Source organism: Oxyura jamaicensis, chromosome 22, assembly GCF_011077185.1.
Source record: "Oxyura jamaicensis isolate SHBP4307 breed ruddy duck chromosome 22, BPBGC_Ojam_1.0, whole genome shotgun sequence".
In the NCBI taxonomy this organism is placed as follows: Eukaryota; Metazoa; Chordata; class Aves; order Anseriformes; family Anatidae; genus Oxyura; species Oxyura jamaicensis.
Genome location: NC_048914.1, coordinates 231,136 through 300,986, shown reverse-complemented (window position 1 = coordinate 300,986; position 69,851 = coordinate 231,136). Strand labels below are relative to the sequence as shown.

General features: G+C 46.0%; 2 protein-coding genes and 1 long non-coding RNA gene across 4 annotated transcripts; 1 reads left to right on the top strand and 2 right to left on the bottom strand.

The window, feature by feature from the left end:
• Nucleotides 1–11,028: 11,028 nt before the first annotated feature.
• Nucleotides 11,029–20,635, bottom strand: NCAPH (non-SMC condensin I complex subunit H). Its single transcript, XM_035345233.1, has 17 exons — nucleotides 20,322–20,635; nucleotides 20,104–20,197; nucleotides 19,658–19,750; nucleotides 18,446–18,584; nucleotides 17,807–17,928; nucleotides 17,293–17,482; nucleotides 16,629–16,720; nucleotides 16,267–16,469; nucleotides 15,657–15,805; nucleotides 15,012–15,118; nucleotides 14,450–14,572; nucleotides 14,022–14,129; nucleotides 13,166–13,330; nucleotides 12,753–12,869; nucleotides 12,424–12,509; nucleotides 12,027–12,102; nucleotides 11,029–11,558 (listed from the first exon to the last, which is right to left on the bottom strand). Exons 1-17 carry the CDS (start codon nucleotides 20,525–20,527, stop codon nucleotides 11,499–11,501), a joined length of 2,130 nt encoding a protein of 709 aa, XP_035201124.1. The 5' UTR covers nucleotides 20,528–20,635; the 3' UTR covers nucleotides 11,029–11,498.
• Nucleotides 20,636–32,841: 12,206 nt separating this feature from the next.
• On the bottom strand, nucleotides 32,842–54,775 carry TACR1 (tachykinin receptor 1). The gene is made up of 6 exons (XM_035345005.1): nucleotides 54,042–54,775; nucleotides 41,770–41,964; nucleotides 37,448–37,598; nucleotides 36,957–37,153; nucleotides 34,457–36,562; nucleotides 32,842–34,397 (listed from the first exon to the last, which is right to left on the bottom strand). The coding sequence occupies exons 1-5, from the start codon at nucleotides 54,440–54,442 to the stop codon at nucleotides 36,271–36,273; spliced, it is 1,236 nt and encodes a 411-aa protein (XP_035200896.1). The 5' UTR covers nucleotides 54,443–54,775; the 3' UTR covers nucleotides 32,842–34,397; nucleotides 34,457–36,270.
• LOC118177365 lies at nucleotides 36,462–41,441 on the top strand. Of its 2 annotated transcripts, XR_004755767.1 has the most exons (3): nucleotides 36,462–36,595; nucleotides 39,766–39,866; nucleotides 41,318–41,441. It is a non-coding gene; the product is annotated as an uncharacterized LOC118177365 (long non-coding RNA). The 2 variants fall into 2 exon arrangements; XR_004755766.1 differs by lacking the exon at nucleotides 36,462–36,595 and having other exon boundaries at nucleotides 39,234–39,866.
• Nucleotides 54,776–69,851: the final 15,076 nt, after the last annotated feature.

Sequence of the window (69,851 nt, the reverse complement as noted above, 5' to 3'; positions counted from 1 at the left end):
GGGGGGTTGGGGAGGAGGTGTAGTGACAAGAGATGAGGAAAAGGCTGAGGTACTTAATGCCTTCTTTGCCTCAGTCTTTAATAGTAAGACCAGTTGTTCTCTGGGTACCCAACCCCCTGAGCTGGTAGATAGGGATAGGGAGCAGAACAAAGCCCTCATAATCCAAGAGGACATGGTTAGTGTCCTGCTACACCACTTAGACATACACTAGTCTATGGGGCCAGATGGGATCCACCCAAGGGTACTGAGGGAGCTGGTGGAAGTGCTCGCCAAGCTGTTTTCCACCATTTGTCAGCAGTCGTGGCTGTCAGGAGAGGTCCCAGTTGGCTGGCAGCTAGCAAATGTGACAGCCATCTACAAGAAGGGCCAGAGGGAGGACCCGGGGAACTACAGCCCTGTCAGTCTGTCCTCAGTGCTGGGAAAGCTCATGGAGTAGATTATCTTGAGTGCCATCACGTGACATACAGGACAACCAGGTGACCAGGCCCAGTGAGCATGGGTTTATGAAAGGCAGGTCCTGTTTGATGAACCTGATCTTCTGTGACAAGGGGATGTACTTAGTGGATGGGGAAAAGGCTGTGGCTGTGGTCTACCTTCAGTAAGGCTTTTGACACTGTTTCCCACAGCATTCTCCTGGAGAAACTGGCTGCTCAAGGCTCGGGTGGGTATACGCTTCACAGGATTAAAAACTCGTTGGGTGTCTGGGCCCAAAGAGTCATGGTGTTAAATGCAGTGGTGTCCCCCAGGGCTCAGTACAGTTCTCTTTAATATCTTCATCAATACAGTTCTCTTTAATATCTTCATCAATGATCAATGAGGGGCTCGAGTACACTCCCAGTAAGTTTGCAGATGATACCAAGCTGGGCAGGAGTGTTGATCTGCTTGAGGGTAGGACAGCTCTACATAGAGATCTGGATAGGCTGGATTGATGAGCCAAGGCCCATCGGTCAAACTCTATGAGGTTCAACAAGGCTAAGTGCCAGGTCCGGCACTTGGCACAACAACACCATGCGAGACTACTGGCTGGAGACTACTAGTGACTGGAAAGCTGCATGGTGGAAGGAAATCTGGGGGTATTCGTCAACAGACAGCTGAATATGAGCCAGTAGTGTGCTCAGGTAGCAAAGAGGCCAACAGCATCCTGGCTTATAACATAAATAGTGTGGCCAGCAGGACTAGGGAAGTGATTGTCCCCCTGTATTTGGCTCTTCTGAGGCTGCACCTCGAATACTGTGTTCAGTTTTGGGTCCCTGACTACAAGAAGGATATGGAGGTGTTGGAACTTGTACAAAGAAAGGCAATGAAACTGGTGAAGGGTCTAGAGAACAAGTCTTATGAGAAGCAACTAGGATTGAAGGAATTAGGATTATTTAGCCTAGAGAAAAGGAGGATCAGGGAGACCTTATTGATTTCTATGACTACCTCAAAGGAGGCTGTAGTGGGGTAGGGGCTGGTCTCTTCTCCCAAGCAACAAGCAACAGGACAAGAGGAAACTGTCTCAAGTTGCTCCAGGGGAGGTTTAGGTTAGATATTAGGAAAAAATTGTCACTGAAAGAGTTATGAAGCATTGGAACAGGCTGCCCTGGAGGTATTCAAAAGATGTATGGATGTGGTGCTTAGGGACATGGTTTAGTGGTAGACATGTCAGTGCTAGGTTAAAGGTTTGCCTAGATGATTTTAGAGGTCTTTTCCAATATAAATGATTATATGATTCTATGACTGTGACTTGGACTCTGTTTTTCCATTACCCTTATTTCAATATCCCCCCATGTAAGCAGTAGGTGCTGGCCTCTGTAGGGTTGTTTTTGGGAGACCAAGGAGCAGTGGGAGCTATAATGAACCAGCTGCACAGACATGTGCAGTGGAACACAGACTACATTCATCTGAGCTGCTAAATTTAGATCTCTTTCAGCAAAGAATGTGTGTGAAGAGGCACAGGAATGAGGTGTAACTCCTATGTGAGCTGGAAAAAACACCATAAGAGGGTTGATTTACCTGTCCTAATAACCTGTGCTTTTGGCATCTAAGAAGACAGAGTCCCTGGAAATAAACACAGTGAAGACGAAATTGCCATGGTTGATTTCCTTCTGTCAACATTATGATCCTGTCCAAGGCTGACCTTGACAGTGTAACATTGGGATAAAACGTTCCTTGTGTCAAATGTTTTGATTTTAGAATGGTGTCATTTATTAGGGGTAAAAATAATCATCCTTATGAAACTAATTGTTCTTTCAAAAATCATGTCTGTCTTAGCAGTGGTTCAGAGTCTCTAACCAAGTTAGTCTGTAGTTAGACGTCCAAGATAATTTCTATTAACCGGGATCTAAGTGGCAATGCTGGGGACAGTGGGAGCAGTCGAAGCCTGACAAGCCTCCTTTACTTTCAAGGTTTTTGTATAATGCCAAATGTGCATTTACTAGATGTTCATGATGGAGAACATCCTGGGAACAAGATGTCACAGACTGGAAAATACTGCCCTGGATGTACAGGTTTGGGTGAGACCCAAGACAGAAATCCCAGGACCAGAAAAGTGTGGAGTCAGAAAAGCAATTACATGCATGATAGCTCTGTATCTATACATATGTCTGCAAAGTAGGCCCAGATGTCTCTGCTGCCCTACACCACAGGAACTGCACCTCCTGTAGCTCCCTGAGTCTCCTATGACCACACACGAACTGGGGCAATTGCCCATCCATCCTCTCCTGTCTGTGCTGGCCATCCCCAGACCAGTTCACAGGGTGGGCATGGGCAACGGGAACAGGCTGTGTTAAATCCCCTGGGCATCCCGCTGCAAGAATGACTGTAGGCAGAGGCATTGTAAAATGAACACCTAGCATAGAATAATTTAATAAGCAAGGCAATAAATAAGAGAATGGCAGTAAATAAGAGAACAATTACCCATCCCAACAATTTCCAGCCCAAACAATAATTTTCAATCACCACAGTTTCCCATCCTAAAAGCTTCCTATTGCAACAATTTCCCAATACCAATCATTTTTTGGGGGGAGAAGATTTTTGGAGAGGTAGGGATGGAGCTGGTGGAGCTGGCCCTGGGACACATCCACTGTTTTGTCTTATGTATATTGGTGACTGATAATGGCATGGGCTGGTTCTTGAGACCAGCTGCACAGCCCATCACAGGGGTTGGAGTGGCCACAAGGCCTCTCTCAGGGTTGGATTAGATCCACTGGAACATACCCCCTGTTCCAGCGCAGTCTGGATCACTCCATGGCAAACAGTAGGGCTGTGTTTCCACCCCTGGAACAGTCGATTCCAGCTGGCCTGGACGCCTCTGCAAATGAAAGCAAACTGGGGCCTACACTCTGCTGCCAAAGGGATGGAAAAAAGTACATTAGCAATATAGGTTGTGGCATCCCACAGGGCTGCCTTTGACTCCAGTTTGTACAGAAGTTCTAGCATGTCTGGCATGGCAGCACTCAGCTGTGCCATGACTTCATTCAAGTAATGATAGTCCTCCACTAGTCTACACTCTGCGTTAGACTTTTGCGTTGGCCATATGGGAAGGATAAAGAGTGAGTGAGTCTTGCTGATCAATCCTTGGATCTTCAGTCAATGACTCAGCTTAAGGATGGGAATCAGGGAGTCTCGGTACAATATTGCCACTGGTGCAGCATTGTGATAGCAGTCAGCAGTCATTTGAGCTTCAGCAACCCCACAACGTCTTCCTTGAAGGGATCCCTTTCCTTCATGCCTGACAGGTGCCGCCTGCAGAGGCTGAGGGCTTGTGCCCCATTTCCAATGGCTTTCTCAGTGCCCCCTTCCCCAGAGAAGGATCCCAGCTGCTTGGCTTCCCTGCCCTCTGATTCCAGGCTCCCAGAGCTGTTATCCCAGCATGGCAGCAGCCGGGTGACAACATGCTCACCTGGAGGACAGCTGAATCTTTCCACATGTCTCACAGCTCACCCAGAGATCGGGATCTCCTGGTTACTGCTGCTTTTAGATGGTGGTCTTCAGCCTGCTGTTCCTTAGGACAGCCCTACACTGGCAAAGCCTGCTTCGCCTTCCTATTGCTCCTTCCCCTTCTCAGTAGGACTTTCTTCCCTTATTAACAAGATGACTTGTGCATCCATTCTTTGATCTTGTGGGTATTGGTGACTGAGACTGCCACAGGGCAGTCCCCAGAGCCAGCTGTATGGTCTGTCACAGTGTTGGAGTGGCTGCAGGGCCTGTCATAGGGCTTGGAGTGGCTGCGGGTAATATCCCAGGGCTTGGTGGGGCCTCAAAACCCATGCCAGGGGTTAGAGGGGATTCAGGGTGCGTCACAGGCTTGCATCAGATCAAGACACATTTTCATAGAACCACACAATTTCTCTTGAAGGTGCTGAACTGTATTGAATAGTCTTCAAAACACATAGACCAGACCCCAGTAAACAAGCAGCTGGTGCTAGGAACTAGTTATTAGTATTATTATTATTATTTGTTAACTTCATTTAATGAGAAAAGATACAAAATGTGTATTTTGAGGCAAGGGCAAAGATGACCCTGGACTTGAAGCTATCTAAATGATGAATAACTAGGAATCTATTTACTCAGGAAGACCCTTTGTAAGGAAAAATCCCCCACACATGCACTGGAGCTTGATACTAATCCATTTGTTGGAAACCACTGGAAAACAACAGAAAGATATTCTAATAAGTACCCTCATTATAATAAAAAAAATCACACCCCTAGAGTGAGAGAACCCGGCCCAAGAGGAGACCCTTCCCCTCTGAGGCTGCACAGAATCATTTTGTCATGTCAGTGGTAGGCTAATTATGGAACCCATAAGAAGTTAGAGGATTGTACTAGCATGGAAATGTAGTGATAAATGATTGCATCAAGTGTGGCGTGGAAAATCTTTCCATGTGCTAGCTTTATAGGAAACCACCTGGTACCCGGACTCGCCCAGTTCTGAAAGAAAACTATGTCTCAACCTAGTGTCTGGAGTAGCTTTTTGCACGTCTGGTAACAAATCCAAACTTTTCTCAGACAACTTGGCAAGCTTTAAATCTCTGGCATTACCAGGATCGGGGGACACCTTTCTAAAACCTTTTCCCAGCGCTGTAGGATACCACATTTGTTCAGGGCTGAATTCCAAAACCCTTGGAGGTGGCAATGGTGATAAATACTGGCCCACATCCCCCCACACCCCTTGCCACCCGTAGCCATCCTGCCTCAGGGCTGAATGTGTTTCTTATGAGAAATTATGAAGTTATGATGATAAATATTATATTCCTATTCTTTTGAATAGGAGTGTTTCTTATAAGAAATACTCTTTTAAAAACACTCTCTGAAAACATTCTGGTCAGATGTGACGTTAGCTCAGCCCTTTGTGCCCCAGGTTGGCTGCCAAAACGTCTGTTGTGGTATAACCCGGCAGGCCGCTCAGCACCACACAGCTGTTCGCTCATGTCCCCCCATCCTGAGGGAACATGCAGAGAATCGGAAGGCAAATAAAAACTCATAGGCATTGAAAGAGTTTAATACGAAAGGAAGAGAAAATAATAAAAATAATACAATAAATTAAAAAGACAAGAAATAATGATTCATGTAAACAAGTTTTTCCCAGGCTAATGATCCCCTAGCACCACCATGATCACCTATCCTAGCAATTTCCCATCCCATCAATTCACACTCTAATGAATGCCCATCATCGTCATGACTTCCCATCCCACTGATCATTTCCTATTCCAGCAACCTCCCATTGCCGATCCCAAGGCTCAATTCCCAGCTCCCATTCACCCATCCATCCATGCATCCACCCATCCATGCACCCATTTTCTCCCATCTGTGCGGGCCGTGCCCACATCCATTCATGGACTGAGCATGGGCAGTGGGAGCGGGCTACATTAAATCCCCTTGGCATCCCACTGCAAGAACAGCTGCAGGCAGAGGCCTTGCTGAGTGAACACCTGCACTAAGGTCCTACACCCTTGGATGACTCAATGACAGAAAAAGGGACTAATTTTTACCCAAAACGCAGCTCCTTTCTCTGAGAAGGTTCCTGTGCTGCACATCCTCCTCTCTTTCTAGTATGTGGCTTTGACTTTAGGCGTGTTCCTTTTTCTCCTTCTGAGAAATAATGTTGTGTTTTTGCAATAGAAGGTGTCTTTGTAGCAGAAAAATCCACTAACCTTGCATATGCCAGTGATTGTGTGGCATAGCGGGGAATCTGTTCAGCAGAGAAGGGGAAGGTCCCACTCCCCCAAAATAATGAGGAGAGCTAAGAAAAGCAGGATGAGCCATGCAAGAGCAGTAAAAGCAAAGATCCAGGGCCCTCTAGTCACAAGAGAAGAAGGAAAAAAATAAAAGGATAAGGAGAAATTAACTTTGGGTCAAATCAAGTTGTACATATATGGTATAGAAGTGCATCAAGTAGGCTGTGACGCTGTAGTACTCAGCCCATGAGGAAACGGGAAAAATCAGGTGTCAGGTAATAGGGAATACATGGTTATGATAAACATTGACTGCTTGCACCTGCTTGCAGGACACCTGCCACTGCAATCGCAAAGAAAAAAACTTCACAGAAGATCCTGTCTGAAGAATATTACTGAGATTTTTCCCACCATCTGGGGAACGTCCCGAATCTTGCTACCTATGAGAGAGTTCTTGCTACCACAGACAGGAAGGTGCACCCGCTGATTTCAGCGGTCCCGTCGGGGGTGTTGATTTGTCTCGCGATGGCTGACAAAGGACTGAGACTGTTAATCTGAAGACAGGCTTTGAGAAGAACTGGGGAGAAGGGAGGCCAATACAGACAGAGCTCAGACATGTCCCAGACAGAGCACAGAGAGCACAGACACAGCACAGAAAGAGCCCAGAGAGAGCACACACACACACAGTACAGGCAGAGCACAGGCACAGCACAGACACCAGAGCTATTATCCCAGCAACTCTGCAGCCAGGTGACAACGTGCTTGAGCAATAGAGCAATTGACATCATACACTTCAAACCAGGAGCTGTTCTCACCCCAAACTGAGGTGCCCATCGGACTGCCCCATCCTTCCGCATTCCTCACCAAGTGGGAAACCACCTGGTACCCAGACTCGCCCAGTTCTGAAAGAAAATTATGTCTCGACGTAGTGTCTGGAGTAGCTTCTTGCACATTGGGTAACAAATCCAAGTACTCAGATTTTTACAAACTTATTGGTATCTAAAACCGATATTTTAATCTAGCAGTTACTCAGCATCTATCAAACTCATTTAAAAAGTAACTGCTTTGCTGTCTTTACACCAGACATACTTTTCTGTATGCAAAGGAGTAGAGTGATTATTTTGAAAATGGTTTTATTAGCTTTAGAAGAAAGCTTCCTTATATGATAGTGTGTCTAGAACATGGAGCCTATTTTGGATCTGGTTAAGGGAAAGCATTTCATAACATTGGTGCTCCAAAGTGCTCCATGTGAAGCTGCCCTACAGCAGGGAGTTGCCCAAGCTGCAGGTGGTGCCCCTTGGGTGAGAGGTGCCCCCCGGGTGGCAGCTGCAGCACCTGCCCCTGGACCCCCGGCACCACAGGCCAGACAGTGGCCTGGGGCAGCGTATAGGGGAGGGTGGGTACCTGGGGGGGGCTGCAAGGGCACCACCATTGCTCCGGGGAGGGAGGGCAGCAGCCAGGCAGCCACCGTTGGCGGCACAGCTGGGACCACGAAGGGGGAGTTTTGCGTCTGCGGAAGCTGCAGAAGCCGTCTGGAGAAACCCTCTGTGGGAAAAAGGGCGCTGGGGTGAGATCTGGGGCGCTGAGCTCGCCAGCAGGGCCGCAGCCCCTGGAAGAGCGGGAGCCGGCTGCTGTACCTGCCATGGTGGCTGGATAGTGGGGTGGTTGGTTGGGTAACCTGGGCAACAGAAGCACAGAATGGCTGAGGTTGGAAGGGATCTCTGAAGATTATCTAGTCCAACACCCCTGTCTGCAGGATGACCTAGAGCACATTGCGCAGGATGCAAAACCTGCTTGTATGCCGTATCTCCAGAGAAGTAGACTCCACAGCCTGTCTTGTAACTTGTTCCAGTGCTATGTCACTCACAGTAAAGAAGTGCCCTCTTAGATTCAGATAGAGCTTCCTCTGTGCTTCAGTTTGTGCCCATTGCCTCTTGTTCTGTTGCGGGGCACAACTGAAAATAGACTGATTCCATCCTCTTGACACACTCCTCTGAGATATTTATATACATTGACAAGATCTCCCCTTAGTCTTCTTTTCCAGGCTAAACACGCCCACTTCTCTCAGCCTGTCCTCATACAACAGGTGCTCCAGTCCTCTCATCATCTTAGAAGCCCTCCTCTGGACTTGCTCCAGTAGTTCCATGTCCCTCTTGTACTGGGGAGCCCAGAAATGGACACAATACACCAGGTAAAGTCCAGGGAGTTCAAAAGTGATCGCAACAGTGGATCTGTGTATCAACAGGGGATCCCAACAGTGATAGCTCTGAATAACCGCTCACCACCAGGCTTGCTATGATTAGAGTTTTTGTACCCAAGCAGGCTTACCTTAAAAGTCATTTTCCATCTGCATGATGATTTCCCATCCCAATGACCATTTTCCATGCCGAGGATAGTTTCCCACACCAATGGTTTCTCATCCCTAGGATTTCCCATACCCGCACTAACTTTTCATCCTAATAGTTATTTCCTATCCTATTTTACATTCCAATGATCTTTTGCTATTCCAATAACAGTTTCCCATCCCCAATCCTTTCCTAAGACAACAATACCCCATCATAACAATTTACCATCTCTGATTTACTATGCCAAGGATTTCCCATCCCAATGAACGTTCATTCAGGTAGAAAACATATCACACTGCAATGAAGGTTTCCCATCCCAGTGATTTCCCATGCGGACAACTACCCCATCCCAACAGTTTCTCGTTACAACTACCCTTTCATAATCCAGTGCTATCCTAACCCAACAATGTCTCTTCTCTTTGAACTCTAACGTGAACCAAACTCTAAACCTAACAAAAATCCCTACACCTATCACTAACCCTGAATATGACTCACTTCCCTAAACCATTCCCCTAACCATACACCACAATCTGAATCCTAACCCTAACACCTATTCCTGTTAGTCCTAACCTGAACCAAAACCCTGAAGCATAACCCTGATGCTAATTTAACGTTAAGCCCAATCCTAAAACCTAACCGTAAAGTGAAACCTAAAAAGCTCCCCTAAAACTAACTCTAACCTAACACATAACCTCAACTCATTAAACCAAACCCAAACTCTATCCCTAATCATTAAACCAAATGATAACCCAAACACTCATCCTAAACATAATCCCTAAACCTACACTTGATCTGCTCCCCTGACCCTAACCATCAGCCATAAACCTAACCTTAACTCTTACCTAACCCTAATCCACCCAATTAACCCTAACTCTAACCCCTAACCTAACCCTAATGTTAATTCTAAACTTAAGCTAAACCCTATTTCTAACCCTAATTTAAACTATGATAATCCTAGTATGAATCTCTAAGCCTAACTGTAAGCAAAATGCTAACCCTAATGCTGACCCTAGCCCCTAATCCTAACCCTAAACCATACCCCAGCTTCAACAAAATCCTATCCTAACCCATAAGCCTAACCCTAACTCTAACAATAAACCTAAACTCTAAGCCTGAACCTTAACATTAAACCTAAACCTAACCCAAAACAAAACCCCTAACTTTAACCCAAACCAAAACTCTAAACCCTAACCATTAATCCTAACCCTTAACCCTAACTTTAAACCTAAATGTAACCGTTGCCAAAACTGCTAACAATTACTTTAACTCTAAACTGTCAGGAATGCACTCCAGTGGGGAGCCTCCCTTGAACCTGACCCAAACTCCTAACCCCACCAGTAATGCTAACCCTAACCTTAATCCCCCACTCTAACTCAAACCTGAAGATCAATCTGAAAAGAAACCCCAACCTGAAGCAGGTAAAAACTCTGGACCAAAAACTACCAATAACTCACTGTAACCCTAACCATTAGGAGGAAATTCTTCACTGTAAGGGTAGTAAGGCACTGTAACAGGTAGCCAGGAGAAGTTGTGGCTGCCCCATCCCTGAAGATGTTCAAGGCCAGGCTAGATGCAGCCTTGGACAACCTGATCTAGTGGGTGACATCCTTGCCTATGGGAGGGGGGTTGGAGTTAGATGATCTTTAATGTCCCTTCCAACCCAAGCAATTCTATGATTAACCAAAACCATTAGCCCTAACCAAAATCATGAAGTTTAAACCTAAGCCCAATACTAGCCTTCTAACCCTAACCCTGTAACCCTAATCCTCACCTCTAACCTTGACCATGAAAATAGCCCCAACTCTAAAAACCTTAACGACAATACTAACCATGCCATAGCCTTAACCCTGACCCCTAACCCCCTTAAAATCCTACCACCCCCAAAACCCTACTCCCGAGTCCCAAGTACCTTCCCTCACACCCACAAGCTATTCCTGTGCCACCCAACCTGCCCCCCAATATTGGCTCTCTGGGAACAGGTGTCTGCCCAGCCTCAGCCCCTAGGGACAGAATTGCCCAGCTCTGTCCCTCAGTGCCCCCTCCAAAGCCATGAAAATAGGTCTAGGTTCCACTACCTGATGGATCTCTTCTACACCCACACTGTGAGCAGGGCCCTGAGGGCATTCATAAGCCTCAACAGCCCTGACGAGCCTCACCCAGGGCCTCCACCTATGCCCAGGAGACCCATTTAAGCTCAGCCTTCACTCCCTGCCTGAGCTGCATCAGGAATGCTGGTCTCCCTACCTCATCACCTCAGATCTAGAACCAGTCCTGACTAGACTTCTCTAGCTTGGCCTCAGACCTGCTTCAACACCATGAGCTTGCCTGGTGAACTCAGCTCCTGGTTGAACCTGGCCATCATCTCCAGGTCTTATGTTTACCTTGTTGAGGTACTGAAGGACTTGGTTCTGGCTGGTGGCACTCCAGTGATCGTCTCCCCTTAGGAAGCCTCTTGCTGCTCCCTAACACTTGTGTGTTAATTTAGTTTTTCTCTTGCTTCAGAGACTCCTCCTGCCCCCTCTCAAAGGTCCATCAAAGAAGTCAGTAGGAATTTATTATTGTTAAGCTCAGCATAAAAGATAAATCACTTCAGGGAAAGACCATGCAAAGGAACAGGACCTAAGGAAAAATTGGAGACATGAATACCAGTCAGTCAGTGTGCTGGAAATTACAGGCAGACAGTGAATGACACTCAAAGTAGAGTTTTGCTAACAGGTACTGGTGGCTCACAGTGAGATTGCAGAACTCTGCTATCAAGGCCCAGGAAAGAGGTAATGGATCAGAGATGTCAGGCTGAACTATAACTGTCCATCCATATGGTCTCTGTGTTTAGGTAGGACCATGTCCATGATTTAGAAGTCTTTCTGAGGTGGGATTTCTCAGCAACAAGTCTGGGAGGAAAAAAAATTGCCACTGATGACAGTCCATAGCAAGAACAGGCCAGCTGGAGAGAACTCTGTCCTGTGGGTAAGCCTCGATGCTCCTCTCTGCACAAGGCTCAGTCACCTTGTTTCACCAGGACATCAGACAAGTCCTCTGTACCCTCCAGTTTGAGATTCTGTGAAAACGAAAAAGCTAAGTTCAATAAAACCAGGCTCTGCCCTTTGAATCTGAAGGTCCGGCCTGATGACTGCTCCAAAGCAGCTGAATAAAAACATGAGGAAGGTTCAGAACAACCTTAGCCCCTTCTGTCTCTGCTGTTGGTGCGCAAGACCAAGGCCTCCCATTAGCTGTTATACCAGTCTGAAACACTCCCAATACTTATAACAAGAATGTGCTCACCCCCCTCTTGCTGCCAGAGGCATGGACTATGAAGGACAGACAGAAGTTAGGCTGGAAATGCTGTGAGCACTAAACGATGGGCTTCTCATTCCCAGCATATCAACCTGATTTATGTTCCCTATAAACGTGAAACGGGCTTAAGCTTTAAGGTCCTGATGCAAATATAAAATGGCCCAGTTCTTGGTGCTTTTTACTGTTTCACCCACTGCTCCTACCACATCTCCCGTGCACACGTTCTACTTACCTTCTCATTTGCCAAATGCAAGAGGCAGGTGAAGGCTAAAGGGACAGACAGATTTTTCACCATTATAGAAGGCAGCCTATGGGAAGAGAAAGGAGGACATCAGGATGGCCAGAGTCTACTGAGACCATACAGATAAGAGCATGTCTGCAAACCATCAAGTCAAAAATTAACTGCATGTGTGACAGCTTCTTCCCATGTCTCTGGTTTTCTCTACCTTTTCCTTCCCACTAGCAAAATGCAACCTATAGCTTCCTCAGGCAAACACAGAGAGCAAGAGAAGATTTTCCCCCATCAGGGTTCAGTTAGCAGATTATAACAAACACACAGGTCAGAGTTTGCCCAAGCTCAGCTGAAAACTGCCTCATCTTCAGTCCAACCTTTTTTAGGGCTTCTCTACCTGTGAAGCAGTTCCTTTGTGATGTCGCTGAAGGCCTTCTCGCCTGTTACCACTGATGGGTCTTTCTCTTTCTCCATATCTTCAGCCTATTCAGCAAAAAGACAGACACAGCTGATACAGATTTTGCTCCCCAGGATGCAGCCTCATGCTCAGAGAACAACCACTGCAAGTCACTGCTCACAGTCCATCCTTAACAACCACCATGGGAACAAGACTACTAGAAAGGAATTGCCCCTAAACTTGCCCAAGAACAGAGCTAAGCACTGTTACCTGCAGGACATTCTCTGATCCTTGGTCCTGTTAAGGTACGTGGTTCCGCCTGCACTCACCTCTGCCAATGTTTGTTTTTTTCCTGTATCAAGTAAGATGTCCCACATGTTTTGCTTTAACCTCTTCATGTCCATTTTCTTGGCTGTCTTTGCATACTGAATTGCTATCTTATTGACCTGAGGAAAAGACATTCAGGTTTAGCAGACAACATCTGAGCAGAGGCAGCAGTAGTACCCTCAGTTACAAACACAGGAACAATTAAAACATGATTTTCCCCACGGGAACAGTGAATGCTATCTTACTACTAAACCCTTGATTATTTTTTTTATTCCCTTCCCTGAGCTATCATTTGAGGATAAAGTATCCAGTAGCAAACCTCGTATATCCTGAATCAGGGACACTGCAGTCTCAGGATTTCTAACCACCCAAGGCAGTGAGCAGTTCACATCTGGGCAACAGCACAAGTCCTTACCTTCTGGGGCTCAGCAATGAGGTTCATCTCTCCATACATTGCAATATCAACACCAACAAGCCCGTTGAACTCCTCATCTTGACCCTCAGGGTGAGCATTAAGGTTGAAATCCTCTGTGTGGCCCATGAATTGAATGGGATCATTGTCGTCATCGCTGTCTGCAGCCTGATCAAGAACAGATACAGCAGTGAGGCCATCAAGACATCTTTGATGAACCAGAGATGCCCTGCACTGAGATAACAAAAGTATACAGCCTACAGGAGAGTGGTAATACCTGCCTACTTTTCTTGTGGAAGAATCTTCTTCAGCCTCTCCCCACACCTTTTAGCTTGTGCTAAGGCTAAACCCAAGGGAGATCTAGAGCACATAATATCAAAAAGCTGTTCTACAGACAAAATTGACAGAGATGAGGGCTCTCCTGCCAGCATGGGACCAGCTGAGGTTTGTCACAAAACACACTCAGGAGGTTGTATTGGCCTAGCAGAAAATTGAAGCCTTAGAGGAAACATATCTCAGCAGGAACTTGGAACAGCTGGGAGCAAGTGTCACTGTGCAGAGATGACTGCAGAGGTGAGTAATAGTATTTGCTCCTCCTTCAGGGTAGGTGTGTATGGAAAAAGCACAGAATGGAGTTTCTGCAGCAAGCTATCAGGCAAATTCCAAGGGTAGACAGTTTAGTTGATGTTGTTAGTGTACCAGTGAGGGGATAGAATTGTACACAGAGAACCTCCTACAGCTTTGTCACAATCTGATGTCAATTCTATTTCACTAGTAAATAATGCTGGACATAGATTCTTCCTCAACTACTCCTATCACACATCAAATATTGGTAACAGAAAAATCTTGTCCCAGTTACCTGCACTGCAGGGCAGAAATTGGAGGTGTCATTGGGGTTGTTGTAATCATACTCGCCGATCTCATCTTCGTGATCCAATGAGCTGCTTGGCTCAGGCAGCCTGCAGAGCTGCAGAGGTGAGACTGGGGGGTCAGGAAAGGAAAAACTCTAGGTATTTCCCAAAGCAATGCCTACACCTTGTTAATTCATTGCTACGCCTTTTCCCAGTCTGCTGCCTCTTCCTCCTCCTTATGCATCAGCTCACCACCAACTCCCTTGTAAAGCAAAACAGCCAAGCACAGGCCACTCAGCATCCATAAGAGCTAGTTTAGTGACTGACATGATGCTGGCTCATCTCCCAGCCTGAGGAGCATCCCAGAGCACTTCAACCAGATCAAGAGTGGTTTTATGCAAAATCCTCCTGGCAATGCTTCCACAAAGACCCTTACCTTAACAAGTGGTTTGAGAAACAGCTGGACAATATTGTTAGGGTTATAGTTGAAGTCTGCAGGAAGCGTGGTGGCCTTCATATTCTGGCTTTCCAGAATGGATTTGTTCAGAGTTAAAGTAGCCTTTGGAAGACATTAAATACCATTATTCATGCAATATCCAGTACTCAGAAGATTAATGTACAAATAAGTGCTTTGAACGCAGGTCTTTGTTCAGGAGAAAAGTTCTGACATGTTTCCAAAGAGGAGGAGTCCTACAATATAGTCCAGTCAGTGCACCCAGTGACTTTAGCACAGCATCCTGGGACACACAATTGGGCCTGAAGAGGGTGTCTCTTATTTACAGGTATTACCCAAGTAGAATCCATCCTGATTTTTTATTCCAAGGTTGAAAAATCTGTTTGTAACATGCATTGGAGTCAGAAGACCCCTCTCCAAGGAACACACATGATATTGGGTATACAGAGCCAGTTTCACAGAATGAGACAAGCCACTTTCAGATGACAGTGCTGAAACAAATATGGCCGAAGACAGAACAGAGAGGCAGAAACTCAGTGCATACCTTGGTCTTACAGAAATAAGACTCAAAATCAATATCCTCATCAAAGTTTACTTCAAATCCTTTCTTTGCATTCTTCTTCTTGTTCTGTTGTTCAGAGATAGCACCAGCTGCAGAAAGGAAGGAAACAGTACTTTGTGACAATGAAGACAAATTCAATCCCACCTTGAGCACTGGCTCCACAAAGACAGGTCACCTGTGTCCTTTTACAAACAAGGTCTTTTTTCATTGTTAGGGAAAGCAACAAGTAGTGTCCTCTGCTTCGCATTTTAATGGGATCAATATTCTCTTCATAGAAGCAGATTTTTTTTTTTTAAACAGAAGGTGGGAAAAAAAAAAACACAGGATCTGTATTAGTACTATCACATCCTATTGCTGCAGTGAGACACCCCCTCAGCTTTGAGCATCATAAACAAATGCTAAAAATAGAGAACACATTAGACATCAAAGTATCCACACACGACTTAAAGCCCTTCTGGTGTCTGAACTCAGTACTGCTTCCAAGCAGGCTAGAAAAGAGCCATGCAGACATGTCCCATTTTTACTGTCTGTGCTTTATGAATCACATACTGCCCATCTCCAAACATAAGCAGGACCTGGCAGTAGCTGAATCTTCTAGTATACAAGCTCCTGTCTCTAAATACATACATTTGTGGTGAGGTTTGAAACGCCAGTGGTCTGGGCCAGCCCACATTGAGAGAGTTCGGGGACTGAAGTAGGAGTATTCCCCTGGCTTCATGGAGAGATGAAAGCACATGGTTCCAATGTCTCCCTCTCCAAAAGGAACTGCATCAAGTCTGGAAAGAGCACAAGTTGCTCAGTGAAATCCTTCCTTTGACACACAACAGGCCTAAACATGTGTTTAATACCCAGACCAGGTCTGTACAGACATCGCCTGGTACCTCTGCCAGCACGTGTGCAAGATTCTTGCTCTCTAATCAGCAAACAGTACTGTGGGTACTGCACTGTCTAGAGTCTGTGAGGCTACTGCAAAAACAGCAGTGGGTTTGTCAAAGGGCAAGCTGAAAATGGGAGAAGAGTGAGTAGATAAGCAATCACTCTAGGGAAATGCGGCCACACAAAAAGGTTCTGTTGGGAGTCAGAAACATACTTTCCTCAATGTACCTGAAACTTGATCAGAAAGTACACTATAGCCAGATGGAAAGCATGCACAGTAAAACTAAAGAACCCCATGCGAGCTGTCTTAACTTGTTGCTTGCTATCAAAGCAAAACTATAGATTTTCATTGATTACTCACCTCTTGCTCTCACGAACTGTCCTGAAAGACTTGTTTTCTGTGAATTCCCCAATCTCATCTACTACTTTACTCCTGGGAGAGTCAGTGTTGAAGTCATCATCTGGCAGCATGGGAACACCGTCTTCCACATAACTGTCTATCTCTACATTGATGTTGAACACTTGATCACTCTTCTTAAATTTATCCAACAGGGCTGACACTGACTGTAAGATAAGAAGGTGTTCAGGGAAAAGTTGCAGGACACCCACAGCCCTGCAGCACATCCCACTGCCCTGTGCGTCTCTGAGATTGCCTTGGGGTGACAACTGTGAGCACAGAACACAGCTCAGGTATCCTGCCCTGCTCCAAGCCAACTAATATACCTCATCATGGGATTCAGCATCCCAATGTGTAAACTGGAAACCAGCCAATGAAGAGCAGATGGGGCGTTTTTCAATGCACTGGGACAGCAGCACTAGAGACAAGAACAAAAAGGAGATATTACACAGGAAAAAGCAACTGGTAGCTAAAACAAATGCTAGGTGTTAAATCGTTCTTGAAGTCGCATATATATGCGGCTCTTCTTGCATATAGGGCAGGGCTCACTGCAAAAGCACTTGACTTATTCCTCAGCAGCAAGGTAGGTTCAACTACTTTTCTAACTGAAGGATGGGCATAATGCTGGGAATCTTATCAGAGCAGTAGGATTTGGTAATATCAGCAGGGTTAAAGCAGCCTAAAAAGGTCAGTCCTTAACTAGAACACGCTCATCTTAATTGCTGTGCAAGCTCAGACCACATGTATGTGCTGTGTGACAGGTCTGCTGGAGGTTAAGCTACAGGTAGAGATCTAAAACCTACAGGGGTCCTGGTTTGTCAGCAACCAGTCTCAGCTTGAGCAGGTTCATAACAAGGGTGCCACAGGGGAGCCAAACAGTCAAAACCAAAGCACAAGCAAGCTGGCTGAGACTAAAATGAGCATGCTTGGAAGATGACAAAGATCAAAAGGTCTGAATGAGCCAATTACTTAGTGGTTATCCGCACTCACAGTTTAAATCTGTCACTTTCACAGGATCACAGTTTGGCAGAGTGATGGTTGCCGAAGATGGGAGAGGCACAATCTCCGAGTCAAAGAGAAGCTTACTGTGGCAACTTTGGGTACGCAGGCTGGTGAGGAAAATGCCAGCTGTGCTGCATTCATCAAAAGATGCTGATGTTTTCTGAAACATGGGGTCAACCTACAGGTATGGAATGAAGTAGAGAATCAAGGAACGGAGCAGACAGATGGTGAGATATACATCTCTGCAGAAAACTTTTAAGTACAAAACCAAAAGGAGAACGACCCATGCATCTTTTTCAGCGAGGACAGCGTTCTCATGGCTGCCTCACACAGGAGGATTAAATGCAAGTAAGAACGATCTTGTTATAATATCAGAATTCAGACATGCATGTGAATATTACAGCCCAAGAGAGGACTGCATGGTGAGGAAAACAAGAGAAAACTGAAAAATGAAGTGTTTTCTTCTTTCACCCACCACTACAGCAGCTCCACCTCCACCCACCTCACATTTGCGATTATCATCTGTCACATTGATGTTGTTCAAGTTTTGCTCAATGGTTTTGAATGAATGCTTTTTCTTTGTCTGGACTCTCTTGACAGTACCAGAAGCTGCACTGTCTTCTTCTAAAAGTAGAAGTTACCGTTAGAAAACTTGCAGTTTGTAAGCCAAATGTATGCACACATACAAAAACCCAGCAGGTATGAACTTACCCACATAGGTATCTAATTAGCATGAACCACTAACATTTCATTGGCTGTACACTGTAATTCTTTTTATCATGTGTATTTTGTCTTAACAGCACATTATTGTTTTGAAGCAAAGGACAGCAAAGCACGCTCAAATATTTCAGATCAGGCTCCCCCTTTTTTGCATTCAAATCTAGCTGGCCAAATCATTAAATACAAGACTGAGCATCAAACTCAGGTTCTCATCTCCCTTGGTCAAGAACCCAAACTAATTCAGTATTTCCCAGCCCTTGAAAAGAATCAAGCTAGTGGTACTGTCCTAGATATAGAGCAGTGTTTCAGAAACGTAAGCTAAGTGCTTCAAAATTCATGGCTGCTGCATTAAGTACACTGACGTTTCTTACTTGTAGGCGGAACCAGGAACAGCTTAACAGAAAATGAGTGAATGGCATACCTCCTTTTGGGCTGTCCATATCTTCTCTAGATGTCGAGTCCTTGCCCAAGCCTCCAAGAACTTTGTACGTATCTGCGTGGACTACATCCACACGCACAGCATAAATCTTTGCACTGGCATCAAGGGTGCCAGCTGCTATCTGACAGAGGAAAACAGGATGCAATTGTTAGAGTTAGAAAGGAACAAGATATAGAAGATGCAAACACAGAAGACAAGCAGCAGACCTGAGTTTCTTAACTCTTGTATTACAAGCAGAACCATGAGCACCTATAAAGATTTATCCAGAAACCTATTGGAAACCTAGGTATGCAGCAGGGGTCAAGATGTATCTTCCCAGGCAGAGGATACAGTTTTTTTATCAGGGCTTTTGGAAGGGATCACACAGAATACTTAAAGTTGCCAAGATTATGCAAGGGGAAGAAACAGAAAGGTGCAATTTGCATCTGCAACCTCTATTACACCTTCTTTTGGGGTACCCTCTTGGTATCGTTTTTTCCAAATTACATTGTCAAAAGAAGCAAAGTGCAGGAGATGTCAAGTGACCTTTTCAGATCACAGGTCAACCTAGAAAGGTGAGGAAGCACCCACTCCAAACCTGCACACAGTTTCCTGTTTCTTCCTCAGTTTCATCAATTATAAGATACCTAGCTCACTAGTTCCTTGAGGCTATGTTCAAAATCCCTGCCAAGAATTCATCTCTCCCTCATAGCATCAGTGAACTATGAATAGAACTATAAATAGTCTTTGCCCAGGCAAGTTCTGAACAGTTGGATGTAGTGTTTAGGGTGGGTGACATTGCTAGTAGAGTGATGGTTGGACCATCTTGGAGGTCTTTTCCAACCCTAATGATTCTATGTTTCTGTACCCTGATGGCTCCTACACTCAGGTCACACTATCTTCTTTTCTTTTACAACCAGTAACAGAGCATGGCTGTAACACCCAGTATTTACCTCAGAAGCCTCACAAGTCTTATTCTTAAACAAGCTCTCCTTTTGAAGGACCATAACTGAAAGGAAAATTTAGCTTTTAATTTCTGTAGTACAAAAGCATTCAGCACCATAAGGTTCTGCTAAAAACAACTGTGCTGCCTCTACCAGATCTCTTACCAAAAGTTTAATTATTTGAGGTTTTTATTTACTAAAGCTTAGTTAGCTTTCGTTAGTACAGATCAGAGACAAAACACTGCAGTGACCAGGCAGTAATTTCTCTCACCTTGAAGTTCGTCAATTCAGAGTCCTTCTGTTTCAGTATGTCTGTCATATAGTCTATCAGGTATAAGCCAAAAACATTCTTTGTGGTGATTTTCTGAAACAAAGCACACTTGAGAATCAACACCTGCAAAATCACACCTGTCAATCTGCCTGTGAACCATCATTCTGCAGGAGAGGTTGCAACAAAACCTGACTGCAAGCGCACCGTGCCATATCCTACTTAATTATGCTTGAAAAGCAGTAACAGAGATTCAAATCCAGACCTATCATGGGGCTGTGACCTGGCCCAGAGGACCTCGAAGAAGAACTGATGTCACTGCTAGGTGAGGGGTCAAAAACCCTCCTTGGCCCTAGGCCCCTGCACAAGCAGCTCAGCAGCAACGGCCTGACGTGGGACCCAGCAGCGGGGACCCAACGAGCAGTACTTCCCGAGGGACGCCAACTCACGTTCTCGGTGAACAGCTTGATGCAGGTGGAGTAGTGGTCCGAGATCTGGGCGTTCGTCCACCGCGGGACCGCCGACAGCGTCGCATCCACCTGCCTGAGGGAAGCACGGGTCTGCCCCGGGGAGCCGGGCCTCTCCGCACCGCCCCCCCCGCGCCGGCCGGCCCGCCCCCCGAGCGCGGCCTCTGCCCTCCCACACCGACCCAAGGGTCCCCCCGTACCCGGGCACCGGAGAAACGAGGCCCAGCGACGCCTCGGTGCTGCCGAGCTGCAAGTCCGCGGCCCGCGAACGCCGCCGCTGCCGCCTCTCCCGCTCGTCATCGTTGCCGGGACAGTCGCTCAGCGTGGGAGTGGCCGAGCTGCCGAGTGGCCGCGGCGCGGGAGACGCGAGCCCGCCACCGCCCCGCCGGGGGGTCGCAGCGCTCATCCTGGCAGCGGGCAGCGGTCGCGACCGCGGCCTCCCCACCACCGCCGCCTCCCGCCCTCTCTGCGCCCGCGGCCCGCGGCTCCCCGCCCGCCCCGCGAATCGAGCGCAGCGGCTCCCGGCCCGCACGCGGCGCCACCGCCTCCCGGTTTGAATTCGCCGCGCGCGGTGGCACTGCGCAGGCGTCGGACGTAACGGCCGCGGCGGGGCGGGCCCTGCCCCCTACCCCCGCCTGTCCTCTAGTGTGTGATTCAGTCTTGGAAGCCAGATTTCCCCTTGAAAAAAACACATTATAATCGATGAGAGCTTGTTTCAACTTACACATAACAAAACGAAACAACAACAAAAATCTAATTAATGGGATTTTGTTGTTGTCAGTGTAAAAGCCTTTAAAGGCCTGTAAAAAGCCTGTAAAAAGTGGCGTCAGTGAAAATATGGCAAGGCACTGGAACAGGTTGTGGATTCCCTGTCCCTGAAAGTGCTCGAGGCCAGGCTGGATGGGGCCCTGGTCAGCCTGGTCTGGTGGAAGGTATCCCTCCCTGCCCATGGCAGGGGTTGGACTGGAGGATCTTTTAAGGTCTGACCCAAGCCATTCTCTGATTCGGGGCTCTTTGAGTTCCTAGGCATGTCCCAGAGTTCGTGGCTTCCCAGGCTCAAGGAGGAGAGAGACACCCTGCCCTGGCCCATCTGAGTCCTCTCCCACTTAGGCTGGACAGCACTCAGCAGCTCATGTGTCAGTGCCATGCTGCTGGGTATAGCTTTGATTTTTTTTTTTTTTTTTTTTTTTCCCAATATAATTTTCAGTGGATCCTTATCTTCTTCATTCCTGGCAAATTTTACATGAGAATGATGTGATATGGGTTGTGTAGTTGTTGGGTAATAATTAATGTTTTATATAACCTTTTTAAAACCTGAGCTGTGAAATGGTTCCCCTGGTCTGAATTGATCTTTTCTGGAGCTCCAAACTTGGTCACCATGACTTTTAATAAGAACTTTGCTACACTGCTTGCATCTGCATTCCTAGTGGGGACAGTCTTTTCTTTGGTGTGTGCTGCCTGCCTGATGCATAACGCTAATCTTTTCTGGGAGACTAATAGCTTCTAACAAATTCTTGATCTGTTCAGCATCTGCTGTCTGGCCGCGGCTGGAGGTCACAAACCTCTTTGTTTCCACAACTGTCCTTAATACGGTACATACCAAAAGCATGTTTCAAGTCTGTATAGATGTTCACTTCCTTCCCTCGTCCTTCACTGCAGGCCTCTGTCAGTGCTATCAACTCAGCTGCTGAAAAACCTCCTCCATTAGGGAAATGATAGGGAGAGAGCCCCCCACCAAAATTTTCAGTAGCTTATATGCAATTTCCAACAACAAGGCTTGCAAACACCTCTCTACAATAAAATCTTCCGTATTGGTAAGCAACAGATCCAGTAACATATTTCCTCTAGTCAGATTCTCTACCACCTGTACTAGGAGGCTAACCTCTACACACTCCAGCAGTGTCCTGGACGGCTTGCAGTTTGCTGTGCTGCTTTTCCAGTGAATGTTTGGGTAGTTGAAGTCAGATAGGAGGTCCAGAAGCCTGCAAGTGTGTTGTTTCCTACAGTTGAAGAAAGAACCCTTCATCGACATCCTCTCCTTGATTGTGTGGCCTGTAGTAGACTCCAACCACAAAGTTTCCTTTATCAGCTTGGTCTGTAATTTTCATCCATAAGCCCTCAATGTATTCATTGCTGTTCTTCAAAGACAGGTATATACAATCAATCCCGTTTTCTGTGTGTAAGTGTAGTGGGTTTACGTGGCAAGGTTCTGGTAGAGCCCCCCCCCCCCCCCCCCCCCCCCAAGGGGTGGCTTCTGCGAGAAGAATCCAGAAGCTGGCTCATGTTAGATAATGGCCAGAGCTGGGCCAGTAAGTGGTGTTGTTTGCCCCTGTGTGAGAGCATATTTAACAAAGAAAAAAAAAAAAAAAAAAAAAAAACTGCTGGGGAACAGCAGCTGGGGGAGAGAGGGAAGTGAGAAACAGCCTTGCAGATGCGAAGGTTGGTGAAGAAGGAGGGGGAGAGGTGCTCTGGGTGCCAGAGCTGAAGTTCCCTGTGGCATGTGGAGAGGCCCCTGGTGGAGCAGGCTGTCCCCCTGCAGCCCATGGGTCCCACATGGAGCAGATTTCCACACTGCAGCCCATGGAGGAGCCCACAGCGGAGCAGGTGGATCTGCCCTGAAGGAGGCTGTGGCCTGTGAAGGACCCCCGCTGGAGCAGACTCCGGGCTGGAGCCCGGATGCCCACCTGAGTAAAACCACCACAAGAGGACAACTCTCCCACCTTTCCCTCCTCACCTGTCCCTCCTGTATAGTTTATATACATTGATTACAGCACTCCATCATTTTGATTCATGCCACCAAGTTTCTGTGATGGTGTTGTGTTTTAACCCGGCTGGTAGCCAAACACCACACAGCCATTCGCTCACCCTCCCCCCTCCCTCTCTGGGATCGGGGAGAGAAATGAGAAAACTGAAGCCTGTGGGTTGATATAGATACAGTTTATTAAGACAGAAAATAAAATAATAATAATAATAATATGTACAAAACAAGTGATGCACAATACAACTTCTCACTACCCGCTGACCGATGCCCAGGCTATCCCCAAGCAGCCGGCCCCCCCACCCCCGCTAGCCACCTCTATATATTGTTTAGCATGACGTCAGATTGTATGGAATTATGGAATACCCCTTTGGCCAGTTTGGGTCAGATGTCCTGGGTCTGTCGCCTCCCAGCTCTTGCTGCACCCCCAGCCTGCCCACTGGCAGGACAGAGCGAGAAGCAGAAAAGTCCTTGGCTTGGTGTAAGCACTGCTCTGCAACAATTAAAACATCAGTGTGTTATCAACATTATTCTCATCCTAAATCCAAAACATAGCACCCTAACAGCTACTAGGAGGAAAATTAACTCTATCTTAGCCAGAACCAGGACAGATGGTAATCAAATAATAGTTTTCCAGCTGGGCAGTGGCTACCAGCTTTTTTTTTTTTTTTTTTTTTTTTTTTTTTTTACCCTTGTTGTGTTTGTGTAGAGGCACTTCATTTGAGCCAACTGTCTGTCCTTTCCTCACAAGCCCTCCCTCCTGACCAATAAGGTGCTGTCTCTCCCAGTCTGGCCCAAAGAGGATGGTAGCTCATGTTTTTGCTGCAGTGCTGGAGGCAGAGGGACTGATAAGTGAAGAACAGGGTTTCCTTAAGTTCCTGATCTTGGTATTACCCAAGGCAGCCCGTGCTTGTGTGCAGGACCCTGTGAAGGCAGGAAGACTCCCTGCAACATCACCACAGCTTTTCAACTGTCTCCCCACTTCTCAGCAGCTGAGGCAGTGTTGTTTGCATTTCTTTGGTTTCCCTACACTTACTTGCAGGGAATTTTCCAGGGAGAGATGTTGCACCTCAAATTTCCCTTTCCCAGCAGAGCTAGGGCCTGGTAAGGCAGTGCTTTCAGCAAAATCCAGCTGCTGGCTGACACGTTTCAGCTTCAGAGGCCTCATGCACCTGATCACAGCGGTCTGGCAAAGGAGATATGCTCCTCATTTTGGTACAGAGAGCAGGACTGAGGGATGTGCCGTGTGGCTGAGCAATGGAGGACGTAAAGCTGAGTGTTTTGTTTTTGTAGCATGTCCTGTGCTATAGAAGTATAAGCAGAAAGCCAGTTAGATGGCCTGGATTTGCTCCTGCCTCCCACCATCATTCTGACCCTGTAGCTGATGGAAAGAGCAGCCTCTCTCCAGTGCCACCGTTTGGACAAGAAACTTTTTCGGCCCTACCTGTCCAGCGTTCCAGTCATCATTCCCTGACACGGGAAAAGCAGCAGCTGCCCCAATCCTTCATGGGCGATTGAGGTACCAGTAACTGCAAAGTTGCTAAATGCCTGAGTTCTCACTGATATGAAAGTGGAGTTCCAGCCTCAACCACTGGATGGAGCAGGAGGAAAAGATGTGGTTTGATTTCAGCTGCATTCTTCAGAAGCAACATTGGGGTAGGACCCTGCTAAGCCAACCGTGGCAGCCGTCCCCTGCTCCCCAGACAGAGCAGCTGTGGAACTACCATGCCATCAGCTGTTTTCTGCACTGACTAACTCCAACCACCCCAAAAATGGCAAAAGAATAAACTTCTGGAGACTGGCGTCTATTCATAAGCACAGCTGTAGTACCCTGGAGGCCCAGGGCACGTGTAAAAGCAACAATCTTGAGGGAGTAAGTGACTTTTGCAGGCGGTAAAAACCCTGTAGGGCTTTTTTGTCCCAAAATAACTCAGGGTCTGGAGCAAAAGAGTCTTACCCTCTTCTTCGTTGGCTCCAGCTGGGCCAGACTAAAATGGAGAGGCTGTAAAAGTCGAGTCATGCTTCATGATGTGTATTCCTAGCAGCATAAGCCTCATAACAAGGCTTTAATGACTGCTGTAAACAAATCAGTACTTCCAGCTATATGTCCAAAATGAAGGAGGCAGAAGGAACCATGCAGATTTTTAACATACAAATGAATTATTACTGCTATGGCAATAGCAATGTGTGGAGCTTTTGATTATTCTCAGCTATCAGTGATGTTGGCAAGGACAGATCTTCATGCTTCGTATTTAACTGGAAATTAAGAGAATGCATCATTTGGTGACAGGAATTTTTACAAATGGCTGTTCCCCATTCGATCAACTCCCAAACTACTAAATCACTGACAAGACATTGGGAAACTTGATTTAGGACTGCTGGTGGGCATTTTCCAGAGGATGCATTCCGCATTCCCAAAATGTTCCCTGGTAGATGAAGGTGTGCTGGGATTCTTCTTCTCCTGGAAGAATACTAGACGATCTTATTAGAGAGATGGGAAAAATGACTTACAAAAGAAAGCTGATCGTCCACCCACATGCCAGCAGCTGCCTGCTGCACTGCCAGTGCTTTTCCACCTGCCTGTGTGCACAGTGCCAGGGCTGTGGGAAGCTTCGATGTGAAGCTTCCAAACATGGAAGCTCTGAGTCTGAAGCTCAGTCTCTGAGCTGCAAGCAAGTGCTGGAGATGGGTGGAAAGTTGAGAAGAGTAGAAAGGGAAGCATTCCTATCTAAGTGCAGCAGCTGCCATGATGGACTTGAAACCTCATTGGTCATGTCCACAGAACTGCTGAGCTGCTCAGCAGGTTTCTGGGTGGGATGTGCTGAATGCTCTGCACCTACAACATGGGTGGCATAGCAACAAGGATTTTCCCTGGCTGCAAAGTTAAAAATAGAGCTGGGGAGTACTGAGCTCACAGCTTTCTGGGGTTGCTGGTACTGCTGCTGCCTGAACGCTGGCTGGCCGCAAGCCTCACACCTATGTTCAACTCAGTGGGCTCACCCATGGCAATGGGTTTGCCAGGTTTCCATGTGGGCTTTTCTGCATGCATGCACAGTCACCAGGTGTCTGGGGACTCTGCTGCAGTGGCTAAGATGGTTGATGCAGCACAATCAGGGTCTCTATTCGATGGACAAATGATCCTTAAATTAAAAATTTTCTGTAGTTCCTGCATGCCACTGCAGATATTACAGGGACATTTATTAGCTCACTGCTACTATTCTTAGGCAAACAAGTGTAGTTTTTCTTAGTAATAAAAAGTGATTTAATACCTGCTCAGCTTTCTGACAGTAACTAGGAAGGTGCTTGGTTTGGGTTTTCATTACAGATTTTTTTTGGAGACAGGCAAGGCTCAGCCTCTCTGCTTTTTCCTTCCAGAATATGCTGTCTGCCTTTAGCCTGGTTTGTTATTGCTGCAGAGCTACTTTTGTTTGGCCTTTCTCATACCTGTGGGCAAAAGGAAGAGATTTAAACCTTGGAAGAGTTAAATGGTTTGATTTCTCTACGGTCTTGTTGGGAAGGCCTGTTCCTGAGCAGCCTTCCTGGGCCCCAGCTCGGCAATCTGTCTGAAAAGGCTGTAACACAGATTGCACTAACACAGGTTGGATATCTTTTCTTGCCTTGGACCCTGGTTAGCAAGTGCAGCTCTGAGCAGGGGGGGGCATAGGGCAAAGTATCATCCAGCAGGGTTTCAGAGCTCTGATGTCATCAGATGGCTCTGATGACATCTCCCTTTGCAGACACCTGGCTCATTTGCTATGAGCAGTAATGATCTGACCTTTCATACTCTCCTCTCTCATGTTTTATCACCAGGTATAGAGTTTGCACTATAAAATCCAGGATTTCATGGACCCTGTAATGGCTGCAAAATGAAATATAAAAATAACTCCTCAAATGCAGCAATGTGTAAATCACTTATAGCACAGCCACAGCATGGACTCATGCTTCCAGCTGTGGAAAAGTCCTCAAGATCCCAAGAGTGATCAAGTTAAGATTGCAGGGTTGGAAGGATTTGAGGGATGTGCTGGGCTGTAAATCCTCTGAGACTGTTGAAGACAGCAGCAGCTGTGTTAGCAGGGCATAGTGATGGTGGCTGGCTGTGCCCACATGTGCCTCATGTTGTTCTTGGCAGCTTTCTCTTACAATCAAAGGGAAGAAATGTGCAGGCCGGTCCAGATACAGCCACCAGCTACAGCCCCCAGGAGTTGCAGCAATGATCGTTTCTGACCACAGGAACCTGCTATGGAGATGCTAGTGCCCATGGCAGACTGGCTGGGATGAAGGCTTGTTAATTCACCTCAATTTATTTTGTAATGTAAGAGTCTTAGCAGCTTCAAACAATAATTTCAAACTAGGTTGCTGCTTGTAAAAGAGGAGTAACAGCAGTGCTGAGCTCCCACAGCTTTGTTTGCATGGGGAAGAACAGGATAGGCCTGGTGTATACACATGATCTGAATCTGAGTGGGCAAACTCAGTGATATGCCACAACCCAGGCAAAAACAGTGAGTCCTTGCATAGGTTGCTAGCTGTACTGGTGTTTTCAGAGACAGTAATGCCCTGGAAGGTGCTATGGGTGGCCTGTACACCCATTACAGAGCAGGGAAGAAAAGAAGATAGTTTGAAGAGCAGGAGAGCTCACTTTGACATGCTTCTTGGCATGCAGAGAGCATGGTGCAGTCCTCAGGGAGGACTTTGTTGACAGCAGCTCTGACCACAACTGCTCTAGAGAGCATTACCTCTGTGTACTCCATCCCCTGAGCATGTTGTGTGACGCAGATGTCCCTGGACACGTGCCCAGTGTGCCTCTGCTGTCTTTTTGTGTTGCTGATGAAATCCTGGTGTGGATAGTGTCTGCCACCACTGTCTGGGTGTCGAACAATGCTTTATCTGGGGGATTTGGAGGGAGAGGTGGTAACAGTGATAATGTAAGTGCTGCAAGACAAAGTCTTAACACAACCCCATCTAACAGGGACTTGTCTCTGGAGGTGACACTGAAAAGTTATAGATATGGTACAATTTAGACATGGGCATCAGTTGCAGTCCTTTCAGATTTCTGTGTCTTGCTGGAAGGCAGCAGGACAGGTTTTTTTAATTTATTTTTTGTTTTGTTTTGTTTTGTTGTTTTATATATCACACACAATTTTTGTTTTCTTCTGAAGGCTGAGGTACCAGAAATGTCATCCAAGGAGACCAACTCCTCTTTGGGTTATGGTTTCCTAAATTCCTCGATTTAAATGCAAATTTGCAGGCAGTTGATTAAGCCGTGCATCAGAGAAGCTTTTGTACTATCAACAGCTTGTGATAATCAACTGCACATCCCTCAATACAGATATTATCTGCTGTTGTGATATCATGACTGCGTGCTTCCACAAAAAGAAGAGTGGTTCAGAACAAGGCATCTTTTCCCTCTTTCTCACACACAGAATTCCCTCTTTCTCCTTTCACCTCTGTTTATAATTGCTCTATTTCCTTCCTGAAACCTTTTTAATCAGTCTGGACAGCACAACAATATACAGGAATAATGTTTTTGGAAGTGCTTTGCATGTTAATGCTCTTAAGAGCCTGAAATGCTACTATTCAGAACAACTGTGCCTTCAGGAAGGGCTTGACACTTCAGTCTTCTGTAACCAGAGTATTTTTTTGTTGTTGGAAAGCAGCTTATAGGAAAAGGAAGATGGGAAAGTAGGATCAGCGTACCCTGTTCCTGTGGGTACACCAGCTGTGGCATGTGAAGCTGTTCCTAGTGGGGATTTTGACCCTAGGAGATCTCTCAGGATGAAGCCCTGAGCAACCTGATCTCATGCAGTGAGACCAGAGGTCCCACCAGGACATCCTAGACCCTTCTGTGACACTTCCCTGCCTATCAAATTGCTCAAAGTAATAATATTTGACTTTTAATCAAATACATTAGTCATCACCACACTTGAACATCCTATTTAGCAATAATTGTTCTCACCCACTCCCTTCCCTTCTCAGGTGTTTGTGTCTTGCTGATGCAAAGTCCTTTCGATGTGTTTACTTGGCTGCCCCAAATGCACCAAGAATATGAAAACTGCTGTTAATCCTCATTTCATACTTGCAATTGGATTGGGTTGATTTTTGAATTACCACTGCAGGTTCTTAAACATTAGCTAGTGCTTGATTCATTTGGTTCAGTAATAAAAAGTAATTGCTTGTCTAAACAACCAGGCCACATCGAGGCAGCGTCTGTAATTCTGCACCAAGTAGCCCCATTTGTGGCAGGGAAACCAAAATCTACGGCAGTCTGCAAAGAAATTGATCATGAAGTCAGATGAAAAACACAAAGAACCCACTTTCCTCAATGTACTTGAAACTTAACTTGCTTCTCATTAAGCTCTAACTTTGTCATAATGATGTTAGATCTGTCAGACTGATTCTATCAAAACCCTTGTTTACATATTGGTTCATAGCTGCAAGTAACTATCCTTAATTTTCATTTTCTGTGAATATTTTTGACTTATGTATTAAGCAAACATTTATGCAAAGCACTCTGGAATGCATAAATGTTAATTAAGTTTATCTTGTGTCTTTGCCATAGCAAATAATCAGATTGACAGTTTCACTGAAGTCTGCAAAACCCGTCGTGGTGGCTGTCAACAGCTATAAAGACACAAGAATAGAGGTGAAAACAAGATGGGTATCCACTTTGGTGTCTCTTGCTTGGTCCTGCTTTCACTGATGTATCTTGGCTTGACCTGTCTTGTCTCAGCTGCATTTCTGGGTTTTGCCCTGACAGAGAGACCAGAAGGTTTTGCAGATGTAGCATCGACTCTGCCATTGTGTTTTGCTTGCTGTGTGAGAATGTGATGGCGTGCAACAAGTCGCAGAGGCCTCAGCTGGAGAAGCAGGATACTTATAGAGAAGAACTCTGCAGTATTTTGCCAAGCTTCATATGCAGGTAACAGTCCCTTTAGCTGTCTCCTCTCCTTTGTAAAATAGCTTATCTTAAATTCGCCCCAGAGTCTTGACCCTGACACAAACCCATTAGGTAACTTTTGGTATTTATGTATGTATTTATTTATTTATTTCATAGTTGATTGCAGGGGGAAGAAATGAGCAAACTGGGACAGACCAGGGCATGAGAAATTTGGATTTGCCCGTATGATTTCTGCAGCAGATCACTGTTAAAATAAGTGTATTTTATAACCAAGAACATTCCCACGTAGTCTGTGCAAGTGCATTTAAGTACTGGCATGAGGCTTTCTGGGAAAGGTGATGCATTGATGCTGATCTCTTGTTTGAATCAAACAAACTGAATCTCACTGAAAATTGGGATTTGCTCTCAGGTTCCTGCTATGGGGAAGCTTGGCTAAGAGCAGATGCCTGCACAAAGCACAGCAGAGCAGCAGCGCATCACACTGTTTGTTCTTTCTCTCCCTTTTTCATGATAAAATAATCCATGAAAATAAACAGGGATTAAAAGGCATATGGGGCAGGGCCTTTGGTAGCAATGTCAGTCAGCTGTGCCTTGACAGTTATAGAGATTAAAAAGTGCAGATTTCAGCCAACTAGAGCTGATAGCAAAGGTTAGCTGGTTTGGGGGTTTTGCTCTGGGAGGTGAAGCATGGTTGGTTGTTTTCTTACATTCACACTTTCTCTCCCATCAGGATGGTGAGGCCTTAGGAAGCTGAGAACTGTGCTGCCCCTGTGGGTTTGGGAAATCAAAATTAGAACGTTGAGCCAAGCACATTAGCTGCTTTGTCAAGGGAATTGCTCTGTGTCACAGCCAGCTGAATAGGTAGAAGTGCTGGTGCACCATGCTTATGTCATGGGCCTGCTTCAGCCCCACACAGAGCAGTGAGCAGCCAGTGAGTCCCTGCTTCAAGGAGCAAATTACACCTTTTCCCAGCTTTGGATGTCAGTGACATGTGGCTGGTCCTGGCTTTCTGGATGACTGGTATTTGAATGCTGTCCTTTTTCTTGCTGTAGTTTAGAAATTTCTGAGCACACCCATAACAATGAAGCTCCTTCTACACCTACTGGCTGGCTTTTCATTTTTTTTTTTTTTTTTTTTTTTTTTTGGCTTTGATATACTTTGCCCTTTCTCCTTCTGCTCCCACAATGCTAGTCGCTGCCTTCCATAACTGTGGATGCATTTACCAGTCTCAAGTCTCTCAAAAGAAACATGTATTTATGAAAATCCATTTGGACTTAATCCCAATGATCAAAGAGAGACCATTTGGTACAGGAGGACTGGACATCTCTTTATAGAGATGCTACTATAGGAAGAACCTCACACAAAGCTCCTATTAGTTACACCACATACCAAATACCGAAAACCCTATGCACATTGCAGTCCAGCTTGTCCCTTCACTCCTTTCCTGGGCCCAGACATATCGTATTGCACTGAAACCAGAGGCGTATTTTCTGCAATGGAAAGTTTAAGAGCAGAGACACCCGAGAGTCATCTCTTACCCTCAGCAGCTGTTGGGATTCACTGTCCCTTCTCTGGGGTGCCACAACAATCACATTTAACTGATATGTGTCATTTAGCCTTCAACAGAGATGATATTTTGAATGGATAAGCCGTGAGAAAAGGGGCTACTTGGGTGTTAAGCTTTTCACTAAAACTGCTATGTTAATTATGCAGCTGGAGACACATTTGAGGGGCAGGATGGTATGATTAGAATAATGGAATCATAAAATAACCCGAGTTGGAAGGGACCCACAAGGATCATCGAGTCCAGCTCCTGGTATCACACAGGTCTACACAAAAATTCAGACTATATGACTAAGAGCACAGTCCAAACACTTCTTAAACTCCGACAGGCTTGGTGCCATGACTATGTCCCTCAGGAGCCTGTCTGTGTGCACAACAACCCTCTCAGTGAAGAACGTCTTCCTGATATCCAGCCTGAACCTCCCCTGTTGCAGCTTGACACCATTCCCTCGGGTCCTATTGCTGGTCACTAAAGAGAATAGGTTGGCACCTGCCCCTCCACTCCCCCTTGTGAGGAAGCTGTAGACCACAATGAGGCCTCCCCTCAGCCTCCTCTTTTCCAGGCTAAGCAGGCCTAGTGACCTCAGCTGCTCCTCGTACGTCTTCCCCTCTAGGCCCTTCACCATCTTAGCAGCCTTTCTCTGGACACTCTCCAACAGTTTCACGTCCTTTTTGTACTGTGGTGCCCACAACTGCACACAGTACTCGAGGTGAGGCTGCACCAGCACAGAGTAGAGCAGGACCATCACTTCCCTCGACCGACTAGCAATGCCATGCTTGATGCACCCCTGGATACGGTTAGCCCTCCTGGCTGCCAGGGCACACTGCTGGCTCGTGTTCAGCTCGCTATCAACCAGAACCCCCAGATCCTCGCTGTGGGGCTGCTCTCCAGTATCTCGTCACCCAGTCTGTACGTATAGCCAGAGTTGCTCCGTCCCAGGTGCAGAATCCAGCACTTACTCATGTTAAACTTCATGTGGTTGGTGATTGCCCAATTAGCAGATTATTAACAGATTCCTGTAGCCTGAGAGGTGTGGGTTTTTGTTGTTGTTGTTTGTTTTGCTTTTGTTGTTTGTTTTATTTTTATTGGGAGGGGGGTAATTATTATTTTTAATAGCAGGCAAAAGGTAGGAGCTCTTGTGCTGGGTACTTTGGTTGTGTGATCGTTCAGGGGTGCTCTGGCTAGGGCACAGGAAACTTAAAAAATTACGTAACACCCTGCATAAATAAATAGCAAATAGCAGACACTGTGTTTCCATACGAGTCGCTACCCATTGGCAGATGTGGTGTGGTTGGATAGGTCAAGCAGTAACTGCATCCCTTGAGGGATGGCAAAATAAAACTACTAAGATAAGCAGGATAAGCAGTGGATGGGCAGCCTTTTGCTTGTCTGCTGTGTATCCTGTTGCAAGCACTACAAACAACTAGGATTTATATCAGCTGCTTTGCTTTGATTTCCACATTTCAAAAGCTGTCTAATTTTTCTGGCAAGCAGAATCTAACATGGCTTTTGCTGTTTTTTATTTCAAGCTGGTGGGATATAAATGGTTACACAGGGAACAGTGTGTTAGTGATGTTATTTAGGAGCAATTGAGTAGACATCAAGGTATGTAAGGAGGCAAGAATGGAAACCCGAGTTTATTTCAATCCTGGGGGATGGGGAGGAAGGGGAAGCAGGGAGGGGGAAGGTAATGGCTTTCAGAACTCCCTTCTGCAATGGTTTTGGCTTGGAGTGCACCGTAACTGGGTTTTTGCAGTTCCCCTTTATGATGGCAGGAATTATCTGTATGTCTCCAAGTAGGAGATAGCAGAGGATGTGTGCAGACCTGGTGAGTGATTCTCTCCAGATGCTGTTTTGCATTTCAGAGAGTCAGGAAAGAGACAAAGAAACTCTCTGGCTTTGCAATTGAATTTCTAATCAAAGATCTGAAAGCAAAACAGAAAAACAAGCTTAATAAAATAGCAAAAGTCTCTGTATTATAGCTGGCCTGTTTGAAGGGCAAGCTGGAAATATTGCAGAGACTTGGCTGGTATGGGTAGATGTCCCACCCCCAAGTCCAGGCAGGGCTGTCTCTTTCTGGGCTTTTCAATATTCATAAGACTTTTCTGTGACTTTTGCGCAGAGAGAACATCCCAAGGTTGGTGTAACCAGCACATCATAAGCATGTTCGTGATGCATGTCATAAGCATGGACACAGACCTGGCCCAAACATCCCATCGCACAGGTTGGACTAGATCCTAGATGTGAAAATACTCATCCCTGTTCCTGCCCTCACGAATAAAACAACTTGGCATTTGAAGGGGGGAAAAACTCTTGGCTTGGACGTGTTGTACCCATTTACACAGAGCATTTTGGTTTTCCTGCATTGGCCTCTGTCTGGTAAGAGCATCCCCTGGACATGTTCCCACCAGGCTGGCTCCACTGTGGTCATGGGCACTGTTTATTACAGGTAGGAATTTTGCCCACTTTTTTTCAAGAGATAGTTTACAGGATGCACAAGAAGCATTTCAGACGGTGTACTGTCAACTTGAATTAAGGTCTACATGCACACTCTTGTGTTTTTTTTTTCCCCATGTTTCAAGCTGTGCATTGCTTGTGAGAAGACAGTTGTCATTTCTCTGCACATCTCATGATCACTGCATCCTTTGGACATCAGACATGGAAGAGAAAAGGGCAAAATAGTTATTCTTCTACACATTATATTATATATGAATGCTGACTTCTGTAGGCTCACAGGCTGATACAAACTCGTGTGTGCATGGATGGCATGTATAGACCAGATCTCTGCTTGCCTTACTTGGCTCTCTAGTGTACTTCAAGAGATTTGGTTTTGCCTTGACTTTGAGTTAGAGTTAGCAGCTGGAAGAAAATCAGAGTTTGGCTCAGGTTTGTAGCACCTACTCATGTATTGGCAGTACAGCTCCTATGGTGTTTGTGGAAAAGTTTTATAGTCTAACCCTTGAGTTAAAACCCTTGGCATCACCCATACCTCTGATCACTGCTACCTGGGGCTTGTGTTCTTTGCAAAACCAATCCCCAGGCAGTCCTGTGCCTTTCCCCTGTTCTAAGTCACAGTGTTACAAGGAGGCAGTGGCAAGGGAATGTGTCTTAAGGTGACAAGAACAGCCAGGAGTAGAAGTTTAAGCATATTCCAGCACATGCACAAAACACACAGCAGTTTGTAATGCTGCGTAGTTGCAGTGGTCGGGAAGAGCATGGAAGTGGCTGGAAGAGCTGTTCATCACAGGTGGCCTTTGGGAGGATTTAGGGTAAAGGTGAAGATGGTGGTTCCTGTCAATCCTTTGCAGCTGCATTCATTTAATTTCTGCTCATGACATTGCTTGACTATGTGTATATTATCTCCAAAAACTACTCAAGCTGGGGATTTATTAATAACTATATCTTCCAAGAGACAGATTGGAGGCTGAATTGTTGACAAGCTCCAAATCTCTACTTTACTCTCCATATCTCTGCTTTACTTCCAAAAATTGCTGTGTTCTCAGCAGGGTCTGATGTTTGGCTACTTTAAAATGAATGAGCCATTTTCCATCATGCATTTTTGCATCGTTTCTGTTTTGCAGTTAATCCACCTTAGGAGTCTGATTTCTGCACCAAAAAGTGCGAGATTATACCAGCAACTCCTGAGCAGGAAGGAGCAGTCAATATAACAGCCCCCACACTTGTGGGTTAGTTCCCAACAAACCAAGTTTGCCAACTTCTCATTTTATTTAATTCCACCCACCCCAACCCCCCTTGAGTGTATCTTCATACATACATTTACTGACCAAAGGAGCCCTTGCTGTGAACAGCTCCAGTGAAACATTGCACCATCTTAACAGGACTTAAACATAAAATATATCCTAGTTACACATCATAAACTTAATGTTTTATGCACAAGGTAGGGAGAGGAAAAAATAATTTTTTCCTGATTAAAAAAAAATATATATATATCCAAGGAAGTGAAAGTGAATCATTTCAACCCTCCTCTGAGTAAAAAAAATGATGTCACCCTTCAAACTTTTTATGTTGTGCCCCTTTCTGGTTGGCTCTAGATATTTCCAAGCTGTGAAAAACTTTTCAGTACATTTAGTCAATTCTTCTCTAGACCTCCACAGGCTTCCAAAATCTATTCAAGGCACACCTCCTTGGGCCTTTTAGGAAATCACAGTGATTGATTTTGGCACATATGGTTGATTAGTGGCAACCAAAGTCTGGCTTAGTTCTGAATCCCTTTGCAGTGCCCTGTTTGATGCAAAGCTGTGTAGTGGAGTGGCGTTCTGAAGAATACCATCATGCAGAGGAATGCAGGTACTAGAGATGATCTGAGACTGGTGCAAAAACACCAGGCTCTGAGACAAAGCACTGAGTGGCTGAGGGTACACCTTGTATATACAAACTCCTGAAGCTGAAAACAGCATTTTTTGCTGGATTTTTGTATTGTATACCCCTATGGATACTCAACCAGGAATGACAGAATTAAATTAATGGTAGGAACAGGAAATACTGGTTCATTTTTCTGGGGAGGCTGAATGCACTGGGAGACACCTGCTGCCTTGCACAGAGCAAGGAAGTGCCTGCCAACACTGTACTTATGGTTTAGGAGAAACCCTCAGCTATGTTCCATTTCTGCATCCTACCCACTCACCCTGGCAGGCTGGACAGGCAGCAAGCAAGGTAGAGGCCAGAAAACCCTTATTTACATTTGGACATGAGTCATAATGGAGCACCATGAAACCAGTCCATAGCTTTTGCCCTCAGGTTCACCCGAGGACAGCAGGTGAGTGAACAGCACAGCAAGAGGCGATAACACAGAAAAGCCGACACGCTGCGAAACAGGGTGATGATGCTGGTTGGATCAAGTGCTGGAGCATCCCAGTGAGAGAAAGTGTATGGCAGGACTCTCATGGGTGCCTGATGGAGCCTGGGAGCTGATTAGGTGAGTGTGTTGGAGTAGAAGCTGAAGCTTTCGGAGACAGTTTTGGAGTCACTGCGGGAGGAGCCATTGGAGGTCATGTCTGCAGAGAGACGTTTGGCCTTGTTGCTCTCCTCCAGCTCCTCCTCAGCAGCACCAACTGCTAAGGATACGGTGGTCTCTATCCGGCTGACCTTGTACATGCTGCTCTGTGTCTGCAGGTACCTGGCTGACTTCATTTCCAGGCCCTCATACTCACCAGCGCTGACAAATGGGCACCATCGAAATGCATGCTTGAAGCCTACACGAAACCTGCCAGGGCAGAAGAGATGGGGAAAGGCAGAGGTGAGGAATGTGCGGATGTGGAAAGGACACTATCATGTGTGTGAGGCCAGAGCTAAGCACTGCAAAACAATGAAAAAAATGCTACTTTCCACTAAGTGGTGAAAAAAACACACTGATAAATCCCAGTTAAGTGTGAGGGCTGTCTTGATACATGCCTCATATCCTGCAGAGGCTTTAGGAAAGACTTATTAAGGTAAGTCTTGTATTATCCCCACAATACAAGCAGCCCCTAGCAGAGTATGGAACAGAGCCATCCTGGAAAATCTCTCCATTCAAAGTCTCCTCCATCAGATTCCTCTGTGTTTCCATCCTCTCCACACCCTGCTGTGCTGAGATGCTGCTGAAAGTAATTCAAACCTACCTGTCATTGAGGCAGCAGTAGATGATGGGGTTGTACATGGTGGAGCTCATGGCCAGCCACATGATAGCCAGGTAGACCTGTTGAATGAACTTCTGAAGGTACCATTCACGGTTGAAATACTGCAGGGTGAAGTAGATGTGGTAGGGTAGCCAGCAAAGTGCGAATGTGCACACCACGATAATCATCATCTTCACCACCTGTGAGGAGAAGAGAGGGCAGGGAAGCAAAGTCATCTCTTGACACCCCAGAGGTGGATTGTCACACTCCAAGAGGGGCCACTTTGTCTTGCCTTGGAGACCTTTCCAATGAGGAACACATGGCCAACACCTTGACTAAACCATGCAAGGTCATGGAGGACACACATATGCAGGACACATCCTGCACCATTAGCAAAAACAAGGAAACAAATCATGATCTGTTTCCACCTTGATAAACTCTTTTTGGCTGTGGTTATTTGGGATTGAGCTCCTACTGTGCCTGAAGCTCCTTACCTTCCGCTTAGCCGAGACCTGCTCATGGTAGCGGTCTGAGGAGTCACCAGGTATCTCACTTGCCCAGAGGGTGATGCTGACCACAGTGTAGGCGCACCCTATCACCAGGAGCGGTAAAAAGTAGATCAGGACGGTCATGCAGAAGTGATACCTAGAAAAAGTGATGGATGTTGAGTGTGTCCTCTACCTATTTAGTTTTTTTCCTTGCAAACCGATCTTGCAAGCAGAGTTTCACAGGGGCAGAGGGAATTTGGCACGATTCCTGCAGACAAGTTGACTGCAGATCTTGGGGTTATGAAGAACTCCCTAGTTTCATCCCAATCTCCTCCAAGCCTCCACTACTGTCTTTTGGCATACTGGCACCCTCCTGAGATGGGATAGATAGGACTTGTATTTGCTTTGTATAGCAAGGACACCTTAGCTGATGTGGCTCTACTATCACTTGTACTCCACTTACACCCCAATGTATCCTAAAGATGAAAGCTCACTCTTATCAGACCTTTCATCTAGCAGTCCTGTGCAATTTTTGTTTTGTGTTTTTATTTTTATTTTTATTTTTTTTTCTCTTTTTTTAACATTTAAAGAATGGTAACATTAAGCTGAAGAGAGATGCAGGATTTCCCTGCATGGCAAATGCTGAGTCTTGGATGCACCTTGCCTGAATCCTGATCCACTGTAGGTTTGGCCAGGCTCAGGCAGCAGAAGGCATAATCCTGGTCCCCTCTGCCAAAAACACAGCTGTGAACAGCTTGAACAGCTGTGTGCAAAAGACACATGACAGTTATCTTTTACTTTCTTTCTTTTTTTTTTTTTTTCCAGTTTATAATTGCAAAGCCAGAGCTCAGAGCAGGGCTGCACCAGCTGATGCTCTCACCTAGAGAAAGCCACAGCATGAGCTGTGGGAACATCCTGCTAGCAAAAGATCAATGTAAGGTTTATAAAGACAATATGGTAGAAATAGACTTTGCATCCATTGTAGCACTGGTCCATGCTGTATTTCTTCCCAGTGTCAATCCAACTGGTTCATTTGGACTTGTGAGCCTGGTAGCATCTTGAAGGGATGATTCGCAGGTGCAGTGAGACTGACTGTCAGCACACAGGGAAGGCAGAACTGGGTAACAGAAATATTTTCTTAAACCTGGTGCATATAGTTGAGAAAAGCAATGTGTTAGGGTCCTTCGATGCCACGCACTGGGTCACACACAAATTTTATGTGGTATTATTACACCTAAACCCTTCCCTGTCATAGAGCTTTTTAAAAACTTTCCTGTGAATTCATCACCTGTGTTAGTTTTCCAGACTCATGGAAAGGGCAGGATCTTTGCATACTTTTTATAACATGGATAAGTAAGCATAAAATCAAATGAGAGTCTGAACTAAATAGTTAGCACAGATTTGGGTTTGTTTTGCTATGAAGTCAGTGGGAACTATGAAAGGTTACAATAGCCATTGGGATTACAGGGGGTTCAGGAAAGGATTTGTATTAAATAGTAACTGCTTTTTTTAAACAACAACAACAAAAAACTAACTTTAAATGCTGTTTTTAACAAACAGGAAGGGAATGGCTGGTCTGACCTTGCAGGTTGCTTCCTACCATCAATGCTTGCAAAAACCTCTCTTCCCTGCAGAAAGACAAGTGATAGCGCCACAGTTTTCCAACAGCTTTAGGGTACTTGCAAGAATTTTCAGGGAGCTACAGCAGTGCTAAGTGGTGTATGTGCCCATTTCAAATGCAGGGTGCTGCATGTGTTCAAGGCAGTTCAGGCTCTGTAGCCTTGCACTCACTTGTCCTCCTAGGAGCTATGATTAAATAATCCCTCCGAAGTATAATGAATGGGTCAGGCTCGTCATGCCTGATGAAACTCCTGCTGCTCTGGCAGGGATGGGGTTGGCCCCGGACCCATGCTGCCATGCCATCTCCTCGTTTTGTACCTGCAATCTCATTTGGCCTCCTCTCCACCCAGCACTAATTGCATTTCAGCCGGATTTTGTAGGGCTGTTTTCTATTTTGCTAATTAAAGAGGCATCTCTGTGGCTCCACAATGAGGCTTTTGTTCTTCCCGTGCAAAGCAGGGTCTTAAACCAGAAGCAAACTCTTGAGGGTGATGCAGAAAAGCCCCAGAGCAAACAGAAGAGCCATTAAAATAATGCAAGCAAGAGGTACCCTCATTTTCAGAGCTACCTGGGCATGGTGGGGAGAGAGATTTCCAAAGCACCCTGCTGTGTTTTTAGTTTGTTTGTTTTTGTGGGGTTTTTGTTTAGTTTGGTTTTTGAACTTCAGGTGCTGAAAACCATCTATTTGTTATTCTGTCTTCAAGGACTGCAGTATCAAGCCACTTAGAAAAGCCTGGATTTTGCATGTAAAGGTCTTCAGTGTGAAGATTTAGGGTCTCGTACAGGATGGAGGAGCCCAGAGGAGGTAAGGGATAGGGGCATGAGAGGAGAGGACATGCTCCTTTTGCCTTGCAAAGGCCAGGTTGTTGCTACAGGCTGTTATTTCCTAGAGAAGATGGCAAGTGGAGCAGCTTTTCCACTTCCTTTAACAAACCAAAATGGCAACTAATGAGATCAGAATAGATCAGACATCCATTTCAAAATCAAAAGTGGGAGAGAGAATCAGTAGTTAGCAGCAGCCAGCAGCTGCTGAATCCAATGTAGCTTAGTTGCCAGCTCCTGTTGCAGATACGGCACCTCCTGCTACTGTCTACTTCCTTAAATAACTGCACCGAGGCCATGCAAGCAGGAAGGGTGTTTGACAGTGGCCCAAACACTCATCCGTGCAGAGTTATTTTGGGACAATAAAATAACATCTTGTGCTCTGCACAGTGTGAGTTTGTATGGTCTGGAGAGCCTCTGCTATGCTCAGCCTGAGCTGCAATTTATTTTCCATCCCCACCAAATATTCAGACTTCAGTCTGTTAAAAAGATTAAGCTTAGCATCTGCTTTCCTGGCTGCCCTCAACTGCCTGCAGAGCCTCCAGTTCGCCAAAGAGCATGGGATGCTCAGGCTTTGAAGTGGCACCCAGCTTCCAGCAGCAAATTATTTATGGATTAATAGTGGCATTTTTCTCTCAAATTAGCTCTTGAAAAGGTGATGGTCCTGTCATAAAATCATAAAGGTTGGAAAAGACATTCAAGATCATCTGCTCCAACCATCCCCCTACCACCAATATAACCCACTAAACCATGTCGTATCGCTGAACAGCAAATGATCTGTCAAAGTGTTGCCCTGAGCTTGCACTGCTCACTGCTTCAGTCTGGGGAACCTGGGGACTCAGCCCCATCCTGGCCACATGGGCTGAGTTTCTTGCACTGGTCCAGAATAATTAAGGATGAAGACACCTCTGGAGGTCAGCTGGGTGAGCCCCAGCTTATTTCCTGCCTTGCAGGGAGACCTTTGCCAGTGTCAGGTTGGCTTTGAACACCTCTTCATGCATGTGTGTTCCCTGCTTTGGCTCCAGTACAATTTCACAACACTAATTCATTGGTCCATGGAACTGGAGATCACAAATGCCTTTTTAAATTTTTTTCTTTTTCCTTAACTCATGACATTTAACTCACTGCATGACTCACAGACTTCAAAGAGCAAACCATGAAGGACTGCATGCTGGCAGTCCAGTGGGGTTGCCCAGACCTATTGGAAATGCCAGATTTAATTAGGTGGTACATTATCGTGTAGGAAGGAGGTGCTTGCTGAGCCCTCCTAGCCAAACACTCACCTTCCAGCCTGAGCTGAGCCTCTTTTAAGAGCTTGTTTTTTAAGCAGCTTAGTGATTTTGGGGGCATTTGGACTCAGCACACCCCAAAACAGATTTCTCTATTATTGTCTGGCCAAGATACACCTGACAAAACCCTGTTTGCTTCTTACAGGAATAACTCGCACCTCCAGGAAGCTTTTAGAGACATAGGTTGCGGAAAAAGAGCTGCAAAAAAGAAAGCTATGTCTGCGTGTGTGACTAAGCCTCCAAGGGCAATGAAGACCACATCCCACAGCCAAAATATTGTACCTTAGCAGTTTTACATTAGTTTCTCTCAAGGATTAGCATCCCAGAAGTGCTGCAAGTGTGGCAGAGCATGAGGCAATGTTTGGACTACAAGCAGCACCAAACTCATTTTAATTAACCTTAATACGCCCCAAGATGTCATGGATGGAGATTTTGCTACTGTCCACCAGGTAGCACCAGCTTTACCTAGGGTAGGGAGAGGATTTCTTCATCACAAGTGTCCTTCAGCCCTTCCCACCCTTCCCACTTTTTTTTTTTTTTTTTTTAATATATTTTTATACATTAACTTGTCACTGCTGCTGGGAAAGTCCAACTCACGTTTTTCCATACACATCAGTGCTGTGCTCTGGCCATGCCACCAGACACACCAGCCGGCCTGGAAGCTTCTCCATCACTGAGTAGTAACCCTGGGGGAAGGCCAGCAGGAATGCCAGGAGCCAGATGACACCAATGACCACCTTGGTGGCAGTGGCTGAGAGCCGGGGTTGCAGTGGGTGGATAATAGCCATGTACCTGCAAGGGGGGGAAGAGAAGAAATCAAGGCTTGAAAGTCCCTACATTGCAGCTGCTGTCTCAACTCTCCCATGTGTGGGTTGTACTTTTGACACTACCTTTGTGCATCCTGGGAGCCCCCCACACCACACAAAAAACATCAAATAATCCCTTCTGGGAGGGGTTCCCAGCCAATTCTCTTTCAGCAACCTCACCTTGAGATTTGAGTCCCATTTGTGACAGCTTTAAGCTGAAAAACAGCTTCACTAACACAACCAGCAACCAGCTGCTTCTGCAAAGACCAATTTGTACAATGCCTTGTGCGATGCTGCCATCTGGCAGCACCTGCTTTGGCAGCACCCAATAGTTTTGCACCCAGGCAAAATCATATCTATACAGTAGATCAGAATGCCAAGTATTATAAACAGGAGAACTGAAAATAAGTATACAGGAGTGGCACAGGTGAGGCAATCCAAGCTGTCACCTTTGTCTGCCTGGCCTATGGGATCTTTCACCCTGAACATTAGTTGTCATACATGAGGCAGACTCCAGCAGCGACAGGGCAGATTGAATTTATCCTTCTGCAAATCTGGTATTGCAAAGCTGACAGCAGTGCTGGAAGGATTAAGTGAGCATGTTGGAAATTTATTTCCCTCCCCCATAACAAGCTTCAGAAAGAGCTGCTATCATATAACAAGGTGACACACTGCATTGTTCTGCATGTGTTACCACCCAGGGCGTATGCAGCCTTCTCTATTTCTCTCCTCACCCCAACTCCTTTCAGATGATGGACAGTTTTTTCTTTTAAATTTTTCGTAGATGAAAAGTACTCCCTGTGTTGCATTTTTGTGTGGCCATTTGCTGAGATAAAGGTGCAGGGCTTAATATTGACATATGCAGGAGGCACTGCCATCAGCTCTTCCTCTGCCCTGGGGTACCAAACCTTATCAGCTTTGTTCAGCTGAAAATTCACCTGATAATTATTCCTCTGTAATCTCCACCAGCTGTTTTGGTACCTGAAATGGAAGCTGGTTAGGAAGAGTGAAGGCAATGGGTGTTAGCACTGCTCTCACACAGTGGCCAGCAATGCACTTAAGGGTCTATGAGGCCTCCTGGTTTCTGCATCCACATTGCTCATTTTCCTCTCACTGGACCACAGCCAGAGCTGGATGAGGTTTGGTTGGGTTTTAGCACAGGGTTCAAAGTGTTTTATCCCGTGTGTCTGCTCCCGAGAAGCAAGGTGTCATTGCACCCAAGTTTGCAGCTGTGCTCAACCCAACAGTTCAATTTCAAAAATGTGAAAGGTGGAAAATGAGGGATTTCTGAGAAAGTTGAGCCATTTCTGTTGAAATATTTGCCTGGAAAAACATCTGAATTTGCGACCTCTGGAAAGCAAACCAGCACCTGATTGCAACCAGCCAGAAATGCTCTTACATCTCTGACCTAATTTCTACCTATGAACTTTGGAGGACTTTACTCATCAGTATAAAGCACTTTATGGCTGCAGAAGCCGTTGTAGGTGATAAAATGTCCAAATAATTACTGAAATGATTAACTAAACTGCAAGCACATTGCATAGAAACCTTTCCAACTGCCATCGATTTGTTTGCAATGCTACCTGCTCTTGCATTCTTGATGGTGAGAAGACAGCAAAATTAGTAAGACCACCACACAGAAGAGCCAAGGAAGAAAAGAAATGCACCAGCATTGCAAGGACAGGGTCAGGGAGCAGGAGGGAGTTAACTAGTGGTGTTTTGGGTAAAACTGCCCCTAAATTCTATTTTTTGGCAGCAATTTCCAAACTGCCAGTCCTAAGTGACATCTGAAATAGTCCCTTGGGGATACTCTGGGCTTCAGCCGTCTATCAGGAATAAAAATGAAAATCATATCAGTTCTCACAGACGGGCTTTGACAGGGAATTAAAAAATATAATAAAATGGGTCTGTGCTCCTTGGATGAGCTGGTCTTATGGACCACAAAAATGCTGGGGATAGATTAAAATGTACAAACATCCTGAAAATAATTAGACCATTATTTCATATTAAGATATCATAGAATTATATGCTAATTGTATCACTAAGCAGAAAATTGTCCTAACATTTTAAGAACTGTTTCCTTTTTATCTTTTCCATGAAAAGTGTGGAGAAGGGGGGAGCAGAGAATATGGTTTTGTGGCCTCTTTAGCTCAGATGACAGTCACTGTCTAGCTTATGTTGGGGTGGAAAAGCATCGATATGGGAAGTAAATCAGTTTCTTTTGGTTTCCTCCAGTGCTGGGTCTGTCCATCTCAAATAACTTTCATTTTCTTGCTGATGAGTTGGACTTTACACATTCTCTACCCTGTAAGTTTGTGTGTTCCTGTGTGTGCAGTTCTGGGAATGCAGCTGCAACCCCCAGAGTATCTGCAAGATGCTAGTGGGCATTTGGCCCCACGTGCAGTTGTGGGCAGGTGGTTTTCAGCATTGGACTTTAAGGCATCAGCAGAGTTTAAGTGCCAGGGAGCTATGCCCTCTTCAGCTCGGCCCCACAGGTCCCAACCATGCATGTGAGAAGCAGGCTCTCAAAAGCAGGCTAATGGGTTTATTAGCTCATATTTCTCCTCACAAAGTCTCTCTGTGGCCCCAACTTGTCCATCTCCCTGTATGCTATTAGAGAGATATATTTCTTTCTCCACCATCCAAGAAGGTGGTTTTCTTGACTGTAAAGGAACTGGGTGTTGCAGCTTGCCGGGGAGCAATCATTCTCAGGAGGCAAGAAAGAGGGGGGACACTCCTGTATGAGTACCCTACCCTCGCCACTGCAGCATGCAGCAGGTAAAGAAACACCATGGGCTCTTGAAGTCACAATTCTTCATGGGGAATCCTTTTAGTTGAGGATTTAAGGGCAGATTTCATACATTAGGGAAAGGTTTATTTCCTGCTGCTCTGCAGGTGGTGCAAGGTCTGGAGCACCAGGAACAGGGGTGTTTGCCTTTGTATTAGGCTGCAGAAGATGTCGGGTCAGGAAGACTTAATGATACCTGTTCTTCAAGATAAAGTGACCTGCAGTTGCTCACCTTTTGGATGGGTGTCCCCCACATTCAAGCAAAAAACTGCAGATTTTGCAAGCCCAGTGCTGCTCAGCTTATTGCAGGAGAGACCCAATGCTGTGCAGTAGCACATCCCCTACTCCTTTCCCCCCAAAATGGCCACCACTCCGCAGTGGGGCTGGTGATGGCTCCATTTGTCAACAGCTTAATAAATCCACCCCATTTAATTGGCCTAGCAGTAAAGGACACAACTTTATGCCAGATACTTTCCTTTTTTTCTGCTCAATGACATAGGCAATGCCATTTGCTGTTGTTTAACCTTTTTGTTGCATTTTGGAGGGGGGGTTGTTACAATGACGATGGAATAGCATTCGAGTACAATGCCAGGGTAACTAGGGTAACTCTAAGTGTATCAGTTATTAAATATATAGGTGGCTACACTGCCTCAAACGTACTATTCATCACATCTGGAAATCTGCGGTATACCTGGATAACTAACATTACACAATTCTTTCCACCCTCAAGAAGATGTGATTAAATAATAGCAAAAATTTATGAGGCATTTTTCATCCCAGAGTTTCCTTATCTTCTTCATTAAGTAATAAGGATACACTAGATAAGAGATGAGTAACCCATGGGATGCAGAATTTATGCTTTGTTTTACTGCCCAGCAGTTTCCCATCCTGAGTAAAGAGGGTTTTAGTGCAGTGTCAGTCCAGAGAGGGGCATGCAGCCTAGTCAAAATAGATGCCCTGGACTGAATTGGGTCAAATACTTGAAAGCAATTGCCTTGAGATCAAATTTTTGCCTGCAGGATGACACTCTGGGCATGGAACAGGTCCTTCTTACCCTAGAAAAACTTCTCAATGAGAAAAAAACTGCTTTTACCATAGAAACATTAATGTTGGAAAAGACGTTTGAGATCATCTGGTCCAACCATCCCCCTACCACCAATATTGCCCACTAAAACATGCCTCCAAGTACCACCACATCCAACCTTTCCTTAAACATCCCCAGAGATGGTGACTCCACCACCTCCTTGGGCAACCCGCTCCAGTGCCTAACCATGCCTTATGTGAGGACTGCATCACAACAGCATGAATGCAAAAATGCCACTCCTCCAGCAGGTTTGGACAACAAAACCCAGCCAATCTGCCTCGTCTTGTCATTCTGGCCTCAAATGCCACATATCTGATGATGTCTGAGGATGCTAGCCTGTCCTCAGACCCAAGCGATGCTCAACACTCTGGAAAGTATCTTCATCAAGCAGGAGGCTGCAGGTTTCTCACAGGCATTTCCCTGCAGCACCAATACAGCACAGCATCTTTGCATTTTGACAGCAATTCAATGTTTCCTTCAAGCACTATTAACAAGGACAAGTTAGCCACAGGCAAACAGTGACCCAAATTACGCCAGCAGCTTTGTGATCTCCCATGCCTTTCCAAATAGCACTCCTCACAATTCAAATGCCATGGCCACGTTTGGTTTGAAAAGCCAAATGCAGACAAAATAGGATCAAAGCCCAGTTATTTGCAGAAGGCTAGTAAGGAGGCATAAGGCTCCCTCCTGCATTCATCACATTTGCTGATAGTGCCAGGGTAGGATGGAAGAGGAGGACCCAAAGCACAACCTGGCCCTGTTGGGAGACTTTGTGCAGATGCTGTTATTTGAATCATCTGTAGGACCTCATTAACCACTGCCTAAAGAAAACAATTAGTCCTGGCACTGGTTTATAGCTGGGGAATGAAGGTGGGAAATACAGGGTTAATGACCCATGAGAGCTGTTGCACTTACTGCAATGTGTGAGTCTCACCAGGCCACTGAAGTCTTAAGAATAAATCAAGAAATCTATCAAATAAGTGAAATATCTCACCCGAGGCCCTCAAACTCCTATGGTAGCTTGTGCTAGCACCCACCCTGCAGATGAGCACTGTGATCACCTCAGAGGCATGTCTAAAACCTGAGTCTCCTACACCTCCCTGCCACCAAACTGTTCAAACTGCTGCTGTTTCATCATAGTTACACGTTTATTGCCACAGGGATTTTAAGCTCCCTCCTCTTTCCAAAGAAGGATGTAATTTATTTTTTGACAGGCTGAATTAATATCTAATGAGCAATGGAGAATTAATTCTGTCAGACCAGAGGCTATGTCTGGGAGCAGGGACATAAAGCATTTTTGATGAGTGACCCCTAACCCTGTCCACCCCCAGCCCCCTGCTTTCTAGCCCTGGCTGGGAAATCAAGGCTTCAAGCCAGCCCTGTGCTGGGTCTCCAGTGGCTTTGTAGAGTTTTTGTAGTGTTCAGCTGTGCTTGATTTTTTGAGAATGCAATAAGCTGCTTCTGTTATTGCTAGCTGGCATGTAGGAAATGGCACAGGGCAGCTGGCCTCAGTTTGCCCCTTCAGGCTCGTTTCACGCCCCCTTGCTCTTCATCTTCCAAATTACATCCCAGCAGAGCAAGATTACACATTGTCAGGCACAAATCAAAGTTCTGCCCTGCACTCCCCAGAAGACCATTAAGTCGAGATTAAAAAAAAAACACGCTATATTAGGGTGTAAATGACTAATTAATCTGTCTGTGCACTGATGTAATTTGTTCTCTCCAGAGGGTTTCTTTCTGCATTAATTGCCTCTTAGGGAAGGTGCTGGGTCACTGAGCTGGCGAATATATTCCCGGTATTCAGCTTGTTCATCCAACCTGGGAGTTCAAGCTTGCAAGCTGTAAATAATTTTCTGAGCCAATTTTTCTGCTGCAAATAATATGGGGTTGGAGAGATATTAACAGGTCTCAGCTGCAGGCTAGCAATTTTAGTAGCCACAGAGGTGAATTAAGGTTTGCAGATTTGATACTTATTCTGGAGCTCCTGCTGGCAAATTGATGGATCTTGAGACGCCTAATGTAATTTAAGCCATTTGGAGAAGAAAAAAAAAAAGTGGGGGGAGAGGGAGGGGAATGTAAATAAGATTCCATTTTGATTGCCTAGCCCTGCTTGCTGGTCTGGCAGCATTAGTGGTGGTGAATGTAGGAGAGGGGGGTATCTTAGTGATCAAAAGCAGCAACTTGGCTGAGGAGCTACAGGAGGTTGGTCCCACTGTATGTCATTTTTATAGCTGGTTTAGAGTATGAGTCGCATACTCATACAGGCTCCCCAGGGAAGTAGTCACTGCACCAAGCCTGTTAGAGTTTAAGAAGCATTTGGACTGTGCATTTAGTCACGTGGTTTAAAATTTTGGGTAGACCTGTGTGGTGCCAGGAGTTGGATTTGAAGATCCTTATGGGTCCCTTCCAACTCGGGATATTCTGATTCTATGTGCTGTGTCTTGGATTTAGGAGCAACGTAATTTTGATAATGCAGTGATGTTCTAGCTGTTGCAGGGCAGTGCTTACACTAAGGCAAGCACTTTTCTGCTTCTCCTACCTCCCTGACAGTGAGGAGAATGGGGGTGCACAATAAGCTGGGAGGGGACACAGCCAGGACAGCTGGCCCAAACTAGCCAAACAGATATTCCATACCAGACCATGTCATGTGGGTGGCTGGCTGGGGTGCAGGATGCAGCCTGAGGATGAGCTAGGCATTGGTCAGCAGGTGGTGAGCAATTGTGTTGGGCATCACATGATTTGTAGATTCTACTATTATTATCATCATCATCATCATTATTATTCTTTTCCTTTTTCTGTCCTATTAAACTGTCTTAATCTCAACCCATGAGCTTTTACTTTTTTTCCCCTCCCAGCTCTCTCCCTCATCCCGCTGGGGGGGTGATGGGGGAGGTGAGCGAACATCTGTGTGGTGTTTACTGGTCATGAAACTAATTTGGTGTTGGTACTCAGCACTGCCATCACCTTCATATTTCAGGAATCATCTTTCAAAAACTGCTAATTATTACACTCTTTCTACTGAGGGAGACAATCTATGAGGGGGACAGAGAGGACATTTTTCCCCACTTCTTCCCTCTCCCTTTCTCTTTCACCTTCCCCTTTTTCTCCAGGCTAGTTACAATAGCTCTTCAAAACTCTGAATATCCTTGGGATGTTCAAACCAGCATGTTTGTATTGTTACATCTCCTGAATGTATTTCAGGTTTTGTTTGAGGTTAAACAACCATTTAAGAATGCCATCCAGAGATCTGGCCCGGGGCAGGACAGTTATGAGTGGCAGGGAGGGTGGGAGAATATGGGCAGGCACCTATAACAGCAGAAACCTCTAGTGCTTTGGAACTTCACACCTGACCAAGTGCAGAATCCTAGAAAACTGTCAAAATGCTTGAAAAAGGTGTGTCATCACTCCGGCAATTCCAAAGAGACACAAATCACTTCAATGTGCTGGGGCTTGGCCTACGCTTACCAAGCCGTAATCAACACCACTCCAACCTGTGATGTGCCCCATGGCTAGGCCAGAGAACCACCCTGTGCCAGTGTCAGTCAACCCATATGCAAAACAAAACAATGGATGAGGAAGTCTGGTCATTTAGAAAGGAAAGGAACTCCTACTCAAAGAGGGGAGGAGGAAGAAGTCAATGAGGCAGGCTACCCCAGTGTAGGGCCATCACAGGGAACAGGAGGATGAAGAAAAAGAAAATCAGCAGTAACCACACAATCTCTGTCTCTGGGTGAACTGTGATATATGCAAAGAGTTTCCAGGCATTGTCCAGGCAAGCACATTGTTCCCTGGCTGCTGCAATGCTGGGATTGTAGGGCTGGTAGCCTGGAATTAGAGTGCACAGAAGCCAAGCAGCTGGGATCCTTCTCTGGGGAAGGGGGCATTGAGAAAGCCATTGGAAACGGGGCACAAGCCCTCAGCCTCTGTCAGGCGTGAAGGAAAGGAATCCCTTCAAGGAAGACATTGTGGGGTTGCTGAGGGTTGAAGAACAGCAGGTGTTGGCTGCTATCACAATGCTGCACCAGTGGCAATATCACACCAACTGAGACTCCCTGATTCCCATCCATAAGCTGAGTCATTGACTGGAGAGCCAAGGAGTGATCAGCAAGACTCATTCACTCTTTATCCTTCCTATATGGCCCATGCAGAGTGGAGGCTAATGGGAGACTATAGTTACTTGAATGAAGTCACACCACAGCTGAGTGCTGCCATGCCAGACATGCTAGAACTTCCATACAAACTGGAGTCAAAGGCAGCCCTGTAGGATGCCACAACTGATATTGCTAATGCATTTTTCTCCATCCCTTTGGCAGCAGAGTGCAGGCCCCAGTTTTCTTTCACTTGCAGGGGCATCCAGTCCACCTGGAATCAACTGTTCCAGGGGTGGAAACACAGCCCTACCATTTTCCAAGGAACGATGTAGACTGCACCAGAACAGGGGAAGGTCCTGAACACCTGCAGTACATCAGTGGCATTATTTTGAGGGGCAGCTCAGCAGAGAAAGTTTTTTGAAAAGGGAAGTAAGAGAGTCCAAGTCCTTCGGAAAGCTGATTTTGCCATAAAACAAAGTAAGGTCAAGGGACCTGCACAGGAGATCTGGTTTTTAGGAATAAAATGGATGATGGGCATGGTCAGATCTCATGGATGTGATCAACAAAAGAACAGCTGTTTCCACCAAAAGCAAAAAGGAAACACAAGCTTTCTTAGATGTTGTGGGTTTTTGTAATTCCAAATTACTGTCTGATTGTAATCCCTGTCTATGAAGTGACCCAGAAGAACAATGGTTTTAAGTGAGGCCCTGAGTAACAACAAGCCTTTGAACAAATTAAATGAGAGACTGTTCATGCAGTGGCCCTTGGGCCAGTTCTGGCAGGAGGAGATGCAAACAATGTGCTCTACACCACAGCTGCAGGGAATGGCCCCAGCTGGAGCCACTGGCAGTAAGCCAAAAGGAGACTTGAGGTTGACCTCTAGGGTTTTGGAGTTGGGGATACAGAGGAGCTGAGACCTGCTATCCTCCATGTGAAAAAGCAGCATATGAAGTGGTTCAAGCTGCTTCAGAAGTGGCTGGTATTGAAGCACAGCTCCTCTTGGCAACCTACCTGCTGGTGCTGGGCTGGATGTTCAAAGAGAGGGTCCACTCTACACATTTAGCAAAAGCCACCTTGTTAGTCAGCAGAAGGGGAGCTGCCAACCCAGCTGGCCAGGCCCAGTCCCACCTCTTACATATTGTAGGAGATAAAGTCCCTGTGGTGCACATAAAGGATGTGCTGGGGAATACAGTCTGGGTTATTCAAACCTCAGGCAAAGGCAAACCCATCCGTGGGATTGCTTTTGCTCAAGGACCTGGGTGCACTGATATGCTTGACAGCAAAGTACGTGACATACTGTCTAGTGCCAAATCAAGCTGCCTGGCCTCCAGTTCTGCAGGATGCTGAGACGCAGCATCATGGTTTTTCCTGAGCAGACAATACCAGCTGCCAACCTTGACTTCTGAATTTCCTGCCATTGTTGCATGGTTCAGAATAGTGCTTGGTATAAAATTAGTTTTATATTATTTTTTTTCCCCCCAAGTGGTTGTGCCCAGTCTGAAATAGGTCCTGGTAAAAGAGCAGTCCTAGGTTCAAGTAAAAGCCTTTTTCTTGCACAAATCCATGGCAGGCCTTGCAAAAAAAGCCAATGGGAGAATCAAACCCACTTCCCTTCCTTCCCTTCTTGTTCTCTCACAGATGCCATTACTCAGCTGTGCTGAGTCTTTCCAAGGTAATTTTGTACCTTCTGGTGAGGACATTCTGGAAACTGCTTGCAGAAAGCAAAAGTGGAGTTGATTTAGGTGAGCAATATGCAGCTGATGCTCCTCTGAGCCTTCAGGTTACATATTCAGCTGCTGTGATAGATGGCTTAATATACTTTGGGAAACAAAGCACATTCAGTTCCGCATTTCTATTTTTTGGTGAAAATCAGAACCGCAGTCATTTCAGATACTGCGCATATAGCTCATTTTGCTGTGCCTCCATGGCTCTGCTGCTCTTACACAGAGTACTGAAGTGAAGCATTTGCTTTTCATGTTACCACACCACTTTTTTTGCTTGCCATATTTTTTTTTTTTTTTTTTTCCCTTTTTGCGTTCCTGGAACAAGTTCCTGCATCTAATGCATTTAATTACTATTGTCAGGTTTCAGGCACAGGAAAACAGGCCATTTTCCAGCACTTAGAGTTGCTGCATGCTCTGTGCCTAGGGGTCAGAAAACAGGCTTTGCTGCCTCCATTCCCAAATTTCCCACCTCCCTCAAAATTTGGGGCCAAGAAATGCAGGAGGGAGCTCTGTGCAGGCAGATGGGACAATATTTGTATACCAAGGCTGCAGCTTCTTTCGGCTCCTACTTGGCAGGTGAGCCAGGCCTGCATGCATGAGTTTTGCAGTCCACCCATGAGAAAACCCAGCCTCTGTTAAGGGATCACACATGTAAGAAGAAACCTGGAAATACCAATTCCCCCCAAATTCAGCCCCAGGCTCCCAGACCTGCCTTTGCTCCTCCTTTTCCTCATTGTCCCCCAGCTTCCCTTGTTATATTTGCTTTTGCAGTTGTTCAGGGATGCAGACTGAAAGCTAATGGCAAGCTGAAAATTAAAAATAAATAAATAATGAAAAAAATCATCTGCCTAATTCATCCTAACCTGAAAGGGAATTTGCCCACTGATCCCCAACATCCTTAGAACAGACAGTCCTGAAACAGAGCCACCAACACCATCAGGTGGGAACAGAGCCATGCTGGTAGCATTCCTCTTTTTATTATCACTGCTTTTGTTTTCCTCACATCTCCAGTACCAGAGCTTTGCTATGTCCAACTGATTTTGGGGAGAGGCAGGCTCACAGGCTTATAACCACACCACAGCAAAACAAAACCTGAGCCTGTTTTTAATGACCATCATCCATCTCAAGCTCCATTTTCCAAGCTGTTAGTGTGTGACTTAAGGTAGAACTGTAGTTTCTTGCGGGGATATATCTGTGCCAGCTTATGCAGTACTTACACTTCAGCTCAAGATGTGCTGGCATAGGGTAGTGCAAATCTCCCCCACACTCCAAAGCCAAGATGTGTTTTACTCCCTAGAAAGAAGTACCAAAAGGAGGTATTGCAGAGCAGAGCTGTCTTCGGGGAAACATGCTGTACTGGAAAATGTGTTGTACTGGTATTCAAGAGGGAATTGCAAAGCTGCTTGGATGTATCGATTTATAGCTAGCGCTAATGTGAGGAAGCCATGAAATCAAAGACTGGGAGAGTGGGAAGAGGAAGTGAGGGAGTTGTATGCTGGAGATGCTTGGAGGAAGGACCTTGGCTTGGCTACTTTGTGTCTGTCAACCTCTGCCCCTGCCCTCTGAGGTGAGAAATGCAACATCCCTTGTGCCATTGCACCGTACCAATTGCTGCTGAACTTTCTATCCTGTAAAACTGCAAGTGGGATCTCACTCCACCAGCGGTCCCCAGCCAGTCAGCAGCACCCAGACAGGTGTCAGTAAAAGAAAAAGCAATTAAATATGCTGGCTACAGCCAAATGAAATGAATCTGTGGCATCTTCCTTCCCTTTGACTCCCAGTAACAAAATCAAAGCAGTTTTGCAAGATTCTGCAGCTTGGGGGAACATGCCAACAGGCAATACAACAACATGCACCTGCCAAGTTGAGACACCTTTCCTGAGCTCAAGCATCTCTCAGAGGCTCCTTAGGCAACCAAGATCAAGCAATAGGAAACACCTCCTACAGTACTGTGGCACAAGTTCAACACATGTATTTAGTGTCCCGAGGTGATGTCTTTTTGTGCTAAATATCAACTTTGCTTTTAAGTGAGAAGGTTGGGGAAAGAATGGATAGCTCTGGAGAGAAGCTGGGAAGGGAAAGGACAGAGCAATACAACAACCGCACACCCAATTACACACTACCAACATGCTCAGAATTAAAAAGCCTTCTCTTGAGCTCCTTTTGCAAAGGAGACAAAGAATTCCCTAAGCCACTTGAGAACAGGGTGAGGAGAGGGTTTTTTTCAAGCACCCTTACCAAAATGAGCTGTATTTTAATTGCAACATTCTCCTGCAGCCAGAGATCAGCTGGAGCTGAGCACAGCACCCAGGTAGAGGCAGCTCTGGAAAGCAGCACCCTGCAGGGTGGGTTTGGGGTTTGATGCTCAGAGCTCACCTGTCCAGGGCGATGGCTGTCATGGAGTAGATGCTGGCAAAGACAGCAGCAATGGGGAAAAAGTTGTGAAACTTGCAGTATAGCAGACCGTAGTACCACTCATTGTGGATGGCATAGGTGAAATTCACCACTGTGTTGAAGGCAGACATGGAGGCTTCAGCAAAAGCCAGGTTCACCAAGAAGTAGTTGGTGACAGTGCGCATCCTCTTGTGAGCCAGAATGATCCAGATCACCACCACATTCCCCACCACCGACACCACCACGATGAGAGTGTAGGCAACAGCCCACAGAGCCACCTGCCACGGGGGCTGAATGAACTGGTTGGCAAAAGAGTCATTCAGGGTTGTGTTGAACAGCCACTGGTGCTTCAGCTCTGCTTCCAGCGGCACAGCGTTATCCATTGCTGTGTGGTGCGGCCAGTCCAGGCACAGGGATGCTCTGAGGCACAGCACCCTTCTGCTTTAGGGTGCAGTAGCTCAGGGTGCAAGTATGTTTCAGGGCACAGGTCTCTCCTGGCTAGGCCACCGCAGATCAGAGAATGCAGAACGCTTGGGGAGCAAGAGCCTCCTGGTTCATAGCACAGCCACTTTGGGGTCGAGGATCCTCCGGACTCTAGACGCGGTTGGTTTGGGGGTGCGCACCTGGTTGAGGCTGCAGCTCCTTCCCGTCTCTGGGTGCAGCTGCAGCGGGGCGTACGGCCACGTCAGGGCGACGCCGCTCTCGGGGCACAGCGGCCATGCAGTCGCTGCCTCCGCAAGCTCCCAGGGGGGTCGGCAGGGGGGGTCAGTGGGCGACGCGTTGCTCCTCCTGGGCTGCAGTTCCCCCGCCCCGACCGCAGCCGCCACCGCAGAGCCGAGGCGCGGCCCCGGGTTTTATGGGCGGCGCGGGCGGCGCCAGCGAGTGCTGAGCGGAGCCGGAGCCCAGAGCCCTCCCCCGCCCCCCCCCCTCCCCGCTCCGCCCAGGCTTCTCGCAGCCTCCCTGAAGCTGCTTCGCCCCCTGAATTCCCCCGCTCTTGGGTTCCTGCTGAGGCGCTGACGGGCGTTTGGGTCGAGCCTGCCTGAAGCGAGCTGCGGTTCGTCTGAAAAAGTCGCTCGGAGTTTTAAACGTGCCTTGAGGCGTAAAGCTTACATGCAGCCCTTCCCATATTACAGCTGCGGTGTTTGCCCGATCAGGTTTATGCTGTGGTTGGTGAATGCTTTGCATCCCCTATGAGAAAAGCAAATGCTTGACTTCTATCTAGGAAAAGGCTAACAGCTTCCTCCCAGTGCAAACAGGATGTTTCATTTTGTGCCCCTTCCCTAATACAGCTGCAAAGCAAGTAAATACAGCCTCTGTCGGGCTGGCGAAACCTTCTGTGCAAAGGAGTCTTTTGTAGTTGGAATCCAATTAAGCTGCAAACAGATTCACACCCTCCTATAATCCAGGTTTGTGATAGCCATCAGAAGGGTGATTTTAACTTACTCATCCAGTATTGTGTTATTGCCAGGTATGGGCAAAAAAAAACAATTGTGTTGTTGCCTGCTAGAAGATCTGCCTTTCCCTTGGGATACACCAATGCAACGAAGAGAAAAATCCCTTATAAAAGCTGAGCACGTCTCTCCTGTTTGCTAAAGGATGCTCCCAGATTGCATTTTCAGGATGCAGACTCCAAAACTGGTGGATGAGGAGCACTGAGTTGAACACGTCCAGTTGAGGAACCACTCTCAGGTAAAGCAGCAACTCACCAAACACTGGGAAAAATTGGGTTTGAATTGCATGACAGAGCTCTGTACATGTCAAGGGAGGATGCACAGCTTTTAAGCAAGAGCAAGCACAAAGGACTTGGGGTTGAAACCAAATGATCTTTGAGGTCCCTTCCAACCAAAGCCATTCTGTGATTCTATGATGCTGAAAATCTCTAGTCCTTAACACCAGGTAAGTTTAAGTGGGACTGAGCTTTTTAACTCTAGAATGGGTGAAGGTGAATGGGGAGATATATTTCAACCAGGGCCTCTGCATTTCCAGCAGACCTGGGAGCAGGGGGCTGCCTGAGAGACCACAATGGGGTCCAGTGCAGCAAAGCGCTCTTCTTGTATCTGGATGCTCATGGACCACTCGATGGCAGTATTGCTTAAAACTGCAGCAGAGGAATGGGTGAGCAACCTGTCAGGGCCTGGGAAGGCTGGATAGCAATGGTGTTTCCAACCCTCTCCTTCATTTGCATTCCAACCCTCCCCTTCACCAAAGTGCATTGCTGTGAATATGGCTAAACCCAAGGAGGGGACGCCCTGGCAGGAGGGGACAATGTCACCTCAGCACACCTTAGCAAACCCTTTCCCATTCCAGGAGACCCTTTCCAACTTCTTCCAATCCCCTTACCTGCTCCAAGATGGTAGCATTACCCCAAACACCACTGCAGAACAGAGAGAGATCACATCCATGTCCCCTCCTCAGCTTTTCCATTATGAAAAAGAGGGCAATGCCTTTGCACATTCGTGTTGGAAAGAACTAGCTTTTTTTTTTTTTTTTTTTTTTTTTTCTTGTGCTGTTGCCATGCAAGGAATTGAAATGCAACCCAACATCTTGATTAAAGCAGGCTTTGGAAGGTGTATGTGTGTATTGAAATGTTCGGGCCACTGGGGGAGATTTTCTTTCTTTCCTCCAGAAGAGTTTGCAATGGGGAAAAAAGAAAAAGAAAAATAATAATAATAAAAAAAAAAAAACACGATGGAGAGCAGATGAATTTATTACTTGGCAAAAACAAACTTGTGACAACTAATTAATGCTTGCAGGTCCCTGTGAAGAAGCCAGCACTATTCTTGGTGTGAATATACTGGACTATTCCAACAAGCCCCCTCCTTCCTTTTCCATGGAAGCATGTATACCTTCACATGTTTCCGGCCCTTTCAGAGCAAAGAAAAGGGCTTTGTAATTGTCTGATGGAGAAAACCTTGACTTTTCCTGTTATGTTTTTCAGGAGGACAGGAACCTCCTTGACTATAGGTTTCCCAGCAGAGTCCCCTGGGCCAGCATAACAATGTTGCTCACATACAAAGTGCAGTTATCTGGGAGGGAAAACTAGCATCATCATTAAAGAAACCATCAGAGTTGGTCTTTTTGCACCCTCTACAGTTTCAGCTTCTCCACCCACCCTGGCCAAGGGGTTGGACCCTGTCTCCCTATTGTACAAAGTCAGGTGTAAGTGACACCAGTGATAGATTCAAGACTTGCTCTCTCCCAGAAACATGGCTGCTGGTCCTAAGCACCAAACTGGGCAGCACATTGCAGGTTGCTGACAGAGGCGTTTGCATGGTTTCTTGCTTGGGTAAAAGAAAAAGTGCAGGCAGATCAAGCTGTGTTTTAGATTTTGGGTATGGCAGCAGTGGGGGATAGCAAGCTTGCACCCAGCAAGGCAATAACATCTTTTCCTAAAACAGCTGGATTTAGAAGGGAACATCTGCCCTGATTTATCCCTCAAGCAGTGGAGGAATGTGTCTCATCTTTAAGCCAATGTGCACACAGAGGAGACAGCAAGGAGCTGCACAAGCCATTTTCCGTGGCACCAAATGGTGCCTGGATACTCAGCTGTCCCTCAGCAGAAATAACTCACTTTGCCAAGCAACTACTCATTATTAGTTTGGAGATCTTACAGTCTAAAAGCCTCACAAACAAGCTGCCTCTTGCAAGTGGTTTGCACATGTGTATGTGAGCAAGTGAGCTCTTCTCCAATTTCCCTACCTTACCCATGATAATGTTGCCTTGGCTTTAAATTGAGCACAGCTCCCTCTGTATTTTTGAGGCCACGTTTTGCAAATGGTTGGTGTTTTTCTTTTTTCTTTTTTTTTTTTTTTTTTGCTTAATGAGTGCTCTTCCTGCACCTAGATAGCTCTGTGCTTAGTGCCTTGGAGGCTAAAGAATAGGGGTGGATGGAGCCTTTGCTAAATGTAAGTTTTATTTTATTATATATATATATATATATATATATATATATTTGTAGGGTGTGTGTGAAGCCTACTTGTTTGGAGAGGCTTTAGCTGGGGAAGAGGGGGTTTATTCCCCTGGAGATGAAAGACTGTATTTGGGTGAGGCAAACTGGGTGTGGGTCTGTTTAAGGCAGCAATGTAAAAATATGAAATGTTCTAAAAGCTCTTCAGAGCAGTTTTTTACATTTCCTGACTTTACAGAATTAGTGTGTTAAATGCTATCCTTAGACATGAGGATTCTGGGGATGTTTTTGGATGCTTGTGGGCTAAGTCACCACCTGCCTCTGCTAGAGCTGCATTGCACAGTGGCAATCAGCAATGTAGCTCTTAAGCAAGTGAATAAGAAGTGATCTGTGCTTTTTGGGTGCTTCTGGAGCTTCCATAGCCTCCCAGGCCAGCGGAGCTCTTGCTTGTGGATTTAAGCCCCTACATGGGCTTTAAAAGTGCTTAAAGCTGCTGCATTGCATCATTTCCATTGCAATAGAGTCTTTGTGCAAGTGCAATATCTCCAGGCTTCAGAAACAAGACAAGAAAAGAGAAGATGGGGTGGTGGTGTATTCTTAGAGCTCTGTGTAAGGTTACTGAGGAGCCCAGAGGCTGTAGCCATGGGCAAAACACACCAAACCGTGCTTGAGCTTTGTACAGCCGCCAAAATCAGAGCCTTAACAAACACAAGTATGGGGAAATGGCCAGTCATGAACTGGGGGAGCAGTGGCCAGGTAAGAAAACATCCTGAGGAGTCAAAGATGTGCCTAGGGCTAAGCAGCAGGGGACAGTTTTAATACCCTACCTTATGATGTAGTCAACCCACCCATACCACTGACTCCAAAGTTGCGTGCAGTAGTCCTCAACTCTGGAGAGGAAGAGAAAATAACTGGAATTATACAAAACAACAAAAGAAAAAAACATAGCAAAATAAATTACAAGGCTTTATTTGCTGCTATGCAATATGTGACACTAAGATAAGCAGAGGAAGGAGAAGGCTGTGCTGTCTAGGGGGGACTGGTAACAGGTTACTGGAAGAGCCATCCAGAACTGATACTGATGGGGCTTGCTTTATCTGTGAATGCCGTTACTGAAATGCCATCTACCTGGGGGTTGCTGAGCAGACCTCTCCCAGCTGCTGGCAATTATTTGCTGGTGTAATCCAGCATGTCTCATTTTGCTATTTAATTTAAATTCAGGACCTCACCAGAAATACCTAAAGCGTTTCCTGTTGGAACTTCTTTTCAATTTAGCTTCCCACATCCCTAAAAGATGCTAGGGGTGGTATGCTGCAGGGTTCATCTGTTTCCAGATCTTCATTTGCCTTTTTTTTTTATTTTCCATGTCAGGTGAAAGAAGGTTCAAACCCAGGCTTAATATTAATTATTATTTCAGGCTTGACACATCCAACCTAAGCAAGCTTTGGATGTGGGAATGTGGGTGAATAATCCAGCTTTGCGTTCTTCAAAAAGTCTTTGTGGAAGTTCAAAAGCCTTTTCCTCTGCCCCAGGCAAAATGTCTCGGCTTTGAACTTTGGAGCTGGCAGCAGTAGTGTGGGACTGCAGGACTTTGACTCCAGGCAGGATTTAGGGTGTGAAGCATTTACCCATGCCTGGGGCTAACTCCTACCTTGCATCAAAGGAGTTGGCTCATTTTGGAGGGACAATTTGCTATGAAACCTGTAACACTATCTCACTGTATTAGTAAGTTACGGAGAGAAATCCAGAGGGGAAGGAAATGATGGAAGGCTTGCCCCCCACCCTTCTCTGTTTGCTGGTGACATTGTTCAAGGGAAAAGTAGGATCAAAAATAGCCTGTGCAGTTTGCAGGGTGAGGAAGGTGGAGCTGGTCCTGCTTTTGCAGATGCCCCAGTATGCAAAGCCTGGCCAGCCTGCTTCTGGGTCTTCTGTCCCAAATTGAAAAGGCAATTCCCTGTGGAAAGAAGTGGAACCAGCATTTCTATGACCCTGCATGCTGGGCTCCTCCGGACAGGTTATGCCTCTCCTAAGCACCTTGCTTCTCAATTTCTGCCTCTCCTTCTCAGAGCCTCCTGCAGCTCTCTGACACATCATCAGCATGAAATTGCTGAAGCTTGGTACAAGTGTCCTAGCAACGCTCCTCCTCACCTTGCAAGGGGTGGATGCTGATAAGCAAAGCATGCAAACCCTGGCTGTGGGCACCCCAGAGTGGACCTGCCCTGGAGGTATGCTTCAACCCTGAGGAGATACATTTCCTCTTCTTTCTTCCCCAAAATATTCTGGAAACTGGTAGTTGTTTTTTTTTTTTTTTTTTTTTTTTTTTTTTTTTTTTTTTTTTTTTTTTTTTTCCCACCTCTGCCATGTTGCATTCAAAACATATCTGGCTTTGCCTCTCCACCCTTGGGAAATGGACTGCAGTGATAGTCATAACCCATGTGGGTCTTGAACGTGGGGTTTTGGGCTTTAGAAGAGACCAGCCACCATAGTTGTGAATCAGGGCAGGTGAAGAGTCACAGGTGACCAGTGATAGATGAAACCAAACTCAGTGTCTGCTTGCTATGCTGTATATGGGCTCTTTGTAATTGTCTTCTTTTGGGTGCTTTCCCATGGCATTGGATCCGGGTTGTTCTGTTTTGCATTCAAAAGCTGGGAACTGTAGGCTTTCTGGATGGTTTAAAACCCTGTGTTTTCTCACCCTCTTCCTCCCTGCACCCAGGTTTCTTCCTGAGGCCAAGCTCAAATGCAGCATGGAGATAATTCCTCCAGGTTTGCTGCACCAGAAGTACTCCTCCTTTTCCATGAGAGGACAACTGAAAGGGCCTTGGAGGACCTATTCAGACATGCATCATTAAGTGGATGAACAACAGTGTGAATTATGTAAAAATAGCTCCAGGGAAGCCATTTCCAGTTTTTTCCCTAGGATGAATACTAACTGTTTGGGTGGGAGAGTCCCTGAAGGTCCTGAAGCTGGACTATTGGATGGTCAGGTCCCTGTCTTAGTGGCTTTGAGCATCTTCAAGGACAGCAGTTCCCCACCGCACTGGGCCCCTGTTTGAGCACACATGCTACCTGGGGGAGGAGTGGAGAGAAACCATAATACTCCATTGGACTTTTTCCTCTTTGCTGCTTTGCCATCAAGCTACCTGCCAGCATGTCATGATGCCTGAAGGTTGCTCCTGGGCTGGGGACTTCATGCAGTGGCCCACTGGCAGCCCAAAGTGCTTTGTTTTTGCAGGAAACCTGCCTGTGAAGCTTTGAAGTAGGTGGTAGGGATGAAGGCTCATGTTGAGACTGACAGTGTACATGTGGAGAAGAAAGTTGAGGGGAAACAAAAAAAAAAAAAAAAAAAAAAAATTCATCCTTGCTGATGTGGAAACAGCAACACCTAGCCCAATGTCATGGAGCTGGGGAGGTACAGGAAGGTAAATTGAGAACAGATGCTTGCAGTACTGAATGGAAAGAGTTTAATGCAAGTCTTGTGGCTTGCTGCTAGTTTGGCTTTGTATTAATCTTGTAAACTGGGTGAATTTAACTGTAGGGTTGTAAAGTTTATTAATACGTTATGTCCCTGGGGCTGGTGAGCCTTGGCAAGCCCAATCTAGACAACAGCTGCAGAGGAGTTTGGTCTGCAAATGCCTCTTGGTTATTGCAATGGTGCTGTCTTCATGATATCTGTGGTTACAGATCATCTCCTCCAGTGACATATTCTTTGCTAGCTGCTCTCCCTAGCTGTCAATGAATTAATGATCTGGCCCTAAACCAAACAGTAGCTAATTAAACTATTTTCAGTTCCCAGAACCACTTAATTCATTCTATTTGCAAGGATACAATATTGTGAGATTCAAATTGGCTTTTGCCAGAGCACTTGAGAAATGCCTCCTTGCAGAAGGCTATTTCCATTCAAAACTTCAGCCTTCCAACCCCAGGGGCCAGAGAGTGAGCTATGCTAATAAAAGCTGCAAGAGATGCTTTTAGCTGAGGAATACTGCTCTTTCTCATGGTCTTTTTTGTATATAAACAACTGACTGTTTTTTTAAAGGCTGGGCTTCTTGTGATTTAATTGTCTGGTATTGTTCTACCCCAAAACAACTGGAAAAAGTCCTCTTGCTTGGCAGATCCCTTCCCCACATGTATTTTGTTTCAAACTCACTCGCCTGGCTGGGATTTATCTCTGTTATTTTGTGGTGGAAATATTAAAGCTGCTGGAAAACAATCTTCCAGCAGATAGTGTGTATTCTGTGAAGAGCTGCTAAAAAGGGGATTTTTGGTGTGTTCATCTTCAGTACTGGAGGTAATAGGTGATCTGAGAATGTGTGTCTTAAGGATGCTGTCCAGAAATTAAGGCTAAGCATCTTCAGACACTGGGGCTCAAGGATTTTCAGAGCTTTGGGTGGGTTTGTATTGTGGAGCCGCTAATTGCCCAAGGAGTATTTTGGCACCCAGGTGTATTATTATTTGTGTTCTGTTACTATTCTGCAGGAAAATACTGAGTATGCTTTCCCAAAGGATTTTTTTCCCCTCTTGTTTGCTTTTAATGGAGCCTGGTGCTTCTGATGTGCAAGGAGCACTGAAGCTTTTAGCAAACTGTACTGGGCTGCTGCAGGTCCATACCAGACCAGCTGTGCAAAACATACTTTACAGTGCAGCTGGGGAGCATGGCCTCACCTGGAGCAGAGAAACTTGAGGTCAAATTTCTCTGGGGTTCTGGAGATGGGGCTATCGAGGATCAGCCCATTGCACCCCAACTGAAAAGGAGATACTAACAACATATGGGGGAGTTCAAGCTGTTTCAGAAGATGTGGGTACTGAACCACAGCTCCTCTTGGCACCACAGCTACCTGTGTTACATTGGATGTTCAAAGGGAAAATTCCCACTACACACCATGCAACTGATGCTACGTGGAGTAAGTGGGTAACGTTAATTGCACAGCGGGCTCAAATGGGAAAACCAAACCACCCAGGCATCCTGGAAGCAATCATGGACTGGCCAGAAGGCAGAGGTTTCAGAGTACCAACAGAAGAGGTAACTCGTACCAAAGAGGCACTGCCATATAATGAGTTGCCAGAAGACAGAAAGCAGTATGTGTTTTTCACTGATGGATCCTGCCATGTGGTAGGGAGCCATCAGAAATGGAAAGCTGCTGTGTGGAGTCCCACATGATGAGTTGTGGAGGCCATGGAAGGGAAGGTGATTCTAGTCAGTATGCAGAAGTGAAAGCAGTACAACTGGCCCTAGAGATTGCCAAAAGAGAAAAATGGCCAGTATTCTACCTCTACACTGGCTTGTGGATGGTAGCAAATGCCCTGTGGGGGTGGCTGCAGCAATGGAAACAGAGCAACTGTCAGCACAGAGGTAAACCTACCTGGGCTGTTACGCTGTGGCAAGATATCACTGCCCAGGTAGAAAACCTGGATGTAAAAGTGCGTCATGTGGATGCCCACATGCCCAAGAGTCATGCTACCGAAGAACATCAGAACAACGAAGAAGTGGATTGAGCTTCAAAAATTGAAGTTGCTCAGGTGGACCTGGACTGGGGACGTAAGGGTGAGCTGTTTGTACCTCAATGGTCCCAAGAAACATCAGGACAGCTGGGGAGGGATGTCACATACAGATGATCTCGTGATCAAGGGGTGAACCTGACCCCTTGAGGCCATCACACAAGTTACCCATGAGTGTGAAACCTGTGCTGCGATCAAGAGAGCCATGAGGGTACAATCTCCCTGGAGTTGGGGGAGGTAGCTAGGGTTTTGATATGGTGAGGCCTGGAAAATTGACTATATTGGACCACTCCCACAAACCTACCAAGGCAAATGGTACATACTATGGTAGAAGCAACTACTGGGTGGCTGGAAACACACCCCGTAAACCATGCCACCACCCGAAACACTATCTTGGGCGTGGAAAGGCAAGTGCTGTGGCATCATGGTACACCAGAGAGAACTGAGTCTGACAATGGGAGTAATTTCCGAAACAATCTTGTCACTTCCTGGGCCAAGAGGCATGGCATTGAGTGGGTGTATCACATCCCTTATAACCCACAAGCCTCTGGGAAGGCTGAGAGGTACAATGGACTGTTAAAGACCACATTACAAGCATTGGGTGCTGGGACATGGAAACAATGGGACATAAATCTACCAGAAGCTACGTGGCTAGTTAACAACAGAGGGTCTGACAACAACAGAGGGTCTGACAACCATCCTGGTCCTGCTGAAACAAAACCCCTACACATGGTGAGTGAAGCTTAAGTCCCTGTAGTGCATGTAGGGAAGTGGATGGGGAAGGCAGTGTGGGTTGCTCCTGCCTCGGGAAAAGGCAAACCCACTCGTGGGATTCTCTTCCCCTAAGGACTGGGGTATACCTGGTGGGTCATGCAAAAGAACAGGGATATCAGGTGTGTGCCTCAAGGAGATTTAACCTTGGGAGAAAACTAATCTGTAATCTAAATGGTAGGAAGATACTGCAGGATCAAGGACAGGTCAACTTTGCAAGGAACCAGGCAAGTGCAGCAACGACTCGAGCTAAGCTGGTACTGGCATCCAGAAATCCAAATCTGCCTGCCCTGAGTGATCACTCTCTCAGATAAAGACTATGGTTCTTATGAATGTTTTTGAGAAAGACATGTAGAATGAAAAGATGTACCTACCTATCAATCTGTTAAAGGGCAAGGAACAATGGTGATGAGAATACTTACATGCTAAAGTATGTGGGACCTGAGAGTGACAGAAATGTTATGGAATAAGGGGTGGAGGTTATACTGGGTCTGGCTGGGATGGAGTTAACTTTCCCTGCAGTAGCCCATACAGTGCTGTGCTCTGCACTTTTAACTAGAACAGCACTGGTATCAGACCAGTGTGGTGTCTACTGCTGAGCAATACTGGCACAGCATCAGGACTCCCTCTAACTCCCTGAGAGCCAGCAGGCTGAGGGTAGGCAAAAAGTGAGGAAGGAACATCACCAGGGCAGCTGACCTAAACCAACCAAAGGGATTTTCCATACCATCTGATGTCACACTCAGCAATAGAAGGCGGAAAAAGGAAGAACAGGGGAGGGGTGGGCTCTCATTGTGAAAACGTCTGTCCTCCCAAACAACAGCTACATGCGTTGAGGCCATGCCTCAAAGACGTGGTCAAGCATTGCTCGTTTGTGGGAAATAGAGAGTAATTTCCTCTGCACTTCCACACAGCCTTTGCTTGTTGCTTTTTTCCTCTTTTCCCATTTCCCTTTTTTTCCCTTTAAATTGTTTAATTAATAATAATTTTTCCTTAATAATTATATTTTTCCTTTAATTAAATTATCCTTATCTCAACCGGTGAGTTGTTTCTTTCCTTTTCTTCTTCCCTGCCTCTTCTGAGGAGGGGGAGTGAGAGAGCAGTTGTGGTGGAGCTGTCTAGCAAGGTAAGACAACCACACAAACCTGCAACATTCTTGGTCTAAAGACAGATGCAGCAGCTGGCAGGGTTGGGAGCAAAGCTCTGTGCTATCATGATTTGGATTGGACTGGTAGCAAAAGGTACACATGCATGGGAAAGCCTTTCTATCCAGCTGAGTGTGAAGTGGATAGAAACTTCTCCATAAAGAAAAGTTACCAAAGTGCTTAGCATACACTAAACTATACCCTGCCCTCCTACTGCTTTCAGAAAGGTGGTTAATCTATTTCATCTGCAGTTGTTCCTTTTTTTTTTTTTTTTTTTTTTTTTTCCTGTGCCCCTTCCTAAAATACAATTCATGTTGATGACTATAAATAGCTCCAGCCTTGAATTTGGTTAAAACTTTTATAAAGACACCTAGAGATGTGTTAGCCAAATCAAATGAGGGGTGAGAGGTTTGGGTATATAAACTCTAGTGTTACAGTTCTTCAGTCAGTGACAGAGGGAAAAAAGAATAATTCCTGACAGCAGCTGATGGGGAGAGAGGTATTAGCACTTGAACTGGCAATATGAAAGGTGAGGAGACACTACAGGGCAGAAATGTCTCAAGCAGGAAAATCAAGTGGACTTTTGCTACTGGAAATCAAATTATGGTTTTCCTTTGTTTGTTTGTTTGTTTTCCAAAATCACTTCTTGGAAGAAAGAAGGAAATTAAGATGATGTTTCAAAGGTGGAAAGGTCCGGTGCAGTAAATGAATTAAGGAAAAAAACTATGTAGCTCGTATCAGTGTTTACCACTATTTAATTAAAGGTATAAAGCAGTGCTCAGTAGCTGGAGGGAACAGGTCTGCTGACGATTCTTCTACAGCTGCTTGCTTCTGGTGTCAAGAAATGTGTGCTCTGTTGTATCTGTGCTGCCTGCCCCAATTCATTAAGATTTTATGCTAAGAACTAGAAGAAAATGCTTTCCAAGCATGAAGCTTCATACAATGATCAAATAATTGCACCACGGGTAAGTAGGATTTGGTATGGAAAAGGTCACGGACTGAACTTGAGCAATGGGGCAGAATGGATTGAGCAAAATGCTGCTGAAGTCTTTACTGTTGTTGCTGTTGCCTGCAGAGAAATGCTTTTTAGTGTTTATGCTACAGAATCATCATAGAATCATCGAGGTTGGAAAAGACCTCCAAGATCATCTGGTCCAACCATCCCTCTAACACCAACATCACCCACTAAACCATGTCCCTAAGCAATACGTCCAACCTTTCCTTGAACACCCCCAGGGACAGTGACTCTACCACCTCCCTGGGCAACCCATTCCAGTGCCTGACCATTTCTTCTTTCTCAGAAGAAATGTCTCCACATTTCCAACCTGAATCTCCCCTGGTGAAACTTGAGGCCATTCCCTCTTGGCCTATCAGTATTTATCTGCAAGAAGAGGCCGACTCCCAGCTCCCCAGACCTTCCTTTCAGGTAGTTGGAGAGAGCAATGAGGTCTCCCCTGAGCCTCCTCTTCTCCAGACTAAACAACCCCAGTTCCCTCAGCTGCTCCTCACAGAACTTGTGTTCCAGGCTCTTCACCAGCTTCGTAGCCCTTCTCTGGACAAGCTCCAGGGCCTCGATGTCCTTCTTGCAGTGAGGGGCCCAAAACTGAACACAGCACTTGAGGTGCAGCCTCATCAGAGCAGGGGGACGAACTCCTCCCTGGTCCCACTGGCTGCACTTTTCCTGATACAAGCCAGGATTCCATTAGCCTTCTTGGCCACCTGGGCACACTGCTGGCTCATTTTGAAGCAAGTATCGACCAACACCCAAAGTGCCTTTTTCTCTGCACAGCTTTCCAGCTACTCTGCCCCAAGCCTGTAGTGCCGCTTGGGGTTGTTGTGGCCAAAGCGCAGGACCCGGCACTTAGCCAGGTTGAACCTCATCCCATTCACCTCAGGCCATCGACTCCTCCTGTCCAGATCCCTCTGTTGGGCCACCCTATTCTCCGGCAGGTGAGATGCCGGAGATGACACCCCACCTTGGTGTCATCTGCAAACTTACTGAGGGTGCACTCGATTGCCTTGTCCAAGCCATCAATAAAGATATTAAAGAGGATGGGCCCCAACACTGACCCCTGGGGAACACCACTTATGACCAGTCACCAGCTGGATTTCACTCCATTCACCACCACTCTCTGGGCCCAGATGTTCAGCCAGTTTTTAACCCAGCAAGGAGCATACCTGTCCAAGCCATGGGCTGCCAGTTTCTCCAGGAGAATACTGTGGGAGACCATGCCAAAGGCCCTGCTGAAGTCTAGGTAGACTATGTCAACAAGCCTTCCCTCATCCACTAGGGAGGTCACCTGGTCATAGAAGGAGATGTTGGTCAGGCAGGACTTGCCTTTCATGAACCCATGCTGACTGGGCCTGATCCCCTGGTTGTCTTGCACATACCATGTGATTGCATTCAAGATGACCTGTTCCATCACCTTTCCTGGCACTGAGGTCAGGCTGACAGGCCTATAGTTCCACAGATCCTCCTTACGATCCTTCTTATAGATGGACATCATGTTAGCCAGTCTCCAGTCATCTGTTGTTAGCCAGTCTCCAGTCATCCGTGATCTCTCTGGATGACCATGAGCACTGACTGATGATGGAAAGCGGCTCGACAATCACATCCGCCAGCTCCCTCAACTCCCTTGAGTGGATCCCATCTTGCCCCATGGACTTGTGACAGTCCAGGTGGAGCAGCAGGTCTCTAACTGTTTCCACGTGAATGATGGAGGGTTTCCTCTGCTCCCCATCCCAGACTTCGAGGTCAGGAGGCTGAGTACCCCAAGGATAAGTGGTCTTAGAAAAGACCGATGTAAAGAAAGCATTGAGAACCTCAGTCTTTTCCTTATCCTCAATAGTCATGTTCCCCCCTGCAACCAGTAAAGGATGAAGAGTCTCCTTGACCCTCCTCTTACTGTTAATATATTTATAAAAACACTTTTTTTTACCCTTTACCATTGTGGCCTTCCTGATTTTTTCTTAGTATATGCTGGCAGCTTCCTTGTACCCTCCCTGAGTTGCCTGTCCCTTCTTCCCACAAGACATAAATTCCCTTTTTCTCCTGGAGACTCAGCAAAAATTCCCTGTTCAGCCACGCCGGTCTTCTTCCCTGCTGTGTCACCTTATGGGTGACCTTACAAGGGGACAGCCTGCTCCTGCACCTTGAAGACTTCCTTCTCAAGGACTGTCCAGCCTTCCTGGACCCCTCTGCCCTTGAGGACCTACTCCCAAGGGACCCTCCCTACCAGTGTCCTGAACAATTCAAAGTCTGCCCTCTGGAAGTCCAAGGGAGCAGTTTTACTGACCTCCCTCCTGACTTCATCTAGAATAGAGAACTCTACCATTTCATGGTCTCTCTGCCCAAGACAGCTCCCAGCCACCACATCTTCCACCACTGCTTCTCTGTTTATGAACAGCAGATCTCACCATGCCAAACTTGTAGCATTTCAGGGGTTTAGAACATACCAAGTCTGTCACCTGGCTTTTGTTGAGTTTGGCACCTAGTTCAGCAGCAGAGCAGCACTTGCTGAAGCCATCCTGGGCTGGGTTAATCCCTCAGGCATAAAGCCCACTGAAGGAACAAATCCAGTTAAAATGGAGTTCAGTTAGGTAAGTCAGCCTGCTGGGACAACATTTCTTTGGCAAATTAGCCAGAAGACTTGCAGGATATTTAATTTGGCTCGGGTGAGAAGAGAAAGAGCTGATAAAACAAATGAAATAATATTAAATGCATTTTTACAATTGTATCTTTATCTAAAATTTTACATTTCTTTGTTTCCCGTTCTCCTGTAAGCCATGGGTTTCTTAGCAATGGGAACTTTTAAGACCTGTTGTCTTCTTAGCTGTTATCATGCTTATGGATTTGATAACCCGAGGGGGGGGGGGGGGGGGCGGGGGGGGGGGGGGAAGGGGGAATAGAGCCCCTATTCCTGGAGGCAAGCTCTTAATCAAATCTGCAAGATGCAGTGGTCCTAAGGATCAGTTACTCTTGCTTGAGGTGGATGTAGCTGTTAAATTTTCAATTCTGAGAATCTTTTAATCTCTGTTTTTATTTCATGAGGGTATTTCTGATAGGAAAGTGTCACGCCCTTTTGAAAAGCTTGAAGCATTGCTGGTCACAACTTCTGTGCTATCGTACAGCAGCACTGGAGACTAAAGAGAAGGAGTAATTAAAGAGGATTTTTTTGTTGTTGTTTTTGTTTTTTTCTTAAAAAGAAATATTAAACCATGTCATCTTGGCAATAAAATCCAAGGCTGAGGATAAATTTATTGATGTGCCCTGTACCAAGTGCCCAGGGAATGCTGGAAAGCAAGTGATGGAGAAAGTGATCTGTGGAATTTGGGGAGGATTTTTGCAATTTTAGCAAAGCTGCTTCGAGTTTCTCAGAAACATACTGGCAGGGTCACTTGGCAGCTGTTTTGAACCACTGCAGAGGCAGAAGAGCAGCAACAGACTTGAACGAGACCCAGAAAGAAGAC

What these genes read in the sequence shown, in the direction of transcription:
- TACR1 (XM_035345005.1), bottom strand. Translation starts at nt 54,442, where the DNA reads ATGGATAACGCTGTGCCGCTGGAAGCAGAGCTGAAGCACCAGTGGCTG. An exon ending in ACAGCCATCGCCCTGGACAG is followed by an intron (nt 41,965 to 54,041) that starts GTGAGCTCTGAG and finishes CCCCCCTTGCAG; the next exon opens with GTACATGGCTATTATCCACC. An exon ending in ACTGATGTGTATGGAAAAAC is followed by an intron (nt 37,599 to 41,769) that starts GTGAGTTGGACT and finishes CACTTTTTCTAG; the next exon opens with GTATCACTTCTGCATGACCG.
- NCAPH (XM_035345233.1), bottom strand. Translation starts at nt 20,527, where the DNA reads ATGAGCGCTGCGACCCCCCGGCGGGGCGGTGGCGGGCTCGCGTCTCCC. An exon ending in GAAAGTGACAGATTTAAACT is followed by an intron (nt 16,721 to 17,292) that starts GTGAGTGCGGAT and finishes TCTTGTCTCTAG; the next exon opens with TGCTGCTGTCCCAGTGCATT. An exon ending in TGCATTTGGCAAATGAGAAG is followed by an intron (nt 11,559 to 12,026) that starts GTAAGTAGAACG and finishes TCGTTTTCACAG; the next exon opens with AATCTCAAACTGGAGGGTAC.